Source organism: Lotus japonicus, chromosome 3, assembly GCF_012489685.1.
Source record: "Lotus japonicus ecotype B-129 chromosome 3, LjGifu_v1.2".
NCBI lineage: Eukaryota > Viridiplantae > Streptophyta > Magnoliopsida > Fabales > Fabaceae > Lotus > Lotus japonicus.
Window position 1 is genome coordinate 80,654,212 of NC_080043.1, and position 69,763 is coordinate 80,723,974.

A 69,763-nucleotide genomic window follows, 5' to 3' on the forward strand; every position below is an offset into this window, starting at 1 on the left:
AACATATGCAGACACCGCACGTTTGTGGTGGTTTTAGACCGTCACACAACATGTTTATTTAAGTTTTTCAGACCTTCACAAAATGAGCGTCTGAACAACACAAAGTGGTCTGCGACTTAACATTGTTGTAAAAGAAAAATGTCATGTGAGTATGTACCATGAAAATTATGTTCAAGACAATTAAAAAAAATTGCAACTCTAATTAGAAATGTTAATTGTGTATGTATATAAAGTATAAACAGTTGGCATGACCCACTCAGCAGTGAGCTCTAAGCCAGTGACCCTCCCTCTCATTCTGGGCTCATGGCACTAGCTCTGCTACCTTCTTTCCCCTCTCCCTCTTCAGCTCTAACCTTCAACCACAAACCCCAACCACCACCTTCATCCAAACCCTTCGTTTCACATTTCAGACACCCAAACTGTGATCCCTGCTTATTCTCCACAACCACAATTCTACAACCTTCTACATGGAAACCTACCCTTTTTGTGGCGGCAGCGATTCCAGAAGCGGTTAACGGAGAAAAATCTCTCAACACTCAAAACGACGACGTTTTCAAGAATGAGGAGGAGGAGCAGCAACCACCGCAGAGGAGGCCCAGAGGACCCTGTGAAATCTATGTCTGCAATCTTCCCAGAAGCTGCAACGCTGCTCACCTACTTGATTTGTTCAAGCCTTATGGAACCATTATATCTGTTGAGGTTCATGCCTTTTTTTTTTTTTTCATTTTTTCATGTTTTTTATTGTTCCTTTGATTTTTCTTGTTAAAGTTATCATTTGGGGTTTCTTGAATTTCTATGTGTAACCCAAAGTTACAAGCTTTTATTAAAAAATTTGTCATAAGAGCAGGCTTGTTAATAGCGAGCTATAACGTAGCGCCCTAGGGGTTCACCGCTATTTGCTGCTATTGTCCGATATTTGCATCAATAGCACTTAAAATAGCGTTTTTTGGGCTTGCTGCTACACTACGCTATCCGCCATTAACGACCCTGCATAAAAGTTTATTTTAATTTTCAAGAGTTGCAGTCTGAATTCTGAATCAGCAATTCAGAAGTGAGTGATTCAAGTGAGTGTAGTTTGATATGATAATTGTTTGGAAGTATGGAATTGGAATGATCTATTGTATTTTAACTTGCAGGTTTCCAGAAATGCTGAGACTGGTGAAAGTAGGGGATGTGGTTATGTCATAATGGAATCCATAAACTCAGCAAAAAGTGCAATTGCTGCATTGGATGGATCAGTTAGTACTCTGAATTTGTCTCACTGTTTGTGTTGGATTCACTGTGCCATTGATTTTGATTTCTGATCTGAATTTCACTTTCATTTTTTTAGGATGTTGGGGGGCGCGAATTGCGGGTTAAATTTTCAGTTGAGATGAGTCTTGAAAGGACGGATGCCAATGCGAATGCGGGGGAAATGTACGCTTCTCCCAAGAGAACATTTTACTATGAAGCTCCTCATAAGTTGTATGTGGGCAATCTTGCTAGGGTTGTTAAACCTGAGCAGTTGAGAAATCATTTTATCAGATTTGGGAATGTGCTTAGTGTTAGAGTGTTGCATGATCGTAAACAAGGGAAAGCCCGGGTCTATGCGTTTCTCTCCTTTGAATCAGAGGCTGAACGTGATGCAGCAATGTCTCTTAATGGAACAGTAAATTCTGCTTCCACTTCTTCAGTAATGTTGTTTCATTTGTTTCTGTTTGTTACTTAGTTTGATCTTTCTTGCAGGAATTTTATGGCCGTACTATTGTAGTCAGAGAGGGCGCACAGAGGACTGAGCCTTAACCGGGATTTCAGTGCCTGCGTAAAGATGGCATCAATTTTGGTTTTTCACATGGAGGAAGATTGCAAGTGTATGTAGCTGAGAGTTAGAAACAGATTTGTGGAGCTTCCTTAACTAGGAAATGTAAGCTCAAAGAAGAAGGGGCCTTATAACTGTGGCAGTTGCATCAACATATGATTCATGCTCTTTTTTGGTTTTACATCAAATTGCAATGAGTAAGTGCATGTTTGGTTTTGCTTCTAGTGAGACGGAATCAATTCTACTTTCTGGATGCGACAAGAAGTAACTTTTCCTGTACTAACGTGATAGTTTAGTGATGTTCCAAACATGCAAAAATATGCTGTAGTAGTAGAATCAAATTAAGTTTTGAATTTAACACGGCCACTATTGCTGAGTATTGAAATTTAGAACATGATTAGCCATTTGCATGTTACAAGAGTAAAGCTTTAATATTTTTAAACAGATGCCATGTTAGTTGGTATGTATCATGTGAGTATGAGCTGGTTAAACTTATAATGATAGCTACGCCTTCAAGGCCATTGAAGTAGTTTTGCTGTGTACAACTTGAGGTCATTTTACGCCAGCATGTTTGGAAATTTTGACCAAAATTACAACAATTGTAAGTTGTAACTGCTAATTCTAACTAAAATTATGAATTATACTTAATCTACCCCGTAGTTCAAAATTTCAAGTGACATTATATCTAATTTCTCTCTTAGCAACATAAACCTATCACACTTTAATGGTTAAGTTAGGGCATCAGCCACTTGTTCTTCTATACTGCAGTAGACCAGCTCAATTTCCCCTTTATTCACTTAATTTCTCAAATAGTGAAAGATGATCTTTACATGGTTGGTCCTGTGAAATTGGATTCTTTCTGGAGTTTACTGCTGAAACATTATCTACACCCAACACCATAGGTTGCTCCACTCCGATGCCTCTACTCCAATAATGTTTTAAAGCCACATAAATTTTTTTTCCCAAGTATCCCACGACCGATAGTCATGAGATTAATCCCTAGAGACTCGAAGATCACATTAAGTGGGTAGATCTCTCCCAATAAATGCTACTGCACACTCACTGCCCAGTGATCGAACCCCTGAACTAAATGCTTTAAGACCTCAACTATCTACAAGTTATGCTACACATCGTTGATAAAGCCACGTAACTTTTAAGTGCACCTAATGATGCAACAAAATTGTTCTATCTTACATGATGTTAGAGCCACAACCAGTTGCTTCTCTGAACTCCATTAGAATGCAGTATTACACAATTGAAAAACATAACCACTCGTGCTCTTATTATCTTCTTTCATGTAATCATGTCCTCACCTATATGAGTCCATGAAACCATAAATTACAGAATATTTCCCCTTGAGGTTTTTTTTTTGTAAGCATTTCCCCTTGAGTTGGCTTATATCATTGGTGAATAATCTGCCGGTCCATTTCATTGAAGCATCAAGGTCCTCTCTCGGTTCATCAGGCCCACGAGCAGATCAGGTCAGATCATATTGATTGATATTTTCTTTTTAAAAATATAGTCCAATTATAAAAATACATTGACATAGAAATTTATCAACATTTCACATGAAAAAAACATTTTACTACTGGGAAATAGCAAAATAGATTTTCCCTATTCCATATTTATAATTGGGATACAAGTGGAGTTGCGTGTATACATAAAAAATATATGTTTGAAGTTCCATTTTCACTTCTTTATTTTGGACTATGTTTAATTAATTTTAAACTTAGTTTGGAGTATGTGCGACTAATCTAAAATAAAAGAAAAGGATTGTACATGTGGTTTTTTTATGGGGCAAATCTGTCTTGAAAGGTCTTTTCAACATATAACTTTTCATGTGTGACTCGAGACTATGAGGGGCTGGTGCTTGCATCGGTGGCTAGTTTTCCAATGATGGCTCCCTCCCAGGTTTTGGCAGAGTGTTGGCCCTTCGATGAGTGATGGGTTTGGCTTCTCAACTTGACTTTCAGCGTGTTTGATTTGAAATAGATTGTCTCCAGTTATTTTAGAGATGAAAAAAGCCTCATGATGACGATTCTTATATGGCTTCTATTGTTAAGGACTGCATTTTTCTTTATCGTTCTTTTGATTTTGTGACTCTTTTTTTTTTCGTCCAGGCAACACCGTTGCGGATTTTCTATCTAGGAGGGCCTCATCGTTCGCTAATTTGGGGTGGATGGAACAAGTTTCCCCACAAGTTGTTCCTTATGTAATTGCGGATGTTTTAGCCTCAGTGCTAGTCCAATTTTAATTGAATTGCAGGAATTTTCAAAAAAAAAACACATAACTTCTCATGAGTTATAACAAGTGTGCTCACTTTTATTAATGTTTATCTTTGAGTAAATCATCAGTTTTGTCTCATTAACTTTTTTTCTCACTAATGATTTCGTCCATAAAATAATAAAATAATCTAAAAAAACCTAAATATTCAAACGTCGAACATGATAGTCCCTGAGCTCGCTTTCGTTGGTGAGCTTAACATAAATGCTTATGTGGCAAGTTAAGTGTTGTGTGGCATGTGGAGTCCAAGTCCATGTAGGATTGCCAAGCCAACAGGCACTCCACACTTCCAAGACGCTAAATACATAAGTTTTTCATTTAATTATTTAATTATTTTTTTCATCTATCTATAATATATATAAAAGCAAAGTTTTGCAGCCTTAGGGGCAAAAAAGTCCTTCAGCAATTTATTCCAATATCTATGAGAGCTGGGTATGGATATTTTTGTAAAAAGTCATTTTATTTCACTCAGGTTTGATCTCAGCCGTTCATTCATATCAATTTCATTCCTTCTTTCATTCAATAGATTTATTAAATTAGTGAAATGCTTTTCAGTTTCAAAACTGTAAACAGACGCTTCCCCTTTCACCTTACCTTCTACCTTTTCTCCTTCTCTCAGCCGTTTCTAGGTTTCAAGTCGTTTAAAACCTTCTCTCAGACACACTGCTTTTCCGTGTTTGCCACTGATTTCAGCACCTCCTCGACACCCTCCCTCGCCCTTCCACCGCTGTCTGGAAAACCTTCATCATGGGCTTCATCTGCGACCAGGTGTGTATTTCATCTCTGGTGGTGTTGTGCTGTTAATTTAGAAAGAAATTATCTGATTTCGTTTGTGATATGGTAGGATTCAGGACTGATATCGTTTCCCTTTTTTTCCCTGATCGTGATGGAGAAGATTGTTGAGGTTTGGCAATCAGGTTAGAACTAGATTGCTGAGGTTTGGCAATCAGGTTAGAACTGTTTCTTCTCTTCACTAATTCGTATAGCTTTTGCTACAAACTCTCTCTGTGTTTCTTTTCCCTTCGTACACTGGAACTCATACTGCATTTCTTCTACAGGTTTGAACGATGATGTGTTCTGCTCTTTGTCAATTCATTTTCATTTTTCCGTTCAGAACCTATTTGATTAGGTCTTCAAGGGCTTCCTTCCGATGAGAACGACGATCTGCACCCAAAAGAGAGAGGGAGAGTGGGCGATAGAGCGACGGTGGCAACAGTCCACCAAGGTATTATCCCTTCTTTCTCTGGATCCCGACATGTCACCTCACTTTCTGAATTACGCTTTTATTTTTTCTTTGCATTTAATCATGCTTGCAGAGACTTCACATGTATCATTGGAAGTCCTACCATTCAGAATTAGATTTTATTTTGAATTACTCAATTGCATTGAGGTGAGGAGATTTAAAGTTTTCTTTTGGTATGAGTTTCCAATTATTCTACACATCTTATCTCTCATGTAAATGAAAAGAAATAAAGTGTTGTTTGTAAGGATAGATTGTATGCTTTATAATAGGGATTTCAAAATAATTTAGTTGTAGTAGTTTATTTCAGCTTACTTTCATGTATTTAAGCAGAAACACCTGAGAATAGGATGGAGTAACTTTAGGGATCAAAAGCTATTTTCAAAAGTTCAAATTGATTCCACAAAAATTAATTGTTTGCATTTGCAGACCAGGTTCCAAGTTGTTTTCCCAGCCTCCTTCCCCATAGGCATGCTAGCCATTTGCACATGTGCTTGGATTTTGTTTGTCTTTGAAAGGATGCTGCCATGGGAAGAAAAATCTCTTCCATTCCAGCATCGGGGTGGTAATGAGGATAATGGAGTTAAGTTAGTGAAACACATTTCTTTGTTGTGCTAAAAATGTATAACAATGAACAAGCATGGGGCAATTCTTATCTAATGCATGGAATCGACTTGGGAAACAAGAGTGCATATGAGCAAAACCAGGGACAACAGAGATTCAGTTTACATTCTCTAAGTAAAACCAGAGACACAACATAGATTCAGTTTGCATCTATCTATAAACTATATAAAGGAAGAGCTTTTCAGCCTAGAGGGTAAGTTTGTAATTCAATATCCTATTGCACTACAATTTAATTTCCTTTATGGGTATTTTGGTAAAGGTAAACATTATTTTCCAAAAGATGCAATCCCAGCCGTTCTTTTGATCTCTGTTGAGTTTTTGCTTGAAAAAACCCTTTGACTTTCATTCTTCACAATTGTATTCGTAACCGAGAAAATGTTTTGAGCTCTCAACACCTGCAGAACGTTTTGAGTCTCCCCATCTGCTTATCATCTTGGTTAAATAGGACTGGCTTCGTCGATTTCTCTTTCACCCTGTTTCCCCTAATTTTTTTGTCGTTCCTTCACAGGTGATCACTTTCCATTTTTGTTGTTTCATCATTTTACATTTTCAATGTTTGAGCTCTCTTAATTTGATTATTTTGCATATATATAATCAAAACGTTGACTATGTGTATGATGCCTTCTAACAGTTTTGTTTGTACCCAAAAATGCTCCAATGTTCAATTTCTTATGGCATGTTTCAGTTTTCCTCAATGCCACAGAATAGCAGGAAGATGGTGCCCCGACGACCACAATTTCAGCTGCTTTAGCGGCTGCGTGACTGGTGCACTAACCTGGGATGCTACACAGCAATTAGGAGCATTCAATTTCTTATGCTTTCTTTTCTTCTCTTTGTTACCCAAGATTTACATGTTTAGCCAGATGAAGAATTTGTAAAACCTTTTGTTCATGTATTGTTATGTAGGAGGTTTGCTGCACAAATCACCATCTCAAATGAAATTGCGCTGAGGTACATCCTCTTTCTCTTTCTCATTTGGTGAAATTGAGGTACATATCCTTTACTATTAGACTAAAATATTGAGCAGCCATATTTTTAATATATAACCAAGAAAGGATATGGAGATTATTCCATGTCCATATGTTATGATTATAGTGCCACTATCTTAGGAGAAAACTGAAACGCTGCATAGTGATTCAGATCATATGGTATTAGTTTATGTATCTGTTCTCTTTTTTTTTTTTTCCTGATATCTATTTTAATGTTTTATTTGTGATCATGATCCTTTTGAAGCAGTTGAATACATTGAGGATCTTCATTCTTTGTATTGGAAACTGGAGGTATCTGATTGTTATAATTTACTTCAATTGGGAAATTGATAAAAGTTTCAGGAGGGCATTGACTTCAAATGTGGGGGTAGTTTCACCAAATGAACGAGATTTAAGGAAAGGACATGGGGAGTGACACATATTGTTGCTATCTCTTAAATTTTCTTGGTCTAATGAATCTTTGTTAGTCGAACTGAGCTTATTTTCTCAAGCCTTAAGAGCAAGTTTTCTAAATCTGATGCTTATTAGATGTTTTTCCTTTGTTGACTACCCTTGCTTTTATATCCTAATTTTAACAGATACATTTATTTCATTTGTTATAAAAATTGATGTGTCTTGCTTGCGGAAATGAACTAATATAACACAGGAGAGTTCTTATTGCTTACTGATTAGAATGTGAAGATAAATTTAATAATATAGAAGTTATATTATGTCTTCAGGTTATTTCAGAGGAAAATCAACGCGCTATTGTAGTTAACTGGTGGTACTAATTTACAACACATAAGATGGATGAGAGCTGAGGTGCACTGACACTAATTTAGAGCACTGAAAAATACCTTATCTTTTGATAGCTTTTTTCGCTTTGTTGCTATGAAAATTTGAATATGATTAGTTGTAGTGCTTACCTGCTTGCTCACAATCAAAGTGTTTAATTGGGTTTTGTGATTGAATATGTTTTGGCCTTGAAGTGAGATGAGTTTTTCATATTCATAAGAATTGGGATGTGTGATGGTTTAAATGTTACATTTTCTCCTTTTTATGGTCGTGTAAAGCTGGGGATGGGGAGTGAGGAGTTGTATGGTAACATTGTGTCTCTGTATATTTATTTTTGTAGCAAACAGATGATATGAATGTATCTTAAAATGCTAGCATTTATTTGAGTGATTCAATGTTTCCGTTATCATGTACTCCTCCGTTTCAATGTAAGTGTCCACTTAGGAAAGATGCACACATATTAAGGAATGCAATTAATTTTGTTAACTTTTTAAAACATAATAATTGTTTTTCTATTTTACCCTTTAAAGTGTACTATAACTATTATCTCTCCTCATTTATTCTTCTTATGGGGCATTATATGGAAAAACATCAATCAATGGTTGATTGGAATTTTAAGTAGACAGCTCTTATGAAACACATATATTCTCTCTAAATGGACAGTTATTTTGAAACGGAGGGAGTACTATTGTAACTAAGTTGTTTATGAAAAGCCAAATCTTATTTACATAGGATATAATTTTTTGATCATAGGATTTTCAAATGTGTAAAAATGCATCTCTCTTAAAGAGGAAAATTAAATACACTTTAAGTCAATTAATGTGAGAATTTGGTCTGATCAAGGTATCTCCACAGCCGATAAAGGTATCCCCACAGCCGACAGTCGTGAGACTAACCCCTCGCCCCACAGTCAGCGCACTAAGTGGTAGGGGGCTGGCCAATGAGTTTTCTCTATTCGCAAGAGTTGGGATTCGAAGTTCAAACCATTAATGTGAGAATTTAAAGGATTGGTATTATGATAATGAAAAAAACTAAATTTAATTAAAAGGATTGCTTCCTTCTAATAATAAATTCATGGAAACATAACACACACATTCATGACCATAATGACAGTTAAAAAATCTCTCTTCCTTAATTAATAGAAAAAAAACCTTTGGGTGCTGTCAACTAATTTTGTTTTTGTTTTTTTGAAAAGAACTAATTTTGTTACATGTGGTTAATTTGTGTTCATTGAAAAAATTAGTGAATAATATCAATTAGGAATACCAAAAAAATTTATACTGTCGGTGCATGATAAACTCTTTTATAATTTATAAACCACACAACACATTCATGCACATAATGACAACATAAAATTAAATTGTCTTCCATAAAAATAAATTAATGGAAAAAATCTTTGCACTACCATTATTTCAATTACATGTGATTAATATGTGTTTATTAAAAAATTAGTGGTTAATATGCGATTAATATTAGTTAGGAATTCCAACAAACATAATTAATTAGTTATGATTTATAAAATATATAAATCCGAAAAAATGAAAGTTGATTTTTTTTAAAGTAAATTTTTATTTTAATGCTGGAAATTTATTATTGTTGACTTCCAAATTAAAAAAGTATTTCTAAATGTTTAAATAAAAAGCATGAAGCGTAAAATGATTGTGCTGACATAATTCAAATTGATAAAAAAATTTGTTCAAAATGACTTACAAAATATAAAATTTATAAATAGAAAAAAATTAAATAATGCAGCATTTAGTAAAATAGGGGTAAAAACCACAAATAAATAAAATTATTGTGCTTTTACATATTTTTTGATACATCGGAACATTAACAAGAAAGAAAACAAAACTAACCATAATAGAAAGTCCCTCAGAAGAAGAACTTCAAGCTCAGGAGATGGAACTTGAACTAAAGTACAGGCAGATGTAGTAAGAGTATAAATTCACACAATAAACTTAAATGAAAATCCTCCCGTGCATCGCACGGGTCAAAGTACTAATTAATCAAGACAAAAATAATATTAATCTATCATTTAAAACAATAAGTAAAAAGATAAAAACAAAACAACAACACAAAAAGAACAAAAACAAACATTTAATAAAAACAACAGATTTAACAAACAAAAAAAAACCACAAAACCCAAAAGTGAATATCCCCGTGCATCGCACGGGTAAAAAGTACTAGTGTAGTATATAGGAGGATACAATAGGAGAATAAATCATTACTCTTTTTTAACACAATTTCCTAGTTCTAGGAATAAAATGGTTTGAGAGTATAACTTTTGTGTACAAAATTGATCCTTTAGTCATTTAACAATACATTTATATTCTTTAATAATACATTTATATTCATTTTTGGAAACAGTTTTGTTTACACTTCCTTTTTCATCCCATTTTCTTTCGTGATTACACTACTCATTACATTTTTAACTTTTCTTTCTTCTCGAGGGTGAAGTTTGATTAATATTTTTAAATTATATTTTGTTCATCTCTCTTTTTCACCCCACCTTAGAAAAATATGAAGAGAAAATAGAAATATGAACAATAAAATATGTGATGGAGAGATCTAAGTAGAATTATTCTTTAGTGGGAAAAAGTTGTAGTTTGAGGGTGAATGGATCTTATTGCACCTTTGGATAATGTGTCACCTATGGATAAGCAAAACAACCCCTTAGATAATCTAAATAAAATTTGAAACACTCCACGTGTGACTCTCCTCACCACATGATTAAACCCATAGTCAAATGGGATGTGACCTTGTTCAGAAAAATATCTGCTTCAGAGAGCTTCAAGACAAACACGTGTCCACTTAACATCCAAAACTTAATATTAAAAAAACCAATGGCCCAAATTCAGCCACGTCACCCTCCAGTAACAAGCCCGCTATTGATTCATCGAAGAAGAATCGAAGATATTTTCAGCGATTTTCGTTCGCGCTCAACTGAGAGTAGTTAATCACTTAATCTGAACTCAAATCGCGGTTTCCAATAATCGATTCCTGCGAATTCAACCAATCTTCACCGAATTTTCCTCTTCTTCGAAACCGTTAGGGTTCTTCGTTTCTCGCTGTGTGGAATGTAGCTTGTTCAACAATGGATGAAGTAGCAGCGAATTTGAACAGAACCATGGAGCAGCAGCAGAAGAATGACGACGGCAACGGTGGTGGGGGTGGTGGTCGTTCTGCTGAGGTGGTTAGGTGTGACACGTTTCTACCACAAGTGGAGCTCACAATCCTCCTCGTCGAACCCGATCATTCAACTCGCCATATCATTTCCGCACTTCTCAGAAAATGCAGTTACAGAGGTAGAGGTTCTTCTTCGATCTATCAGGTTACGGTGGTGGTGGTGGTGATTGTTCTTATTGGTAATTTTTCTTTCTTGCAGTTGTTACGGTTTCTAACGGATTAAAGGCATGGGAAGCGTTGAAGAGTAAGGGACCTGAGATAGATCTCATATTGACAGAATTGGAGTTGCCAGAAATATCTGGATTTGCTCTACTTTCTATGATCATGGAGCATGATGTGTGCAAAAACATTCCTGTGATAAGTATGTTGATTTGTTCTCTGTGTGTTCTTAATTTTAATGAATGCTTGTTATATATGTGTTAGAAATAATAATATAGAACAGTTCATGTGATCCTTACTTAGTAGCTTAAGCTTTTGGAATAATTGATTGCTTAATACGGTATCAGAGCCTCTATGACCAAGCGGTCATCCAGAGTAGGTGGGTTTGTGCATACTCCACGCTTCAAGCCTAAATGAGCTCTTGCGTGAGGGAGCGTGTTAAAAATAATAATATAAAATCATTTATGTGACCCTTACCCAACAACTTAAGCTTTTGGGATAATTGGTTATTTGACAATATGACTAATAGGATCAGGTTTATTCTCATGGGCTGTGCAGTGATGTCTTCTCAGGATTCAGTTAGCATGGTGTTGAAATGCATGTTAAAAGGTGCAGCTGATTTTCTTATCAAACCAGTTAGGAAAAATGAGCTTACCAATTTGTGGCAGCATGTATGGAGAAGAAAGGCTGTATGTCATGCTTTTGCATTTGTATTTTCTTCTTCTTTTGTTGTGGCTTACTAATTTAGCATATATTAACTTGACCTTTTTTTTTTCTTCCTCCATTATATGTTATTTATACAGGTTAGCAGCGTTCCTCAAAATACAGCATTTCCGCAGGCGTGCAATCAATCGGGTGGCACTGTGAATTCCTCAAAGAAAAATAGTGAATGCAGTGAGAAATTGAGTGAGGGTAAAGTAAGTTCCTCGGACCCAATTTTTATATGTCATTTGTTATGCACTTCTATATGTTTGATGTGTGGTGTTCAACTTTTAATTTAGCCGATTTGTTTCTGAAATTCTATTTATGCTTAGGCAACCTAAATTTCACAAATGCATCTGCAAAATAGCTTAGCTTAAGGATAATTTACTTTCTAGATATGGTTGGCTTGATGAGATTTCAAATAGAAGAAACTAGAAGTTTTGCCAACTCTTGTGCAGAGCACATGTACATCAACATTTGTGGAAGCTGAAAGTGCAGGAATGGAAAATATGCAGGATCCGTCTCAGTTGAATATATCTTCAAAATCGAGCAACGTTGATGTGGAGAAGCATGAAAAGTTTACCAAATTTGAAAGGGAGTCAACTAAGCATGATGATGAAACAGAAGGTACTTAGTTTCTCTCATTGACTATGTTGGTTAGAAACTTAGAGTAATTATAATTTTGTTAGTTATTGACATGTGTAATCTCTAAACACATTTACTGCAGAAAAATCAGTTATGTTTGCATCAGAGACTGCAAGGTGCAACAGAACTTCTAAATCGACATATTTAAAGCTAGAGCAAGATGATGATTCTGCTGAATTTGAAAACCAGGATAAAATTTTCAGAGATGAGTTAAGCAAAGACAATCCTAATATTGACACCGAGATACATGGGTGGAGTCATGAGCTGGTAGAGCCTTCTAGAGGAGATATTAACTTTATTGCCACAGTTGAAAATCCTCCAAAGCACAAAAGTGAAAACTGTTGTCTTGATGGTGGTAACATGACCAAGTTTGATTCTGATACACAATTGAAGCTTTCTTTAAGAAGAGATTTTCCCGACAGCTCATGTGAAAAACAAAGTGAAGCAACTGGAGAATGGCAAAGATTAAACCATTCAAATGCTTCTGCCTTTTCTCGGTGAGGTCACTATTTTCTTGGGACTTCTTAAGAACTTAACTAATATGAAAACATGAAAACCTGGCATCATATAATATCTTTTGTGTAAAACTGTACCGTGTTGAACTTTCATTCTTGGGTGATGAGAAATCAGTATACCATCTTTCATTCAGTTGTATTTTTTCTGTTGACATTCAGAAATTGTTGTGAAATTATTCTAAGTTGTGACTATACAGCTTTTCTAACTATGTGTGGCAAATTTTATATGCAGGTATAATGGCAGTAAGTTGTTGCAGTCTCCTTTTTCAACACCACTGGTTACATCTGCCAAAGTAAATGCAAATTGTGATTCTCATAAGTCTTATAAATTAGCTGCAATTACTGCTGATAATAGTTGTTTGAATGGTGGCTCAAATCAAAGTCAAGAGAATATGATCACTAATGTCTATAATTCTGTGTTCCATGCACAATCTGCTGTTCATCCCATATGGAAACCGAAACCAGTTTGCCAAAAGGAAAGTTCTCCCTTTCCCTCAAGTATCTCTTCCCAATCCAATCAAAGTCACAACTCAAGCCAAAATAATTACTGTCCAGATGATGCTAACTTCACTTCTCTTAATCAAAATGTACATGATGAAATTAACATGGATCATACAAGACATGATTTTCCTGCAATGAGTCAGTGTGCTAATGATTTATGCCCAGATACGGCAAATCATATAAACAGTAGTACATATGGAAGTGGAGATGATGGAAATTCTACTTCAGCTGTAGTATCTAAGAACAACCCTGAAAGTTTTAGTGATGGTGGTTCTGAAAGTTTTAGTAATGGTGGTTGCTATACTCATGGTGGATTTAGATTGATTGATGCTCATCGCTCCAGTCATAGAGAAGCAGCTCTTACAAAGTATCTACTGAAGCGGAAAGAGAGATGTTATGTGAAAAAGGTACTATGGCCATTGCTGTGCTATATTTGAAAATATTTCTAGTAAATATATATATCTATGGTTTAGTTACTATGGAATTGCCTCTGGCATGTTTTCCTGTAGATCATATTGCTCTAATATTTTGTACAGGTTCGATATCAAAGTCGGAAAAAATTTGCAGAGCAGCGCCCTCGGGTAAAGGGACAATTTGTATGCCAAGTATCTGATGATAATCCGGCCACTGATGCTGGTGGTGATTCATGAAACTTGTTCTTTCTAAATTAGTAGTAAGTAATAGCTGACTTTAGCATTGATTCGCATTAATATTGATTAGATGTAGGGTGGAGTGTGTATGGGGTGGTATCTGTTTTTCTTTAGGCATTAGTTAATGTCACTAAGGAGATAGAAGAGTAGTGTAAACATTCCAATGTTTATCTGTCTTTTTATTTTCAAATGCCAGCTTGTAAATTTAGGATTGTAATTATGTAGTGGAATACTTGTGAAGTTTTGGTTTTACCCATGTATATGCTATATTTATTAATTATGTTGAATATTAATATTCTCTTGCTGATTCGTTAGTAGAAGTAAAGAAAAGAAGCTTCACTAAAGAGAAAGCAAGGCACAAAACAGAAAAAGTAAAGCATGTAGCATAATGTACAGTAATAAGATCAATGATCAACCCTTGAGATCTAAACTAGAACAAGAGTGGGGCGCTTATACTTTGATTCCAAGCAACCCAATTCCAAACCTCCCTGCTCCATCTCCAGTTCTATTTATGGATTTTCCTTTCACTTTTTCACTTGTTCACCACCACTCTTTCTTGTTCCAGATTGCCCTAACAAAAGCCAAGTTTCATACACACTAAACACAAATGGCAGAAGTGCAGGTACAACACCACCAAGAAGACCCAACCCTGCACCCCCAAGTCCAATATCAACATTTCCCTGGAAAAATGACCCCACAACAAGGCTACATGGACAACAAAGGCATGCCTTGGCGAAACAGAGTACCCAATGCTCCCAAACGTCAACACTGCATAGGCATCACCCTCTTCTTTCTCTTACTCGGCATCATAATCCTCATTGTCTGGCTTGCCTACAAACCCTCCAAACCCCACTTCAAAGTAGCCAGCGCCACCATCTTCGGCCTCAACACAACTTCTCCGCCATTCATGTCCATCTCCATGCAGTTCACTGTCTTCATCAGGAACCCGAACAAGCGCGTCTCCTTCTACATCGATAGGCTCTCTGCCTTCGTGTCCTACCGGAACCAACCCATCACCCCACATATTATGCTGCCGCCGCTCTACCTGGAGAAGCACAGTGCCGTGTCACTGTCGCCGGAGATTGGAGGCGTGCCGGTGCCGGTGCCGGTTTCGCCGGATGTGTCGAATGGGTTGGTGATGGATGAGACGTATGGAGCAGTGGGAGTGAAACTGGAGTTTCTTGGCAGGTTGAGGTGGAAGACTGGTGACATAAAATCTGCACATTATTGGTTGTATGTTAAGTGTGATCTGTTGTTGGGCTTGAAGAAAGGTGTTGTGGGTCAAGTTCCTATTCTTGGTTCTCCAGTTTGTGAGGTGGATACATGAAGCTAGCTAGCTGCTGCTGTATCTGAAGTAGTAACAAAGTACTGTGTGCACCTTACCGTCTTACATTTTAATGTTTTATTTTTTCTCTGAAACCAGTAATTAACATCTTGCGAACAATTTTTCTGTAATACAGTGCTTATGTTACGGTTGAAATGAAAGTTAAAACACATTTAGTTAATCCAAGAGCCAAAACTACATTTTTTGCATGAGTAATTTGGATCTTGGATTCATGTACACAATTCAGCCACAGGGGAATCAAAGTTCATGACTTCATGCAGCAAAGGAAGCGCTGGTTGTCTCTATCTTACTTAAAGTGCATTGCTTTTGTAAAGCAAGAGGGAAGCTAATTACCATTTGCCTTTTAGCGCTTGTCTTTACTTCATGAAAAGGAAAGAGATCATTATGATTCAATTTGAACATTTTAGTTCAAAAAAATCTTGAACATGTTTACTAGAAAAGGAAGAAATATGGGTAATTCATTATCATCTCATGGTTACAATTTACAAAGCATAATCAGTAAAAGGAAAGTTATATATTCACACCTCAATTCATCCCACAGCCACTTTGGCAGCTCTAGTAATTCTAAAATTCAAAATTTAGTTCCTGCAACCAACAACAGTATCTTCAGAAGTTGTTGTATACGGAGCGTTGAAAGAGATGGTGCCATTTATGGGGATATTACCTTATTGTAGCAACCATTGGTGGAGCCTCTACTTTCACCACCCGATCTTGAATTGTCTGTTACATATACTTATTAATGATTCTTTTGTTATAGTTTCAGGTTAACATGTTGTCAATGAGATCCCACCCAAACCACCTAACTAGCATATTTTGTTGAGATTCGAGGACCACTTATTTTTTGTTCTTTCATTAATTGGGAAAAAGATTCTTCTAGAACCACTATACATGTTGATGTCAATTGTTGTGTCACTCCAAATTATTAGTATCCTGCTGATGCAAAGCCTCCACCAGATTTAGGAGATAGGAGATCATGTGAAGGTTGCATATCTCCCAGTCCTTTTATACATTAATTTGCTTACAACCATTCTTTTTTAAGACCATTTCATTTTAGTAGCTTTTGGGGTTATATAGCCACCATAAATCCAAACATATGCGCTATAAAAGTAACTATTCAAATAAAATATGAAAACATAAACCCGTGGTTGATGGAAAAATCAATTATTAATGTTCAAATAAAATGGTTGTCTAAATCGTTCCAAGTAACGAGATAAAATCATCATAGTTTTATGTGATCTAATAATATTTTAACATATATTATCAGCTAGAGTTTCTTAAGACATATGTAAACTATTATTGAACCACCACAACTAGATGATTTTACCACATGTGTACTTAGTGATTTAGACAATTCTCCAAATAAAATACAGTAAGTAAAATAAATTATAAGGTGTTGTATTATGATTTATGAAATAATAAGTAACTCAAATGACTCAGTAAAATTATTTCAATCATTTAGTATTATGAGTGATTTATCAATGACGCTAAAAAAAAGAGTAATTTATCAATAAATATTTATTATTCTTTTTTTATAAACATTTGTTTCCCGGTCATCTTTTGGATGCCGTCAGATTCGGAATTTAGTTATAGTTAAGGCTCTTCATCTCTCCCCTAGAGTGTATTGTGTGGGGATCGAACCCGAGAGATATTCTCACACACTCAGTCTGCGTTGCCAGCTGAGTTACCCCTCTTAAATATTTATTATTCCTTTTATTTCTTTATTTAAGTGTTATTTTGAATTACTCACAAATATTAAAAGAATAGTTATATGTGGGGTGATGGGTTGGTTCCGGTAGGACCTGCATAGAGTCTCTCATCCAAAAGTTTGGAGTTTAGTCCACAACATGCAGGTATATATATTACAAATCTAATCTCTAGTATGATAAGTTATTCATATTTTATTTCTGAAAATATTTCAATCTTTTATATTTAATTAAAAAGATAAGATAAAATTGATAACTAATATTTTTTAAAATAAAATTATTTTTTATAAAATTATACCACGGGAAGAGATATTTTTCAAAATTTCATCTTAATTATTGAAAATTGGTAATGAAAGTAGGAGACATTAAATTTGGTCTTCAAATTTTGCCCCAGACTAAATTGAGTCTGGTGCTTGCCTTGGATCAATGTTGTTGTGCGAGTCGTATTTAGTTTTTTTCTTCATTGTTTTTAGCTTTCATCTATTCAACAAAAACAAATTCATGAAAAATCATCAGGCTTTACCAAAAATAAAATATATACTAGTGCAATAACCCGTGCGTTGCACGGAATTTTATGATAGAATTTTTTTTATAAATAAATTTGTTTTCATATATATAATTTAAATTATAAATAAGTCAATTGTGTATAAGTCAACCGTATAATAATATATGAGGAGAAAAATGAAATAAATAAATGAAATTGTGTTGTATATATCAAACAATTTTAAAAACTTCCTTAAACACTACATTAACAGTACCGGTATGTTGTTTTCCCGACTCATTCGGTTAGGGATGATAATTTTCACCTGCATGTGGGGATCCTGTGGGATTGCCCCGTTTGGGGACCCGATCTTGGAGAATTTTTTTTCTCGTGAGGGTGGGGTGTGAACGAAATCCCCCCGAGACAAATTTGGGGATGGGGGTGGGGATCACCCTCCCCGCCCCATGTGCATAGGTAAAAATTCAAAAATACCCTTAATAATAAAGTCAAGTAGCTAATAAAAAAATAAAAAGGATCATAAACGTAGCCGATTAGGTACTTCAAAATTTCAGTTTGAAAAACATATTTTTAATGAAGATAAAAATGTTATTGAGGTAAAAAAATATGTGGTTTCTATATTTAAACATTTGTGGTCCAGGTATAAATTTATGTATTTTTTATTTTATTTCTAATGATATATTGGTGATCCCTATGGGGATCCGTGGGACCTATGGGGAGGTGGGGTTCACCCCGCCACGGGGATAGAGACTAAGGTTGGGGACAGAGAAGGGATGCGGGGATGGGGAGTGGAGAGGCACTCCATGTCCCCACCCCGCGCGGGTGCCATCTTTGCATCCATTATACAAAGTTTAAGACCCTTTCTTGAGCGTATTGTAGAGAGAGGTACATATAACTGACCATGAGTGAAGACGAGCCTCAAAAGGAAGAGTCCAACCTGAGATAGTGTTTGTCCTTGCTTTTATTTATGGTCATCGTGAAGCATATTGCAATTGAAAACTGTCTTCTTCTAAATTTAATTGGAAATTTGGAATTAGAATGGATTTGGTTCTTTCTTGAAATGTGTACTTTGTCATTAGCATTTGTTCCCGTGATAACAGTTGCACCAATAGCACGTTCACCAAGTTCATCCACAATTAACCTGGTTCCATTGGGTAAACCTACTGCTCGGTCTATATTTCTCAAAAGCATGATTGCAGTACCTACTTTCAATAATAGTTTGTGGTTAGGGATTTCTGAACTTTTTGTGTCGTTCAAAAATTCTATAGTAACCCACTCACCCCGGATTTCAGAATCCTCATCAGATCGCAAGGTAGAGTCGGAGCTCGGATATTCATGTTATGGTGCAGCTACCATGCCAAGCATGTAAGTGTTTATCATTTCAACTACCTCCAGTTTAGCGGCGAATATTGCTCTATCTTAAAAGGATTGCGGGTCTTTTATTTTGTGTGATCAATTCCATTAATGGGTCGGGACTAATTGGGATGAGCAGATCTGGCGAGATTTGAACATCATACTTTCATGCTCTGGAATCAGAATGATCGTCATTTCCAATTTTAAGAATCCAATATGCAAACTCCTGGATTTCTTTTGCTTCATCAACCGTCTCAGCTGCGGTTAGACGCATGTTCTTAGATAGTTTCATAACTTTAAAATGCTTCCACAATGATGAAGAGTTTACAGTAGCTTCCACAACTTCCTGTTTGCTTCCTCTAGTTATTACAGGTAGTATTTGTCTAAAATCACCTCCAAGTATTACTATTTTTCCTCCAAAAGGTTTATGTACGTTGTCTTCATTTTTCAACCTCGTTAAATCTCGGAGTGTAACGTCATAGAGTTTCGAAACAAAACTTTTTCAACATTGGAGCTTTATCCCATATAATAAGGCTTATTTCAAGCAGAAGCTTTGCTCGTAGACTTCTCTGCTTTATATTACATATTGAGGTCTCTGTAACATCTAATAGAATGCAAAATTTAGAATGAGTTGTTCTGCCTCCTGGCAAGAGTAATGATGCTATGCCGCTGGAAGCAACATTAAAAACAATTAGTCCTCTAGATCTAAGTGACGCAAATAAAGTGTTCCAAACAAAAGTCTTTTCGGTTCCACCATAGCCATATAAAAAGTAGAAGCTTCCTGCGTTTGAAAACACTGATGTGACAACCTTATCATATACATATTTTTGCTCAGGTGTAAGCATACTAAGCAACTCTTCATATTGTACATTTAATGCATCTTTGTCATAGTTTAGTTCATCGACAATAAATCTATTATCAAATTGCAGGACTTCATCATATTCTGGAGATGGCAAAGATGGGTAATCATTTAATGACCTACCATTTCTTTGGAGCAACTTCTCAATTTCAATGATACATAATTTTTTCAAATCAGCATGTGCGATTCGTAGTCCAAAAGTCGAGAAGGAAGATTAACTAATGTTTTTCAACTGTATCAAATATAACTAATAATGTTCACACATTTTGCATAATTATCATGCGCAACGTGATTTTCTAAATTTTTGAATTTCATTTAAATTAAATCTCAAGAAATAATCATATTATTATAGCAACATTTCAAATCTTAATAATATAACTTGAAAACCTACATACCTGGATCATGAAATATTTTTATTTTATGGTGTAGAATGCCTTCTAATAAGAGAAGTCAACATGCATCTCAAACATCATTAGGTTTAGAGATTGAATTCATCATTAATATTCTTACAACTGTAGTAAATAACATACCCGTTATCAATTTCAATTATAAATGGTAAAAAATTTAGTTAGGGTTTGGGTCTAAAATAAAAATATTTTTTAATTTGTATAAAATTCGAAAAATTCAAATTAAAAAAATCAATTATGCACAATAATTTTTTTATCTATTTAGTAAATAATTTTTTATTCCCGATATTGGTTTAAAATTCACATCTAATTACAAAAATATTGATTTTCAAAATAAATATGAATTTTCTCAAACAAACCTTAGCATTCATGAGGAGCATTTCGATAAAGTCAGGTTGATCAGACTGCTTTGCTTTAGAGACCCTCCATAGTCGTAGTAATTTAACAACTATCTTTCAAGCTTTTGATTCTGGAGATAGATTCGAATATTGAATTCATAGTGTGTTATCTCTGAAGTCACTAATGTGAATGAAAAAGATAATATTTTTCTCTAAATAAACACGATATCAATGGTTATGTTTATATTTAACCGTGATTGACATGTATAGTTACTAACAATTTTCGTTAAATTTAAAAAGGAATGATAATATACCCATCAGACTTTTACTTCACCAATTGGAAAAAAAATGGTATCAATTATGAGCATTTAATCAATGAGAATATTACTTACATCAAGTCATCCAACAATTGGAATAAAACACGATATCTTGTTTGACATTTTATATGTGTCATTTATGTAGCAATGAGAGGGTGGGAGGGGTAGCTCACTTGGTTGAGCTAAGGGTAGAAATAGGTGTTGGAGATGGAGGTCTAGGGTTCGAATCCTGAGGAGGAGCATTTGTAATTAAAAACAAATAACCACTAACATTTACCTATAAAATTGTAATCAAATTCATACATTTGGAAAATTATTGTAACAACAAATAGGATAAAAACATGTGGCATTTGATTTAGGTTACAATATGACTCACTTTGAATTCAAGATTGAATGAGAAAATTTTGAATTCAAAACTGAATTTGAATTGGAGGTCATAGATATATCCTAATTCGTAGATCAATTATTGATTCTTGATTATGAATTGCATAGAAACGTATCAGCATATTCCTTCAAATGAAGATGAATCTTTTGAGTTAATTTATTGATTGTGCTCAATTAATTTTGTCAAAATTTCCATTTATAAACATTAAAAATAAATGTAAAATGATGATTCACGCTCAAATTTAGTGTTGAAAACGTATTGCATAAACATGTGGTATTTAATGATTTATTTATTGGTTTATTGACTCATTAATTTGGACCAATGAAAACTAACTAATGTGGACCAATAAGATTAGGACATTTGGAAATTCAATAGTAACAACCAATGAAATGAAAACATGTGAAAATTAAATAACAATGTGGTCCACTTTGGTGGATGAGCTTTATATATTATTAAAAACAGACTTGATTTGGTTCTTATTTTCATTTTTTTACTTTACCTTTTTACAAAAATAGTAAAAATAATAGTTTTTTTGAGAAAGTGAAGATAATAGTTGTTGTTATTATTTCTTATTAAAACAATTTTAAAAATAAAAAATTAAATTAAATTGATAATTTAAAAAAAAAATTGGTACATCACAAAGATAAATTGTATCATATATGGATTAATCTCTGGATCTCCCTCACTCAACTCACACGTCTCTTAGCTCTCACTACTTAAATTATCATTTATGGAGTAATAATTTATAATTAAACTCGAAAGTTAAAAAAAATCACGAAATTTTTTAACTACCTTAACTTGAATTAATCTTAATTTTAGACACGGAAGAACATTCTAAATATTCCATCTAAAGCAATTCTGATATCTCCTCTTTTTATGCCCGTTTGGTGGACAAGACAGAGTTATGAAAAATTATTCTAAGAGAATATGATACGGTTTAGGTTTATGAATATTATGAATCTTCTTTTTTATATATTCCATCTAAAAGCAATTCTGATATCTTCTTTTTTTTTAGTTTGAACAAATTATTTTTCGGGTTTTGGTTAACGATATCTGTTTTGCTTTCTTCAAATCCCTAACCCCTTAACTTAACAGCAACCCCGAAATCAAAACCAGCCACAACCAGAACCAGAAGAAGAAGAAGAAGCAGAAGAAGCGTTCAGAATCGATTCCCATTGTTGCCGCCGTAAAAGTAAGCTTCTATTTTATCATAAAACCCCTTTTCACTTTCTGCTTTTTCCTTATCTCCTTTATGCCAAAAAACTATATATATATATATATATATATAAATATTTTGCACTGAATTGGGTTTTTTCTAGATTTGATCATCGATGACGAACCCCAATTTCTCTATTAATCAATTTTTTTTCCCTTTTTGGTTTTGTCTGAATGTTTTTGATTTGAGGTTCTGCTGACTCTGTTTTTTGTGGCAGTTAGTGTGACTGTTTCTTCAGCTTCTTGTTGTTTTGCTTTTGCAACTTATTGTGTTTCTGTTTGGTGGGAATCTAACTTGATGTGAAATGCATGAGATTTATAGCTGTCTCTTCAATTCAATAATTTGCATCATCATTTATCTATATTTATAGTTGCATTGGGTGCTTCCATGTAGTGTTGTAGTAATCTTGTTTGGTTGCTTTATTCAATTCCTAAAGGGTAGGTTTACTGTGCTGAATTGATTAATGACATCCACTGCCTGTTGCTACTGCTCTCTTCTACCTTGATACCTATTCAATTCCTAAAGGGTAGGTTCACTGTGCATTGGGGGGGTTCTATGTAGTGTTGTAGCAATGTTTTTGATCTGTTTTCTTTTGTGCTTCTAGGATTCTAGCAATTCAGCTTGTTACTTATCTTCTCCTGTTAATATATCTATATCTTGTAAAAGGGTGCCAAATTTTCTTGATCTATTTGCTTTTGGGTTGGTCATCCTCTATTTGCTCTGCTGTGCTTGGCATTGGTTTATGTTATATGTTAACTTGAGCTGATTGTTTGATCTGTTTTTGTGGCCATTGCCCTTGTGAATAGCTAGAACTGGTCTTTATAACTCATTCATAAGTTTGCGAAGTGAATCTGAACTTTCTCCCTTTTGAATTTCTGCATTTTGGTGTGGTTTGCACTTTAGTTGCATGTTCTAAGTTATTTACTTTTTTTTGTGTTTTACTTAATTATTTATTTTGTAAAGGAATGCTTCTGACCTGGGTTTGAGATCTCTCTTACCAGTTGATCATGTTAGTTCGTGCAATTCTGTTAGTCATAGTGAGATTATCATGCTTGAATCATGAAAATTTGGTGGAACTCTTTTTATAAAGGTTCATGTTATCTTGTGTAAACTAGTTCATCAGTCATATTCAGAATCTATGGGTTGTAACATCATAAAGCTGTTACTTTAATAAGTTGTCAAAGTGGGATTGCAATTGCAACCAGAGACTTTCCCAACACTTCCTGATTTAATGGATTATTAGTCACAACATGTTCATACCTGTTCCTAAAGTTTCTTTCTCAAGTAAACATTTCATTTATGTCTTATTTTTCCAAAGTCACACTTATTTGCTCACCTCCAGTGAAGAAGGATATTTTCTAACTTGAACTGTGGTTTTGATGTTTACTTCCCAATTCCTATAGTTGAGCCGAGCATAGAGATCGAGTATATATTAAATCCACAAAACATATATCCTTAGTTTTTCTTTTCATTATCCAAAGGTTTGGAATTTTCGTATCTGTAGAATGCAATGATGTCTTTCTGTGTCTTGTTTATGTTGCCTTTCTCTGTCTTGTCTATAATGTTTTCCTGGATAGGTAGTAGTTGCATGATTTTTTAGTGTAAGCACTTTGCATCCTCATTATTTTGTATTAATCTATTATCCAAAGGTTTGGAATTTTCTTTGTTGATTGCTGAGTTCGTTAAATCATATCTGAAACCTCACTTTTTTTTTTAAATTTGTTATGAGTGATCTGTTATGTCTATCTAATGATGAAAAGTTAAGTCATTTATTAATTGCGTGAACTTTAAGAAAGCGTAAATTTTGTTGAACATTCATCCATTTTATTTGTGTTATTTGATCTAGAGATCTGTGTTAGACTGTTAACTCTATGTTCTATAAAATCAGCATGACTATAAGTGGCCTTTGATGTATAATTGGATCATGGTTAAAACAGCTGTTCATAGTGGTTTCATGATCAGTTTTACTTTTTTTCTTGCCACTTTTCTATTAATTACTCATTCAACTTCTTTTGGGATAAAATTGTCCCACAATACTGAAGTTACTGATGGCTGATATGATATTTCTTGTTTCTATTTAATGCTTAGAAGAATGTTTGCCTCTGTTGTCTGGTTTTTCTCCACTTCAATTAACATTGCATTTTCATTACCATATTGCAGATGGAAGCACAAAGTTCTCAGCATGGGCAAGTTATCGAAATTGGTGGAGATCTTTGTGAAGAAAGGAAGATTTGTGGGGAAGCGCCATGTGGCTTCGCAGATGCTGGTGCCATCTCCAAGGATTCTGAAGAACGGTCAACTGCCATGCGAAAGCTTTTGATGGCAGTAATCCTTTGTGTTATTTTCATGACCGTTGAAGTAGTTGGTGGCATCAAAGCTAACAGTCTTGCAATATTGACTGATGCTGCACATTTGCTTTCAGATGTTGCAGCATTTGCCATCTCCTTATTTTCTTTATGGGCTGCAGGATGGGAAGCTAATCCCCGTCAGTCATATGGATTTTTCAGAATAGAGATTCTTGGTGCTCTGGTTTCTATCCAATTAATATGGCTGCTTGCTGGGATTCTGGTATATGAAGCCATTGACAGAATGATTGCAGGTCCTAAAGACGTTGATGGTTTTTTGATGTTCATGGTTGCTGCATTTGGTCTTGTGGTTAACATCCTTATGGCTTTTTTATTGGGTCATGATCATGGACATGGTCATGGACATGGACATGATCATGGACATGATCATCATGGCCACAGCCACGGACATGATCATCATCATAGCCACAGCCATGGGGTTTCAGTGACTAGCCATACAAAAGTTGAGCACCATCACACCCATGATGAAAAGGATCCAGAGGATGCACACCATCATACCCATGAGGATCACAAGCACCATGATGCCCACAAAGAGGTTACTGAACCACTTCTTGGTGAATCAAAAGACAGGCCCAAGAAGAAGAGGAACATTAATGTGCAGGGGGCTTATCTCCATGTACTTGGAGACTCTATCCAGAGTATTGGGGTAATGATTGGAGGAGCAGTCATATGGTATAAGCCTGAGTGGCAAATAGTTGATCTAATCTGCACTCTGATTTTTTCAGTAATTGTTTTGGGGACTACTATCAACATGCTTCGAAACATTCTGGAAGTCCTGATGGAAAGCACGCCCCGTGAGATAGATGCCACTGAGCTTGAAAGAGGGGTGTTGGAGATGGAAGAAGTATTGGCTGTTCATGAGCTGCACATATGGGCCATTACAGTGGGGAAGGTTCTGCTCGCCTGTCATGTTAAAATCAAACGTGATGCTGATGCAGATATGGTGCTGGACAAGGTTGTTGACTACATCAAAAGGGTTTATAACATCAGCCATGTAACCATCCAGATAGAGCGCTAAGTTTTCCTTTCATGTTCTTTGTGTACATCTTTTATGCTAGTGAATGATTATGATGGGAAGAATTTAGTTAGACTTAAGGCATTATGTTTCTGGAACTCAACTTTCTCCAAGACAATAATTGTTTTTTTATATGCACCTGGTTGCTAGCAGTGCAATAGTGTGTATTTTTAATTTTTTTCCCAAGATATCCCACAAACGGCAGTCATGAGACTAATTCCTTGAGGCTTTGAGATCACGTTAAGTTAGTAGGTCTCTCCCAACAAATCCTTCTCTATATGCACCTTTGAATTAGATACTTAAGGAGTCTAGTTATCTACCTTCTTAGTGCAATAGTGTGTATATGAGCATTAAGTGTTTGCAGTATTTGTCAATACCACCTAGTTGAACAACTGCCGCCATGTTTTAGGGTGTGTTGTTGACAAATTCTGCGTTTCACAGGCATGTGAGATTGTAAAGGTTCTCTTAGTTGTGTGTTTTGCTGATATTGTCAATTGTCTACTTAAGTCATTCTGGCGAATCACCTCAAGTTTGCATTGTTATAACCTGCCCATTGTCTCATTGAGCAGCCACTCTGTCAACACTCAACAGTGAGGGTTTTGATCTACCTTAAAAATCCACATCTCACTTTAAAAAACAAAACATAAAGAAAAACTGCCCATATTCTCCGTTTCTGATGTGTACTTGGTGAATAACAAAAATATTTTGTAGTCAATTAGTTGTGATAATTTACTGGTATTGATGGGTGGAAGTTCAGTTCAAAGAGTGCTCTTTTTTGTTTGTTAAATTGTAGATAGTGGCAGTAAGTTAGTTTTAAGATTGAGTTCCTCCTTTCTTATTTTCTAACTAAACATAATTCTAGGACTAATTTAGTGTGTATGGTTTTTTATCTTTCTAAAATAACTTTCTTCTATCTTTCTAAAATAGCATTATGTCTTTATTAGAAAGATAGCGATAGAAGAAAGTAATGAGATTTATTAGAGGTAATCATTATCATGGAAGATTTTCTATTGGTGGTGTTACTTGAATGCATGAATTAAACCTGTTTATAAATGCTAGGGACAGGTCATCAGTTTTGTAGGGTTCTAGAGTGAGAGAACTCTTTTGATTCTAGCTAAAGGGGTGCAATTATTATATGAGACAATGCATGATTGTTACAAATTCGAATGATTTTGGCATTTTCAAGTTGGAGTTCCTTTTATTATTATTTTCTTTGTCAAAAGTAGCAGACATATGAAGTGGATGTACTGTGATCACGTAGTACAGACAGGAAAATATCCCAAACTGTTGCTGCCCCGAGAGTAAAGGCATCTGCAGAGACAGAAACCAATTTTCCTTTCTATGGCTATAATATAATTGCTATTGTAAAATTTTGTACAAATATTGAAAAAGTTATTAGGTATCTATACTTTTCAATACCATAATTTAACCTTTTGAAAAACACATTGGTCATAACTATGATTTAACCTTTTCAAAACACATAAATTTTATGTCTCTTGCTGGAGCATTTCTCCTGGCTCTTCTCACTTTAGCTCCATTGTTAGAGGTTTTTGGAGACCTGATTTCTCAGTGAGTTCTAAGGGGCCTCATCAATCCTCAAACTCTACTTAGGTGGAGGAGGTTCCTCCTGACTTGTTGATTTGATTATCGTGATATACTGGTCTCAGAGCCTAATATTTCTTTTTGATTAATGCATTTGATCCGTTGAAAAAAAAATTAAAAAAACACATGAGGGCTATCATAAACTTAAACGTGATTTTTTATTTACATGTCACAATTTTATTGGTGGGATACATTTTGTGACAGGAAAATTCAATCCATTGCTTGAGCTAATCCATTGATTGTGGAAAATGGAGACAGAAATGTTCTGATAAATTGCCTCACAAATTTATAATGGATGAAGTACATTTTGACACTGGTAAGAAGTGGAATGAGGTAAGTATGGAAATGACAGAGATGAGACTATTACCGAAGGAAAAGGAAATGTAAAAAGACACTGAAAATCGCCTTATACGACAGAATACATGGTTGCAGAACAGTGGACCGCGTGTGAATGGCTTGAAAGCAATACGTACACACAAAAAAACATTACAACATGAATTGGATTGGTCTTATGCACATGGTTGTCTCTTGTGTTTATACCAAAATTGAAATGGAAATCTTGTGCAAAATCTTGATTGATCGCGCGTGCCATGATCACAATCAGAAGAATTAATGGACAATGTGTGTTGGCCAGGTATTAGTGTGCCGTTTTCAACAGTTCATGTAGATAGATGCGTGGTGGTTAAATACCAGGTTATCCAAATCTATGATACATGTTTACAAAATCAGCTACCATCCACACTTTCTCTATCTTATTCAAGTTGAACTTGATAAAACTTAATCGAGTTGTGATCATTGGTGCAACATTTGTAACACAATGATGATAAGGCAGTCCTACCCTGTTTCTGAAGGACCAGCTAGTTATAATTATTAATCAATTATTTCAAAATTTTAAACTCTGTTATAAGATGAAGACATAGAAATGATTTCATATCTCATCTTTATAACACTTCTTTGTAGGATAGCCTTTTTAACTCCAACCTTGAATAATAGTCCATAACACTAGAGAGTAAGGTTACACATTTGGATAATCGCGATTAATAGACTACTTAAACGCGGCAAACCACTTGATGATAGTAAAAAACCGTCATAAGAGTGAATATTTGGAGTGGTATAACCACTCTTGAATGGACTACCAATCTTTTTCGATTTGAATATTTTCTTAATTCTTGTGACTAGTGGTGTTTGACTTGGAAGTGCAGGCCCAAAATATGCCTCTAATTTGTGGTGTGTAGTCCAAAAATCTTGAGTCAATTGGACCTAGAATACTCAATGTTATAAATTAATGTAGTCCCCTTACCCTATTACATATGAGTCTTGTTTTGTTTCAACACTTCCCCTCAAGTCTAATTGAAGCGATCAAGTTAGACTTTTTTTTACTTTGTCTTGTATTAGGGCATTAACCTCTATTCCTGAGTCTCGGAGACTCTTGCCTTATCATATTTGTTGATAGTTAATGATATTTAATAGTTTTTTTTTGGCTCCCTATTTTTGGATTGTGTAGAACATCTAATGCGACAAACGAATGAATCTCCTTTGTCTATTACATGTGAGACTTGTTTTGTTTCAGCAACTGCAAATGAACGTTTTAACACAATTCAAAATAAAAATTATACGAAACTCTATAAACTAAATAAAAGTTCGTTCACATTGTATTCAACTTGTTGTTCAATACTGTTGAGAAATTAAACACGTGCCTTGGCTGCTGCTTAGATAGTTTAGTTCAGTTTGAATGAGTCAAATAAAATATCTTCTACTAGCTGTTAGTGGAGAGATCAGTTTCTGTTTTGTTTTTAATTATAAGTAACAGTCCCTAGAATTTAGCTAGAATTAAGGAGGTTATCTCTTATAAGTTATTTTCAAGATGTATTTAAATTCAAGTTTGTGATTCAATAAAGTATTATGCTTTTGCTGCCTCATATCAGAAGTTTTATACCGTTCAATTTTCTCTTCTGCTACTTTTCTATATATCAAAAACAACAATTGGTATCAGAGCCACTTCTTACGGGACCTGTGCTATGGATGTCGAATCAAGTTTTTCACATGTAGCTCTTCCTATCTTTGATGGGGAGAACTATGACCTTTGGGCTGTGAGAATGGAATCCTACTTGGAGGCTTTAGACCTCTGGGAAGCCGTGGAAGAAGATTATGAAATTGCTCAGTTGCCAAACAATCCCACCGTGGCCCAGGTGAAAAATCACAAGGAAAGAAAAACCAAGAAGGCAAAGGCTTGCTTGTTTGCTGGTGTCTCAAAAACGATTTTCACCAGAATCATGACCCTCCAAACAGCAAGTGAAATCTGGAATTATCTAAAGGAAGAGTATGCAGGAGATGCCCGAATACGAAGCATGCAAGTGTTGAACTTAATACGTGAGTTCAAGCTACAAAGACTGAAGGAGTCTGAGACAGCCAAACAATATGCTGACAAATTGCTTGGCATTGTCAACAAGGTAAGATTACTTGGCACAGAATTTCCAGATTCAAGAATTGTGCAAAAAATTCTTGTAACAATGCCTGAAAAATATGAAGCCTCTATAGCATCTTTGGAGAACACAAATGATCTGTCACAGATCACCTTGGCAGAAGTTTTACATGCCCTACAAGCACAAGAACAAAGAAGAATGATGAGACAAGAGGTGGCAGTAGAGGATGCTTTTCTAGCAAACAACTCGTAAGGAGGAAAGGATGAGAAGTATAACAAAAGGAAACAGTACAGCAAACCTGGAAGTTCCAACATACAACAGAATGAGTCTTTTCCACCTTGCACATATTGCAAAAAGACAAACCATTCTCCAAGCAGATGTTGGTGGAGGCCTGACATCAAGTGCAGAAAGTGTGGCAATCTTGGACATGTAGAGCGTATCTGTAAGTCTTCAACGGAGGCAAAAGTTTCCATGGAGCAACAAGAAGATGAGCAACTCTTTGCAGCAACATGCTTTGCAACAAGCAACAGTTCTAGTGATTTGTGGTTAATAGACAGTGCCTGCTCAAATCATATGACTCCTGATGAAACTCTTTTTAAAGAGCTTGACAAAACCTTCACTTCCAAAGTAAAAGTTGGAAATGGTGTTTTTATCCCAGCCAAAGGAAAAGGAACGGTTTCTATTGAAAGCATAGCAGGTTTAAAATATATTTCTGATGTCTTATATGTGCCTAACATTGACCAGAATTTACTTAGTGTTGCACAGATGGCTGACAATGGCTTCAAAGTTATATTTGAAGGCAAATGGTGTCTGATTCAGGATGCCAAAGGCAATGATCTATTTAAAGTGAAAATGAAGGCTAGAACTTATGCTCTAAATCTGATGGAGGAAGAGCAAATAGCTTTTTCAAGCACCTGTAGCAACATTGAATTATGGCACAAAAGGCTCAGACATTTCCATCTTGCTGGACTTCAATACATGCAGAAACATGCTTTGGTGAAAGGTGTACCACGACTTGAAGACAAACTTGATGATTGTGTAGCTTGTCAATATGGCAAGCAAGTCAGAACACCGTTTCCGCAAACAGCATGGAGAGCAACGCAAAAATTGCAGCTTGTGCATACGGATGTTGGAGGACCTCAGAGAACACCATCTTTAAATGGTAATATCTATTATATTACATTTATTGATGATTATACCAGGTTTTGTTGGATTTATTTCTTCAAATCCAAGGGTGAGGTTGCTGATATATTTTGGAAATATAAAGCACTGGTGGAAAATCAAAGTAATTGCAGGTTGCGGACACTAAGGTCAGACAATGGGACAGAATATAAAAATAATACTTTCGACAAGTTTTGTGAAGAAGCTGGTATTGTGCACCAACTTACAACACCTTATACTCCGCAACAAAATGGAGTTAGTGAAAGAAAGAATAGAAGCATTATGGAAATGACAATGTGTCTTCTACATGAAAAAGAGCTGCCAAAGAAATTATGGGCAAAGGCTGCAAATACTGCTGTCTTCTTGCTGAATAGGCTGCCTACAAGAGTTCTTCAGAGGAAAACTACATTTGAAGCTTGGTTTGGTTACAAACCAGATTTCCATAACTTTAAAGTTTTCGGTTGTCTTTGTTTCTCTTTCGTGCCACAGGTTAAAAGAGACAAGCTCGATAAGAAGGCAGATCCTTGAGTTTTCATTGGATATAGTAGCACATCAAAAGCGTACAGAATTTTTCAACCTCAAAATGGGAAAATTCTTGTAAGCCGAGATGTCAAATTCATGGAGAACAAACAATGGAGCTGGGAGGAGTCAATGGAGAAGCAAATTCCAGAAATTCCACAGATCATTAATGATGATATAGATGACTTTCCTGTCAGAGGTACAAGACCTTTACATGAAATTTATGAAAGGAGTAATGTAGCTGTCTTGGAACCTGCAGAATTCATTGAAGCTGAGAAGAACAAAAAATGGATAGATGCAATGAAGGAGGAGCTAAATATGATTGAAAAAAATGACACTTGGGTGCTAGTGGACAGACCTCAACACAAGCAACCTATAGGAGTCAAATGGGTTTATAGAACTAAGCTAAATGCAGATGGTTCTATAAATAAATACAAGGCAAGATTGGTTGTGAAGGGTTATGCTCAAGTGTTCGGAGTGGATTTTTCAGAAACGTTTGCTCCGGTTGCTCGCCTCGATACAATTAGAATGCTCCTAGCTTTGGCTGCACAGAAAGGTTGGAAAGTTTACCATTTAGATGTGAAATCTGCTTTCTTAAATGGTTATTTGCAGGAGGAGATATTTGTGGAGCAGCCAGAAGGATTTCATGTCAAGGGACATGAGGAGAAGGTCTACAAACTAAAAAAGGCCTTGTATGGTCTTAAACAAGCCCCAAGGGCTTGGTATAGCAGAATCGATGATTATCTTAAAAAACTCGGATTTGTCAAAAGTCCTAGTGAAGCCACTTTGTATGTGAAACTGATGGATGCTAATGTAATCATAGTTTCTGTCTATGTTGATAATCTGCTTGTAACAGGGAATGAAGAGAAGTTAATCTTGGAGTTTAAAGCTGAAATGCTCCAAGTATTTGAAATGACAGACCTTGGTTTGATGTCTTTCTTTTTGGGTCTGGAGGTAAAGCAAGATCAAGATGCTGTTTTCATATGCCAAAAAAAAATATGCTAGAGAAATACTCAAAAAGTTTTGCATGGAGAATTGGAGTAGCACTACCACTCCAATGAATCAAAAGGAAAAATTCAGCAAAGATGATGAAGCTGATAAGGTAGATGAGCATAAATTCAGAAGCCTAATTGGTTGTCTGATGTATCTGACTGCAACTAGACTCGACATCATGTTTTCAGTGAGTGTGTTGTCAAGATTTATGCATTGTGCTAGTGAATTACATCTCCAAGCTGCCAAACGAATTCTAAGATATGTTAAGGGGACTGCAGACTATGGCATTAAGTACACTCACTTTCAGAGTTTTCTATTTCATGGATTTTCTGACAATGATTGGGGTGGTTCAGTTGATGACTTGAAAAGTACAACAGGGTACTGTTTCAGTCTTGGCTCAGGTGTGTTTTCATGATGTTCAAGAAAGCAAGATGTAGTGGCTCAAAGTACAGCTGAGGCGGAATATGTAGCAGCTACAGCTACTGTGAATCAAGCCGTTTGGCTAAGAAAAATATTTTCTGATTTACACATGGAGCAAAGTGAGCCAACATAAATTTTTATTGACAATCAAGCTGCAATATCAATTTCAAACAATCTTGTTTTCCATGGGAAGACTAAGCATTTCAAGATCAAGTTCTTCTTCTTAAGGGAGATGCAAAGAGAAGGAGAAATCAAGTTGTTGTATTGCAAGACTGAAAATCAAAATGCTGTTATCTTGACAAAGGCCCTTCCGAAGGCTAGATTTGAAGCTTTGAAATTCAGTTTGGGCATCTGCAACCTCCAAGGCAAGGAGGAGTGTTGAGAAATTAAACACGTGCCTTGGCTGCTGCTTAGATAGTTTATTTCAGTTTGAATGAGTCAAATAAAATATCTTCTACTAGCTGTTAGTGGAGAGATCGATTTCTGTTTTGTTTTTAATTATAAGTAACCGTCCCTAGAATTTAGCTAGAATTAAAGAGGTTATCTCTTATCAGTTATTTTCAAGATGTATTTAAATTCAAGTTTGTGATTCAATAAAGTATTATGCTTTTGCTGCCTCATATCAGAAGTTTTATACCGTTCAATTTTCTCTTCTGCTACTTTTCTATATATCAAAAACAACAAATACACACAGTCAATTGACATCATTAGTGAGTAGTGACTAGTTAAAGAAAAGTATATTCAGTAACATAAACTTAATTAATTATATCCAAAAAATGAATTGTGAATGTGTCTAAACTGGCTAATACTCTTGCCACAGTGGGATTCCATCAAAACAAATTAAAGCTTGCGTCCACACACAATTAATTAAACTGAAAGCCTAGCTGCTGGCATAAGGCCCCAGTCCAAAATTTAATCATTAATCCAAAATCAATATATAGCAGCATTAGCCTGACATGTATAATTGTATATGAGACAAGCACAAACTGGTAGACATATTTCTGAAAGGTCAACGCTGGATTAGACAGCTCTTTAAAACTTTTGTCATGTATAATTGCATGCTCTGTGCAAAATTGTAGCAGAATGCAGCTGGAAACTGGTAAGAACAGAATGCAGCTGGAAACTGGTAAGAACTGATTCAGGGCAAAGACATTATGCAAGAATGGCATCCCACTTGTTACATTGAATTTGAAAATTCTGTTCGACAATTGAAGCTCTTGAACAATCTGTAGGAAAAATTCTTTTGCATCTGTCTATTCCAACTGAATTGTTGGAATTTTCCCAAGGTAGAAGAGAAAACAACAGAACTGTTGGTTTTAATATGCTTCAAACTATGGAGTTTTGAAGCTCAACTTCTCTACCTGATCATATAAACTTCGACCAAATTACTTCCAATTGAAGGCTTGCTGAAGACTTTAAGTCTTTGCAAGTTGCAACAAATACATTGACTTTGTGAATTTTTAGGCTAACACTCGCTATAAAAAACGGTAGAGAGAAAGCACGTTCAAACTATCAAATAAGGCGTTGGTGGCATGTTGTGGTGATCAGTAGAGGGACTCACTCCTATATAAAAGCGTTAAAGGATCTCTTCAAAGAGAATTATCCACCAACTGAAATTTTACTAAACAAACACTCAACTTTTCAGGAGTTAAAAATTAAACCTAAAACTATGGTCAATTGTGTCAATCCAAATTAACAGTATAAGATATTGGTTACATGAGCCTTCTTCTCTTATATTTTCTTTATCTAAGCTATTATTAACTAATATTATTGAACTCTAAACGTGTTGAATTTGTCTTACATCACCGTGTTCATAGTAAGTACAAGAGGTTTTACCTCTTCACTTGCACGGCGCCCTCCATGTGCACTATAAATTGACTAACAGAACTGGAGGGTAAATAAGTGACAGCTTCAAGATAAAGTTAAGCTCTGAGCTTTGGCAGGCTGATGCCTTTTTGGAATGAAAATGGTTAGATATTGTTTTACTTAATTTTGTAGAAAACAACAATGACACCGATTATATTTTGCAGGTCATATAATTTGTTTTATGTGTAACTAAAACAAAGTCTTTATAGAAAATTGGAAATGATCCATCATCATCATCATCAGACCACACAATCCATACAAGGCCTTTCCAATGCTTTCTACCTTTTTTTCTTTCTTTTTTTGTTGGACTTTGCATAGTCTCTCTTATGAGAAGAGATAGAAACACAGAGAGATGGGAGAGAGTCCCACAACTCTCTGTCCCCGCATACTGCCACCGCCAATAATGCTTGGGACCTTGCAAACAAACCAGACAACCCTTTGTTTTATTAAATGAGTTATCCTAACAATTAATCGTAAGTCGTGAGACTAATCGTTTATCCACCGTAAGCGCAATAAACAATATGAGACTGATTAATAAGTATTTTACATTTATAAAATTTGAAATTGAACTCTAACAATTTGATTAAGGAACGAAGTGCTAAAGTGTGCTATCGCTCGCCCTGACCCACTTGGTTCTCTCTCACACACACCAACTCTCACAGTTACAAATGCATCTGCTTGCATATCTCTTCTAAGCCCAGTTGATAAGTTTCCACCTTTCATTTCTTACCACATCCCTCCACTCTTTTTGTTTGCCTTGTGATTAGCACTGTTTTTTGAACTTTCTCAGTTTTCTACTTCTAACACATTCTCTCTCTCTTTTTCTCTTTCTCTCTCTCAATCTACTTCATTGTTACTCCAAGCAAGCACGGCATTTATTACATTATTCTATTATTCTATATAAGAGAGTATCACAGGCATCAGAAAACAAAGGAATATATTTCTGGGGTGATACTATTCCGGGGTCTTGTTCTGCATCTTCTTGGGGCATTACATTTATTGCTATTCTCTCGTTACTATCAATTACCTTAGGGAATGTTGGTCACTCTCATTGAGGCCTAATGTAAGAAGGAAAAAGAATCACCAATATTCTGGATTATTGCTCAGCTTTGATGATGGAGAGGCTTCAAGGACCCATCAATTCTTGTGTATGTTATTAATTTTCCTAGTTTCACTTTCTTCTTCATTTTCCTTTTCTTCTAACAGAAAATAGGTACTGCATTTACTCCTCAAAACTCTTGCATTAAATGCATTGTGTTGACATTCTACTTTGGTTTCCCTTTATTGCACACTTTTTGCATATACTAACCCATTTCTCTATTCTGGCCCAACCCCAACCCCAACCCCAGTCCCATTAATGGAACCATATATTCCTTACTAATTTATGAATTTGGCTGTGACTTGTGATAGTGAAATCCAACCAAACACTTCACTTTTTTTACTCTTTTGTTTCTCTTGCAGTTTTTTGGTGAACATTTGGAAGTGAATTGTTTAGAGCAGGCTTTGGTTGAAGCAGAAAGCTTGAGACTTGAAGAGGAACAACATCTTCTCATTTCAACTTTAGAGGATAACATGCCATTTCTGCAGATGCTTCAGAGTGTAGAGTATCATCCACAACAGTTTTTCCCTCTGAAAGAACCAAGCTTCCAAACACTTCTGAGGCTGCAACACCTGAAGAAACCATGGGAACTTGAGAATCAAACTCAAGCTCAAGCAGCATTTGAACAACTTGAGAGCTGTGTGACACATGACATGTTAGAGATGCAGTCACCTGTGAAATCAGAAAGCAACTACGAGCTTCAACAACAACAACACACACATTCAGCTTCATGTGTTGAAAAACTCAGCTATGAGTGTAACCAGGAAGAACCACTCAAAACAGAACAGTCATGCCTCAAATCTCAGCATGCAACAAGGGAAAGGAGAAAGAGGAAGAGAACAAGGTTAACTAAGAACAAGGAAGATGTGGAGAATCAACGCATGACCCACATTGCTGTTGAACGCAACCGGAGACGCCAGATGAATGACCATCTCAGTGTTCTAAGGTCCCTCATGCCCCCTTCATATATTCAAAGGGTATGCAACTTTTTTCTCATCTTTTCTTGAAATATGGAGTTAAATTGACATACCCTTTTTTTCAAATCCACTTCTTTTGCTTTATTCATGTTAAAAATCCAAGCTTTTTTATGTTGGATACTAAAAAAGTGTTCTTTTTTTCTCATGAAACAGGGTGACCAAGCTTCAATTATTGGAGGTGCAATAGATTTTGTGAAGGAGTTGGAGCAGTTGGTTCAATCTCTTGAATCACAGAAAAGGATGAGAAAAAATGAAGAGGCTTGTTCTTCTTCATCTGTGTTTTCTAAGCCACCATCAGATTCATCTCCATCACATGGTTTTGGAATGAGGTCATCATCATCCACAGAAGGAGATGAGGTGAAAGCAGAGAATAAGTCAGAATCTGCAGACATAAAAGTGACCTTGATTCAATCCCATGTGAACTTGAAAATTGAGTGTGAAAGGAAGCCTGGGCAATTGATAAAGGTGATTGTTGCTTTGGAGGATCTTAGGCTAACCATTCTGCATCTCAACATCACATCTTCTGAAGCTTCTGTCATCTACTCCCTCAATCTCAAGGTATTACTCTGTCTTTTTGGTTTTTACTTCAATTTTTTATGTACTGTAGTCAACTCACACCACATGAAAGTGGAATCAAGTCAGTGTACTATTCAACCTCTTCCTATTTCCAACACTGTCTTTCATTATAAAAAAAAAGCTACAAATTAACATTTGACATTATTATATTCTCTGTGCTGTGCTTGTGCTAATGCTAGTTATGATATTACACACACTTTTCCATTTTTGTGGTAAATATAATAATGGACTGTGTGGTGGGGTTTTGCAGATTGAAGAAGACTGTATGCTAGGTTCAGCAAATGACATTGCAGAAGCAGTTCATCATATATTAAGCATTATTAATGGTAGCTAAAGGCTAAAACCTAATAGCTTTAACCTTAGGGACTTGGTAGCAGAGGAATAAAGGATGAAACATTGCAAGGAAGATGGAGGAGTTGCTGGGGAAACAGGGAATAGCAGAAGATGGTGGATGCATCATGTTAGGTAGCTCAGGAGTATAGAGGGCATAAGATAAGACATTTGCTGTTCAAATATTTTCTAATGTTAATCTAATTAGAATTTAGAAGGCTAATATTGTAAAATGTGTTGGTTATTGTTTTGTTGCTTTTGATGAATTGAGAATTTGGGTTGATGGATGGATAAAGGCATGATATAGGGTAGTTCTAGGTCCGAAGATGTCTGTCTCCATGAGAAGGAGGACCCACTTTGAAAATTTTAGGGTTCTCATCATTACAATTTACAAGGACTTATGAGGGGAATGATGCTTCTCTTTTTATATTGACTTTGCACAATGGCCTATACTATGAAAAGATGTTTCATGATTATATGTAAAATGCTTATGAGATCTGAACAGAATCAATGGACATAGCATTGAAAAAGTACCCCAATCAAATAATCAAATGGCAATAAAATATGCGTTTTGATACTGGTTGAGTAAATGTGAAAGCATTTTATTGCAGAAAAATTTCATTATTTCATTCATTTTTCTTTGAAGTTAGTGCTCTGAATCCTTGATTTTGTATTCAATGACGTAAGAAAAAATTGAACTCAACTCATAAGAGGAGAGCTCAATTTGAGCAATCAAGCTTTCTCCAATTCTTGAAAAAAATATAAAAGCTTCTCCAATTCAAATTTTGTTCTCTTTGTTATTAACCAAAACCCAAGTTACTCTCATAAACCCTAGTCCAAATTGGAGCCAGTTGGCAATTTAGCATAATATTCTTGGACCAAAATCCATTATGTTACTTCACAGAATCACAGTGCATCTTAGTTTGTAAAATTAACACACACTAGTACATGCATATCTTCTAGTGAAACAGGTAAAATGGATTCTTAGAAATTGAGCACTACACAACAATATCATTACTTTTGTTTCTTGGCATTCATTTTAGTTAAGTTGAGATTGAAGTAAAGAGCAGAAAGCTAAATAAGGCGAGACACAGAACGGAATACAAGTGCCAGTTTTGAAGATGGATTTTGGCTTGCAGGACTGTTCGTGCATTGTTTTCTCTTTGGCATCATTCGAACAATAAGCAAAATAAGGGAGTGACCTGGTGGAAAATTCCTTACAATGAAAGGTGTTTGACGATAAGCTCTATAAAGGTAGAGGGGAAAGTCAAAATAATGATGAGGAGCAATCGCAATTCCACAGCCCCACCACCACCACACCCCATGAAAAGAGAGAGGTAAAATATTAATATTATACTATATAATATGAAAAAAATTCCAAGCCCCAAGAGCTTCCCCATTTCATAATTCTGATTAACAAAAAAATTTTAATATAACAAATATCATTAAACGTGTAGGTGTAGAGTTATTCAAGCTTAAGCTTATATCTTAAGTTTCAACATGCATTTTATACTTTAGTGTGAACTTTTTCAATTATGAAATATTACTCAACTCAAACATGATTAGATATATGTGGTTTAAAAAATGTTGAATAATCATGTTTGACTCCGTATATTTTATAATTGAAAAAGTGGTCTCATAGTTCTACCATTTAATAATGGATGCAGAGAGGTGCAAAATGTAGTCAACGATTTGACCCTAGGAACAACAGTTCCCTAATTCTATGATTCAGTTATAGATGCCGCGAGGTATAAAATATGATGGATGATCAGATGACCGTTTCAACCCCCGAAACACATGCAATTTTTCTTAAGTACCTCATTACTATTGCAAAGTGAGTTGGGAAGATAATTGGGGCTAAGAATTTTATGCTTGAAGGCTTGAAGCTGGGGGCATGATTTTGTGGACAGTACTGGATTATGAAAAATAGGAGCAAAGGTGGTAATTATGACTCATGCGTCGATAGAGTAACCAAAAGAGTGGTGAAGCTGGTGGCCCTACAGTGCATGATGAATTCTAAACTAGTAATTGGGAGAGCTTCTAGCCCTTGGACACAAAGGAGAAAAGGGGAAGATGGAAGGAAAAAGCTAAGCAGCAAGCATCAACAATGGGAAAGAGGTACATCACACTAGGCACTAGCAACTCGAGGACCAAAAATGAGTAGGACTAAGGCTGGCGTTGGGCCTGAAAAGGAGAGGGTGGTTTTGTCCTTCTGACACATTTGCACATGGGGATAGCTGCTACTTTTGTTGCCCTCTATATTTCTCTTTCTCAATTTGTGAGAGAGACAAATATGTTCTCTAATTTTATCTCTCAGGCTGTGGGATAGACCAATATGTTATATTCCAAGTTTATCTTTCAGGATTTGGGATGGACCAATATAATATCTAAAGATATATTTTCACAATCATTCCATTAAAAGGAGAAAAGAAAATATAATTGAGATATGATATCATGATATGTAATAATATTATAAGAAAAGGAAAAAAAATATGAAAATGAAATGAAAGAGATAAAAAAAAAGAGGTGAATAAATTAAAGTTAATATATTATAAATAGCTTTTTTCAAAGGGTGATTTGATGCGTTTGTAAGAAGAGATTTATTTATGTTCATCTTAATTGAGAGAAAAAAATATTTATTTTAATTAATAATACAAAAATGGTATTACATCTTTTTTTTTAGCTCTTTCTCTCGCAACTCATCCATCTTCCATTTGCTTGGAAACAAACAACTCCAAAGCCAATAACAATCCTCCTCCTCCTCTCAGGCAACATCGCGAACATCGCTGACACCCTGATCAAGAGATAAATAAGGGTTCTTCAAATGCGGCAACAATGGGAGAGCTACAACAACGAGTATCAATGTGGTTCTTGTTCTAAAGGTTAATGTGATAGGCCTTCTTGGTGCAGTCATGAAGGTTGACGACGTCAACGATGTCATGTGAGTCCCTCTATTAAGGGTTTAAGTGGTTGAGCTCGAGGTAACAGTGACCCCAAGCATCACCGAGGGTAGAGAAGACTTCTTCAATCATCAATCATTGAGAACATGAGGTATAAGTGGTAGTGGGATTGATGACGAAAATGGTGGAGCCTATGAGATGATGACAATGAGAATGAAGATGTACACAGTAGGAGCGAAAAATAAGTTATGAGGGCATTTTCATACTTTAACATTTCAATCACATATTTCAAAATTATTTTTCTAAGAGTATCACATTAGTTCATTTCGTTAGAGTCTCACCAAAGCCGGAACTTATTCCTCATAGGACATAATTATTTGCAAAAGAAGTTTTTCTTTTTTGTGCAGACCAAATCAACAACGACCTAGGTCATTAGTAATTACCGAGAAAAATAGTTGTGGGCAAGTCATTGAAGGAAAATATCGTGGGTAAGTTGCTGACGACCTAGATCGTGGGTATCACCAACGATTTTTTATAGCCGTCGGAAAAAATCACGAGGCCAATACACAATGTTTTTTGGTCGTCGGTTGTCCTTTTGTAATTAATCATTATTGACGACTTTTTAAATTAACAACGACCAAAAGTCGGTCTTCGGTAATTGGTGCTTTTCTTGTACTAATAAACCGATCACACGCTTCATAAATCAGATATGCTCACTACAAACTGACTGCATTCTCATAACCATCTGCCTTGATCAAGGTCCCCATCCAAAGTCAGCAACCTGTTGATCAAGGAGCAAGAGTGGCGCTCAAAGCCCTCACTATAGTACGTGAACGTACTCCCACCCGTTTGATTAAGTGGCGTGCCAGAAGATCTAACGGCTCCCCTTATTAGCTATACCTAGTACCCATCATGAGGCCTTGAATCTAGGTACCCTCTAATCCAAACCCTGTAGAAGACAAATCTCACATAATTGAAAGTACATACTCTATCCAACAATGATATATACACACCTAATTTTTTATACACTTCATTTTCACTTATTTTTATCTTTATCTCTCTCCTCTTATCACTTATCACATATTTTACTTTCTCTCTCTTACTTTTTTAATTTCTTCCTATCTCTCTCTTCCTCCACCTCATTCCACCTCATTTTAGAGGTGTCAACAAATCATTATTCCTCCACATTCCATCATCCTCATTTTCTTCCTCTTCCGTTCTAACTTGAGAGACTGAGTTTCTTGATATATAACATCGATTTTACTTATTATATGGCTTGCATAACATTGCTCTAGCTCATTATTGTAGCCTCGGTTCACCTATGATAAAGCCAACATCCTCCTATATGTATTTGCCAATAGTTTGGACCAGAATCAGAATTCAGATCAAGCAATTTGTTGTTTCCTTGGGGGACCGCACTAGCTCCATTTTATCAGAACCAGAAATTGAACATTATTGGCATACCCCCAACGCCAGAATTATTGTGCTTAATTTGTTGCTTGCCTCGTCGATGGGTTAACGTGACTATACATAATGCATGTATGTATAAGAATACGTCCCTCATAGATGATGGGGATGGGACAGTGCATCAAGAACGTAAAAGCATAAAATCTCCACTTCCATTTTTCTGTAAAATGAGGACATGTTGATGATTTTTCCCGCATCATTTATAAAGGTAAAACTTTTCAAAAGAACATGTATGCACTACACCAACATTTGTTTTTCTTAACCAATATATCACCAAACAATCACCACATTAAGCGGTTGAAATTGACCGGTGAATTTTTTTTATTCGAAAAAATTGAGAGTCGAATCTCCGACCACTTTTTTAAAGATAAAGTGTTGAGTCATTATGTAAATGCACAACACCAACTTTTATGTACATTTGAGTTGACATCTTTCAAATTTCAATTAAATACAAGTTATGCAATGCAATATTTACAAATTATAGGGCAACATATTTATATTTTTTTCGGGGACGGACAATCTTATATTTATAGTGAAATGAGTTAATCCTAAAATTTACAGTTATAAAGTCAAAAATGATCCAATCAAGATTAGAGGATTTATGTGTTTCATCAAGATCGAACAACACTGATAAATTTAAAATTTGAGTCATTCGATCGAAGAACTTATATTGTTTAACTTTGTGAATTTAAGATTTTCCTAATTATTGCAGTACAATTTAGTTATCTTTTATGCTTTTTCTTCTTAGTTTATCATAGTGATGACTGATGACAAGCAAAGCATGTAATTAATTGAAGAAATTATAACTCAATCTCGATGATGACTCTGCCATATGCAAAAAACCATATGCTATGTTTGGTTGGAGGGAGAGGAAAGGAAAGGGAAGGAAAACACGGAAATCGAGGAGTGAACTTGGACTACCTTAGTCCAAGTTCACTCCTCGATTTCCGTGTTTTCCTTCCCTTTCCTTTCCTCTCCCTCCAACCAAACATAGCATAAAAGAAAAATTATTAGTCTGGGGTAGCATTCCAGTTTTTGTCCTTAACTTGTCTGCAAAGATTTGACCGATTAAATGTATTTAGTGGGCATGGTTGTGCGTGCCCTTATCTTGGAAGGTAGGATATATACATGAAGACACCTGCACTAGTCTTCTTGATGTGTCTGAACAGAGCTACCAAAATCTCATTAAGTTCCAAAGCTAAGACTGTCACGTAAAATTGGAAATTCAGGTATACAGTAGTACCACTACTAACAGCAGCCAGATCTAGTTGTCTTATATAGGTGCTTCAAATTGCAAAGATAACCTTTCTGAACATTTTTACAGCATCATGGTGAAAAGTTATATATGGGTTAAAAATGTTCAGAATTTCTAATTAGTGTTTCGAGTTTATATATAAAATTCATGTGACTTCATTAGTACTTGTGAAATGTGATTAGAGTTTAGGCCAATCCTAATGGGTCATGGTCTTGGGGTGTTTGTGAATAGGAGAATGTGAGGGAAAGTCAGAGATATTGGAATCGTGAGGTATGCAGATCATTGACTGAATGGCAGAGATCTTCTGAGACTGCTCAGACTATATGGTTTTCAGAAACAAAAACTGAGCTTCAAGTTGGTGTGCCATTCCAAGTATCAGACCTCAGCAAATTTTTATCGAAAATTTTAGCTAATTAAACATCTATATTTACACAATAGGAGTGGTTTTTAACCGGCACTAAGTGCCACAGTAGTTAAAAAACTCCAATATTATGCAAGTGTATGTTAATTGTATGTCAATTAAATGTTTACTTATTAGTTATAATCACTCATTTTTTATTGTTACTCTCTCTACATGGAAAAACTAGTTCCTGCTATCTCCCACAAAATAAGTTTTCTTATGAAATTATATATCATGTGTGGATATGGTGAGATCTGAAGCTAGCAATACAATTATTCTTTTCCAATAAGTGCAAGCTAAGAATGTGAAATTGCGTTCCATCTCAATAGAAACTAAGAGAAAAATACTTTTCTAATTATGAGATATAAAATAATCCAAATTGCTAGAGATTTAATTTCTGATCACAATTTTTCCATGACTCATACTCTGAAGTTTGACTACTAAGTGGTAGGGCCGGTATCCAAGAAAGCAAAGTCAACGAGAAGCAAACCAAATGCCAGATTACAGGCTTTATTTTGTTTGTTTTCTTTGTTCCATTTTTCAAAATTTTGTATGTTGTCTTAAATGACTAAGTATTTGTTTGCATATTAATCAAGACTCCAGAGTAACATAAATGGGCTTTAACCTTATATATAAAATGAGTTTCATTCCCTTTTTACCCGTAAAATAAATGTTAACGTTCAACTTTTTTTAAACAGCAGAATTCATTTCATTCACATTAATCATGTTTAGAACATTCCACTCAAGTACTTGTTAGAAAACTGGTTGTGATAATCCTGGATAAAGTCAATAATCGTGAGCGTCCACTTTCCGAACAAATTATTTCGACTTTATAAATCCCTGAGTTCACGAAATCTTTGTTGGAATAATACTTGACAATCAATCTGTTTCTTGGCACAAGAGAACAGATAAAGGAAGTAGAGATGTTATGTATTTCGAATTTCTGTGTCTGTATTCTGTTTCTGTTTTTCTGTATCCATTCCTTAGGCTGCAAGTAACCTTATATAAGAGGCTGCACGAATGATCACAACTGTTCGCCAATAAGTCACGATTTTTCAAACAATTTCAACCTAGGGTCACAAACGTTCAGAAAAAATTTTGAACGGGGCGCTGCCCCGCACCCCGCCCGCCCAGCCAGGGGCTCCGCCTTTGGACCCCGGTTCGTATTCGCGGTCAATTATGCGTTGGCTCACCGAGCGTGCACTCCGCACTAACCTGACTCGATTCTGAGCCTAACGCGTAATTGCATCAGCCTATAGTAGATCACATTACTACTAAAATACATTGATGATTCTAAAATCACCAACAAATCCCCCCCATTTTAGTGTAATCCTTGATCTACTCAATTTGTATAAGAAAATATATACAAATTTATAACACACAGATATAACGATCAAACAAATGCATAAATGAAAATATCTTGCGATTGAATTTCCACTTTAGTACAAATACACATTCCAAATACTCGAGAATCGAGGTGTCTTTAAAGATTGAACCCGTCAACTCATTTGAATATCTAAAGATATTGTACACATATGTTTCTACAACACTCAACTATTCATACTTGACACTTTACAAGCCATGTGTCCTTATCCATTAATAAGCATATAGGAAGCCAAGTCCAAGCTTCTTGAAGCGGCAAAACTTCATGCTTACATAGGTGATCCTTTTAATCTTGCACCTGCATTTACAATTTTCCAAAAGAACCATTAAGAAGATATACTTCAACGGTTCAACCTAGCCATCACTTGCAGGTCTGAGCACATACCTAGGGAAGATAAACACAAGTGCTCCAATCTCTAACTATGATCTCTCCACATTGAATTCAGCTTCTAACGTTGTATTAGAAGGGAATTGGGTATAACATAGCTAGTAGATTTAAATGGACTTTAATCCCATTCCAATTACCGACTTCTTCACTAAGTCTCTAGCTAACCCCTTCGTCAAGTGGTCAGCTAAGTTTTGTTGCGACCGAACAAACTCAATGGATATCACCCCATTCAAGATTAATTCCCTAATCATACTATGTCTAACACCCAAGTGTCTAGACTTTCCATTGTACATTTGACTATAAGCCTTGGCCAATGTGGCAGCACTATCACAACAGATAGAAATTGGTGATATCGGTTTAGGCCATAATGGAATCTCATATACCAAGTTTCTTAGCCATTCCGCTTCTTTACCAGCAGCAGCTAATGCTACAAACTCAGATTCGATTGTAGAACTAGTTATACATGTTTGCTTCTTGGAAGCCCACGAGATGGCACCTCTCCCAAGCAAGAACACCCAACCACTTGTAGAGGATGAGTCTTCAACATTATTTATCCAACTAGCATCCGAATAACCCTCTAATACCGAAGGAAATCCCACATATGACAATCCATAATTCATAGTACCCTTCAAGTACTTGAATATCCGAGTTATCGCATGCCAATGATGTCTACTAGGATTACTAGTAAATCTGCTCAACTTTCCAACCGCAAATGCAATATCAGGTCTATTACTAATCATAGCATACATCAAAGAGCCTATAACTTTTGAATATTCGAGCTGATCTACAGATTTACCTGTATTTGGCATAAGCTTCTCACTCGGATCCATGGGAGTACTAACCGGAGAACAACTTTCATGATTAAATTTCTTGAGTATTTTCTCAATGTAATGAGATTGCGTAATTACAATCCCCTTATTCTCCCGTTTAATCTTAATACCAAGAATAACGTCCGCTTCTCCCATATCCTTCATGGAGAACTTTGATGACAAGAAATTCTTTGTTTTATCAACTTGATTTTGGTCCGTGCCAAAGATCAACATGTCATCCACATATAGACAAATAATAACTCCTTTACCGGATGTATCAAATTTGCTATATACACATTTGTCAGCTTGGTTTAGAATAAAACCACTAGACAAAACAACCTCATCAAATTTTTGATGTCATTGCTTCGGAGCTTGTTTCAGCCCATACAACTACTTAACTAGCTTACACACCTTATCCTCATTACCAAGCATTACAAATCCTTCAGGTTGCTTCATATACACTTCTTCTTCCAAATCACCATTCAGGAATGCTGTTTTGACATCCATTTGATGGATCACTAGATTGTGAATAGCCGCTAAAGCAATCAACAATCTAATAGTAGTGATACGAGCAACTGGAGCATAGGTATCGAAGTAATCAATCCCTTCCTTCTGTCTAAAGCCTTGGATTACCAATCTAGCTTTAAACTTGTCAATTGTACCATCGACTTTCATCTTCTTTTTGAAGATCCATTTGCAACCCAATGGTTTACAACCTGGTGGTAAATCAGATAATACCCAAGTATTATTTTCCATGATAGAACTCATCTCTTCATCAATTGCTTCTTTCCAAAAAGCAGAATCTCGAGATTTCACAGCTTCATCATACGTTCTTGGATCCTCCTCTATACTATAGCAATAATAGTATTGATTATCAATCTGATCCTTTGATCCCTCAACTAAATATAATTGAAAATCAGAACCATAAGATTTAGGTTTTCTAGCTTTTTTGCTTTTCCGAGGTTCGAGTGTCTTACTTGGTACATCAGTTGAATGATCATCCTTTATAGGTTCATCCGACTTAGATATAAGGTCCTTTGATCTAGGTATAGAAGAGAAACAATTCTCATCAAATATGGCATCTCTTGATTCTATAATTGTGTTAATAGAAACCGAGTCATTAGGTTCTATAACATAGGACCTATAGGCTTTGGAATGTTCAGCATATCCAACGAAGATGCAAGCTACACCCTTTTCACCCAAAGTTTTCCTTTTAGGATCCGGGAGTCTAACCACGGCCCTACAACCCCAAACACGTAGAAATGTTAAGTGGGTCGTTTCTTATACCAAAGTTCATATTGGGTAATCTTGTTCCTTTTATTAGGAACCCTATTTAACAAATAGCAAGCCGTTAACATGACTTCTCCCCAAAACCCTTCACTCAAACCAGAATAGGATAACATGGCGTTCACCATTTCTTTAAGAACTCTATTCTTCCTTTCAGCCACACCATTTTGTTGAGGTGTATAAGGTGTCGTAGTCTCATGAATGATTCCTACGGATTGGAAGAATTCAGGATCATAATATTCACCACCTCTATCCGTACGTAATGTTTTAATCATCACATTCTGTTGTAATTCAACTTCAGTTTTATAAACTCTAAATTTATCTAAGGCTTCATCTTTAGAATGCAACAAATAAACATAACAGAATCTAGATGCATCATCTATGAAAGTGACAAGATACTTTTTATGTCCTAATGATGGAGTAGCATGCAAATCACATAAATCACTATGTATCAATTCAAGTATGACAGATTTCCTTGTTATGCTTTTAAAAGGTTGCCTAGTAATCTTTGTTAACATGCAAGTTTTACACTTTTCTATATTTTTATCAAACACAGGAATTAAATCATCTTTAGACATTTCATGCATTCTCTTATAGTGTACATGTCCTAGACGAGCATGCCATAAAGATGAATTGGTAACATTCAAAGAAGACATAAATATAGAACCAGAATCTTTAGGAACACCGTTCAAATTCATCATAAACATTCCATTATTATAATATCCAAATCCTACAAACACACCAGACTTCGATAAAACATATTTATCGGATTCATACACTTGCTTGTATCCAAGCTTATTCAATACAGGACCAGAAACTAAGTTCTTACGTAGTTTAGGAACATATAAAACATTAAACAAAGTAATAATTTTTCCAGAACTGAATTCTAACACCACGCTTCCTTTGTCTTCAATAGGATTAAAGTGATGATCTCCCATGTAGAGGACAGATCCATCTTCCACTGGAACAAAAGTCTTGAACCAGAAACGATCCTTGCAAACATGTGTTGTGGCGCCAGAATCAATCCACCACGAAATAGCATCATCTTGCACATAAAATGCTTCAGAAATTAATGAAACTGAATGTTTAATCAAAATATTCAAGTTATGAATTGATTTCTGACCTTGTTCTTGGGATTGGTCCTTAGACCCCTTTCCCGAACCACTTGCATTCGCGTTATCATGCTTCTTTCAAGAACGACAATCCCTCTTGAAGTGGCCTGTCTTACCACACTTCCAGCATTCTAGTTTCGGTTTCTTGTTAGAACCGAAACTTCATTTGTTGTTCTTGAAAGCACGCTTCTTTCCTTTGTTTTTGTTGTTATTGTTCTTACTACCCTCCTCGATCATATTAACCGAGGGACCAGCAACTTCTTTTCCTTTTCCCTTGTCACTCTCCTGCGCTCTTAGAGATTCTTCTATGCGCAAGTGACTTCCAAGTTGGACCAAAGACAGGTCGTCTTTTCCATGCTTCAAATTGTGTTTGAAATCCTTCCATGAAGGGGGCAACTTGTCTATGATACTTGAGACAGATATTGTTTCATCCATCTTCAATCCGTGCAGTGTGAATTGTCCAAGAATTTGTAGAAGTTCATTATATTGTTCCATGACAGACCTTGATTCAACCATTTTGTAATTGTTGAAATCAGTCACCAAGAACTTCTTACTGGATGAGTCCTCTGCCATGTACTTGGCTTCAAGACAATCCCACAATTCCTTTGCAGATTCCACATTTTGATAAATATCGAACAAAGGATCAGACATACCGTTAAGAATGTGTCATCTGCATATGTAGTCGTCATTCTCCCACTTTGATCTGCTTCTTATATTTTCAACAGTTTCTTCCTCCAGAAGTTCAGGAATCGGTGTAGACAGGACGTATACCACCTTCAATGTTGTAAACAAGAAATGCATCTTCCTCTGCCAACGCCTGAAGTCTTGTCCTTGAAACTTGTCCAATTTCCCGAACTTAGTAGTCATCTCCTTGACAGCGCCTTCTCCAGCCATGATTATCAGTAAATAATTTGTCCGTTTGTTAGAAAACTGGTTGTGATAATCCTGGATAAAGTCAAGAATCGTGAGCGTCCACTTTCCGAACAAATTATTTCGACCCTATAATTTCCTGGGTTCACGAAATCTTTGTTGGGATAATACTTGACAATCAATCTGTTTCTTGGCACAAGAGAACAGATAAAGGAAGTAGAGATGTTATGTATTTCGAATTTCTGTGTCTGTATTCTGTTTCTGTTTTTCTGTATCCATTCCTTAGGCTGCAAGTAACCTTATATAAGAGGCTGTACGAATGATCACAACTGTTCGCCAATAAGTCACGATTTTTCAAACAATTTCAACCTAGGGTCACTTGGACCCCGCCAAGGGGCTCCGCCCCTTGGACCCCGGTTCGTATTCGCGGTCAATTATGCGTTGGCTCACCGAGCGTGCACTCCGCACTAACCTGACTCGATTCCGAGCCTAACGCGTAATTGCATCAGCCTATATAGTAGATCACATTACTACTAAAATACATTGATGATTCTAAAATCACCAACAGTACTAAAGACAGGCTAAGTACTAGTATCAATTAAACGTCATAGCTCAATCTCTCTATTGATCCCTGTTTTGTAAGAGAATCAACAAAAGCATTCATCTTCCTGTAAACACGAGCTACCCCACACACAATGAGCAAACACCACCATCCTCCAAATTAAAGCAATATACCTCTCAATAATAAGTCATCCTTAGATTCTATCTTGTTCATCCTTTCCATCAACGTGAAGAAGGTAACTTTTGGAGGAATAGGACAAATGATTAGGAATTTGTCTTTCAAAGCTTCCAAAAATATTATGTTCAATAATAGCCCAAAATGATATCGCAGAGAACTACATCATCCTATCAAATGCCCATCATAGTGAATCTTCTTTGTTTCCTGTTGGAATTATACTACAGCTCTAATAATTGGTAACTTATCGTTGGCGATGGAATGACTTTGATGGTTTGTAAAATTATTTTTATTTTACTAATAACTACAGGGTCAATTTTACTATGAAAAATAAGTACGCACCATTTTGATGGTGGTTAAGTTGTCAATAACCTTTTTTAAAAATAAAAAAACTTGTATCGATGGCTAAGTTGCTAAACTACCCACAGTTTTGTGGTTGTCGAAAACTCCACATTCTCTTGTAGTGTAAAGGATCTGATCAGAATCTCACGATCCAGCCTAAAAGTTCACAATCCTAGTGCAATCGATTATAATTCACGATCTTACATTCGATTCAGATGACAAACATGCATGCCCAAGGATCGCACGCATGATCCTACTTACGGTTTGGATCATGATCTTGACAACATTGCATAGTTGTATACGTTCACGTTGCATTGAGAAAAATATTGATACAATTATTTCCTCCTTCATTTTGTTTCATGACTCAGTGACTCACTTTAATCAACATGTGTTTCTTTCCCATATGATAAGAGATGATAGGGAGGAGTGGCCCTCCAGATTTCGCTCTCCTCCTTTGGGCCATCTGGAAGTCGCGTGCTAATTTTGTCTTCCAGGGTGTTCCGTTTGACCTGAGGTGCATGGTGCCTATGGCAATGAAGACTAAGCTTGATTACACTCATAGCTTGCGAGTGCTTCAAGACCCAGTCGTGGGCGGAACTAGACGCTACGAGGAGGTCGAGATTGGTTGGGAACCACCGTCAGCTTCGTGGTTTAAATGCAACACTGATTGTTTTGTTCGCGGTACAACTAACTCAGCGGGGTGTGGAGGAGTTTGTCGCGATCATCGGGGTAACTGGTTGTTTGGGTTCAGCCGTAACCTGGGCTCTTCGAACGTCTTATGGGCAGAACTCTGGGCTATGTTTACCATGGTTCCCTTGCCTGGGAAAGAGGTTTGCGTAAGATTGTGGTTGAGAGTGACTCCCTAGTTGCTGTCAATTTGGTAAATGAGGGGTGTGCAGTTCTTCATCCATATGCGTCCCTTGTGAACCAGATTCGTGTTTGTTTGGCTAGGGATTGGGATGTCGTCTGTGTTCATGTCCGGCGTGAGGCGAACCAAGTTGTTGATTGCCTTGCTAATGCTTCTCATGGCTTGGGTTTGGGGCTGCACTGCTTTGAGTCTCCTCCTCCTAGTTGCTTGAACCTCTTGTTGTTTGATCGGATGGGAGTCACTTTCCCTCGCTCTATCTTAGTGTAGTTTTCTTCCGTTTTTGGGCTTAGCCCTCCTTGTAACCAAAAAAAAAAAGTGAAAGCTAAATTCAATAAGTGGTCATCATCCCTCGCCCTCTCTACCTTTTTCTCTGGTCATGATCAAAGAAAACATTAGTGGTAGTGGGGGTAGGGCCTACAATTCTTTTTTTCTTTTTCCTCCTATTCCATAATGCTACCAAATATAGGAAAACTCATTTTCCTACTTTCTCTCCTCTTCTTAATTTTCTCTCATTTCAAATGTTCACGCATACTATAATAAGCAACATCAATCAATATATAACATCTTCTACCTCATTTCTCTCTCTTTAATTGAATTTCTTAGCATTCAAATAAAATCTCACTATGGATAATTCACAAGAAGAAGATGGCATTGTTTTTTCCATGAACATGATGTCATCTATGGTGTTACCATTGGCAGTTCGATCGGCAGTTGAGCTGGGCATCTTTGACATTCTAGGGAAAGAAGGTGAAGGAATGAAGCTCTCTGCAAAAGACATTGCGGTTAAGTTGGGCTCAAAGAACCCAGAAGCACCCGCAATGCTGGACCGTGTTCTGAGACTATTGGCTTGTCACTCCATGCTATATTGTTCACTTTCTGAAGATCAACATGGGCCTGCATCTCCTCAGAGGCTTTATGGGCTTGCTCCCAGGTCCAAGTATTTTGTGACTGATGCTGATGGTGTGACATTTGGGCCTGCTTTGCACTTAAATCTTGACAAGGTCCTCATGGAAAGCTGGTTAGTTTAATTATTTATTACTAATTGACCAAACAAAAAAAAATTATTTATTACTATGACCATCTATTGTGTCACAAGAAAAACTAGAGGCATTGGGTACAGATTTTTAAATTGTGGAATAAATTTTTCTTGGTGCACCATAGACAAAGTCATGTTCTTGTTCCACGACATACAAATTCATGTTTAAATATCTATTGCTTATAATGCAGGTGGACATACACGTTAAAAAAGGCTTAATTGCACTTTTGGTCCCCCAACTTTGACCTTCCTGCGAAAATCGTCCCCAAACTTTAAAATTAGCATAAAACGTCCCTAACGTTTACACCCGGTTGCAAAATTGGTTTTTCGTCCACTTCCATCCAATATTTAACGAATTCTGGGATAAAAATTAAAAAAAAAAAAAACCTAGAAATTGATGAATGTTCATCTTCTTGAAAGAACCAAGCAACCCAGAATAATGAAGAAGCAACAATAGAGCCACCATCCCCAACCTCACCCACACCGAGCCACCACCGTACCCCAACCACCAACAAAACCCATAGAACCCCAAAACTCCAACCCAGATCCGGTCTTCACTCCTTCTACCTTCTCACTTCTCTTTTCCTTCAAACACAGGAACAAGAGCTTCAAGCTTTTCAACCCAAATCAAATAAGAAATATTAAAACTTGAAGCTTTTTAACACAGCAAACCCAATACTCGGTCTTCTCCTTTCCAGATTCCACAAGATTGAGTTTTGTTATTAGGATTTGATAAAATCGACGGTTTCCAAATTCAATATTCTCTCCCCTTCAATGGTGGTTTTTCAATTTGGGCCCTAGATCTGGAATTGATGAAGATCTGTCCCTCACCTTTACTTAATCAGAGACTCAAAGTTAAGTAAAATCACCAATTCACGAAATTCCTCCTCACTTGTGATGCATACGAAAACTTGGAGAAGTGGGTATTTTTTCAGATCTGTTGGGTCTGTGATGCCTCTGGAGTTTTTCCAGACCTGGTTGCGTAGAGAAGTGAGAGAATTTTGATGGAGAAGTGGCTATTTTTCAAGATCTGGTTTGTCAATTTGAAAGTTTTGGAGAATATTGATATTTGTTGAGAAATTTGTTTAGTTCTGTGCAAGAGGGAGGGAGCATGACTATATGAGAGAGATGATTTTTGTTTTTTTGGTTAATATTTTTGGATGAGAAAGCTTAATTTTGATTTACTCATTTATATGAAGATGAAGGAAAAATGGGATGAATATTATGAATTTATGGGTTTTTAATATGAAGATGATGAATGTTTCATAGACTAAATTTTTTAATTAATTTTTTGAGGAATATTCCGTTAGTTTTTGGATGGAATTGGACGGAAAACCAATTTTGCAACCGGGTGTAAACGTTAGGGACGTTTTTTTTTGCTAATTTTAAAGTTTGAGAACGATTTTCGCAGGAAGGTCAAAGTTGGGGGACCAAAAGTGCAATTAAACCTTAAAAAAATGAATGTAACTTTTTTTTATAGTAATATGGAAGTCTGACCATGTTGAAATCAAACTGGTATTCCCACATACTTAGTTTTCGATACATCCTTTGAGAAGAATATCTTAGTGTTGGTCATAGAACTTACAATGAAGTCTAAGAGATGGTGCATGTTCTTTTTTGGGTTAATGATCAAATTGGTCCATAATTTTGTAAGCGAGTTTGATTTTATTCCCCGGCGGAAAAATGACGTTTAGTAACAGTTATTTTTATAATTACCGTCACTTTTTTTATAGGCAAATGTTAATTGTTAGTAATGTTAGTAAATTAGTCGTTCTCAGGGTTTGAATCCTGGACCCTTCACCCTTCATCCCATCCAACTCTTATGTTCCTAACTCTTACCACTTGAGCTAACCTTCGGGGACGAATTACCATCACCTAACGTTATTTTTCTGCTCAAACTCACTTACAAAATTTGAGACTAATTTGACATTAAACCCTTTTTTTCCTTTTGTAATTCATTTGCATTAACTTATATATAGGACCGATTTGAGAGGAGCAATTATGGAAGGAGGCACTCCATTCAACAGGGTTCATGGCAGGCATTTATATGAGTATGCAGGTTCCGATCCCAGGTTAAATGATGTTTTCAACAAAGCTATGTCCAACATTACCATTATAATCATGAAGAGTATTCTTAAGTTTTATGAAGGTTTTGAGCACATCAATAGACTAGTGGATGTAGGTGGTGGTCTCGGGATAAATCTCAAATTGATCACTTCCAAATATCCTCATATCCAGGGTGTTAACTTTGATTTACCTCACGTCCTAGAGCATGCCCCTACATATGCAGGTATATTCATATCACCATTCAACTTATTTGTTGCAAATTTTAATGAGGAAAGTTACAAGTTTTGAATGTTGCATTGAAACTAGCATTTATTTAATTCTCTTAAATTTTGCAGGCGTGACACATGTAGGAGGAGATATGTTTGAGAGTGTTCCTAATGGAGATGCCATTTTTATGAAGGTGAATTCACGCTTTTATAGGAATTATCTGTCAATTTTCTCAGTATGATCTATTGATGACATAGCTTTTTTTGCACCAAATTTTCAGTGGATACTTCACAATTGGAGTGATGAATACTGCTTGAAATTGATGAAGAATTGCCATAAAGCTACTCCAAATGATGGAAAAGTGATTGTTGTGGAGGAAGTTCTTTCTGTTTTGCCTGAGACAACAGTTGCTGCCAAGAGTGCTACCCAGGATGACCTCATAATGATGACTCAAATCCCAGGAGGAAAAGAGCGAACCCAAAACGAAATGACGGAATTAGCATTAGGATCTGGATTTAGTGGCGTTAGATTCGTATGTTGTGTCTCCGGCTTCTGGGTTATGGAGTTTTATAAGTAGACATAATATCTAGTATGGCTTAACTTGTTCTTCTAACATCTGTCATTGGATTAGAATTGTCATGCCTGTAAATTAACTCACATAGCTAATATAGCATCTGTTAAGGTTGAGTATCAGCTTGCTGGATGCAGATTATAAATATGGTGATACATATTCTTTGAAGTCATTCATTTCAGTTCCATGAACTCAATTGCTTTTCTTATCCTTGTAACCAACCACTGTACGGATAATTGAGGAATTGAGATTGCCTTGAAGTGAATTGATATTTATAAAAACGATACAACTTCTCTCAGAACACATCACATTACATGGGATAAAGTACAGTTAGGAGCTTATGTTGACAAAATGAAGCATCATCACATCTTCAACAGAATGCTGCAAAATAGAAAACTTTCATGTCAACACCATCTCTGCATTTCCCAACTCTTTTAGCTGCTCCCAATTATTTCATCATATGTTCCTTTTATTTTCTGTAGCAAATCTTCCCTGTAATTACATTAAAAAGGTTTAGAGACACAAGTTCCATTCATGGGGAACAATAAATCGATAATCATCAAGTTAATCCATTGTAATAAAATTGGCGGTAATATTCAAGAGAAATTGTGCATACCGGTCTGGCTTGAAAACCAGGTTCTTGTATGCAAACCACTGCAAAGAAAGACAGAAAATGAGTAATAGGTTTTCCTCAAGATGGAATCCAAGATTACAAGGCCTTCTTTAAGCTACTCTTGTGTATTTTCAATAAATCATCTCTGTTTTTGCCTATTATGTACTTTGTGATTTTCACTCTAGGATGTGGCTAGGGCCTTAGAGTGTTTCTCTGACTATTAAATTGCTAGAATTGGGTATTCAGGGAATAATCCCTCAACCGGTTAAGTGAATCGAAGTTCATAATTCAATTGTTAAACCACTTAGTATGTCGGGATCAGCTTATGTTTCTTTAGAATAACTTTTATTACCTAGGAGCTACTCATGTTGGCTACATAGTCAATTGTAGAGGAATTTTCAAACATGTTACTAAACTATCATCCTCTAGTATTAGCAGAGTTTAGAACCCTGATCAGTAGTTTTTTGTTAACAATTTGTTAGAGTCAATTAGAGAGTTAGTTCACACATTGAAGTTAGTAATAGATCAGTTATTTAATCACTGATTCACACTGTGTGTGTGTATAGTCATTCATTAACTGATAATTAGAATACAACTTCATTTTCTCCCCAATTCTCAATTCTCACATCTAGTATTAAAATTTTCATGATATAAAAAAGGAAATAGTATAAATCAAGGGACAATGTTCTTATCCAACTCTAATTAGGAACATGAATGGTGTAAATGATGCTAGAATTAAGCTCATTTGATTTGACTTACCCCAGTGTAGCCAATGCCTACAAGCTCAAGAACCCCAGGAATCAAAGGAAGCTTATCAATTGCCTGTTTTCATCAAACAAACAATCATTAAGAATTACCAGCTATAACTAACTAATAAATTAGTGGGAAATGATAATCAAAGAATGCAACATAAGCATTTAAAAAACCTACTGAGAGCAACCCAGTTGAAGCCCACAATGCAAGCACAGAAGCTACAACCACTGAACCCACTGCATATTTGTCATCAACTTTGTCCCACTACGCAGCCAACAACACCAGCTAATTTTCAAGTCAGTAACATTGAAAAAAGGTTAATGGTCAAATTAGTCTCTGATTTTGTAAGGATGTTTGATTTTACTCATTCGGCAGAAAAATGACGTTTAGTAGCGGTAAAAAAACAGTCAGTAATTATAAAAATGACCGTTACTAAATGTCATTTTTTCGCTGAGCGACTAAAATCAAACTCGTTTATAAAATCAAGGACTAATTTAACCATTAACTCATTCACAAACCTCAATTTTAACCACCAGATTATGAGAGTTCAAGATTCTTACAGTTTCTTGAAGATTCTTCACAAACTCTGGCAGCTCAGTTGTGTCAACTTCTGCTGATGTCTCTCCTGTGGCCATTGCCTTCACATTGCGAGCAATCTTACGACCTGAAATCATCAACCTAGATAACATCAAACAACATTTTGAGATTTCTAAGGTATGTGTTTGGTGAAAGTGTCTTCAAAATTGCTTACAATGAACAGTGGTTTTCAATTGACGATTCTGAGGAAAGCTCACACATTGTGGAGAGGCAGACGGTGGTTGCCGTGGAGCCTTGCCGTCAAGGAGGGTGGATGAGGAGGATATAGTGAGAGCAGAGGAGGAGGTTGCGGCCATTGCTATGTGCTTAATCTACAATGTTAAAGACTGTTATTATGAGTGTTTTGCAATATTAGTCTCAAGATGTTTGATAATTTGCCCAAATGATGTGGACCCTCTTTCCACAGTTTGAAGCTAAAGCAGAACCAATCATTTTATTTTATCTAGATAGTGTGCTGATGTGGCTGAAAGATAGGGCTTTTATGGTACTTCAAGAGATAGCAGGATCTTGGGTAGGCTTCTTGAAATTTAATCAAGACCAATTTTTTTGGATATGTTCATTAGAATGTAGAGGTTAGAAGGGATAGTTCAACTCAAAAATAACTCGATAGTTGAGGGTTGTTCTACCTTCTACAAGGATTATCTATATCATATTTATAGTCGGTACGACACTTCTAATAGTGTTTTATGAATTTTTTTACTTAACTTCCAGGTTCCAACAACGAGATGATAACTTAGGTACCGTTTGCTAAGAAGCCGGAATAGGATAGAACAGAACGGAATAAACTAGAATAAGATGGGAACACGACAATAATGTTTTGTGTAATGTGTTTGGTAACTTCAAGTCATTAGAAAAGAACCACAATTTAAATTAGAGTAAAATACACTTACCCCCTTGAGGTTTGCCACAAAAACACCTAGCCCCATTCTTATTGAAAATATACACACAACCTCACTCTATTTAACCAGTTACTGTTAAATTATCATATTATAAAACTAATTAGACTAACCACACTTGACAAAAAACCTCACTTTAACCTTGACCAAAGGTTTTTTTTGTAACCATAACCCTGATCAAAGTTGCCCCAACCCATTCTTCACTACACGCGGGAATTAGAAACGTCTTCTCATTTCTTCTGAGGGTTCTTCCTCTCCTTTTTTCTTCTTCTTCTTCCCCCTTTTTCTAGTGTTTACCGAAATTTGACAAATTTCCCTTTCTTCTACGAGTTCTTCCCCTTTCTTTAATTGTTAGCTTATCATTTGGTCACTTAGATAATGAAACAGAGGCTGGTTTTGTTTTTCTCCGTTGCAGGGTTGTTCCATATGTCTCTTGATTTTCTTCCATTTCATTTGTCTCTTAGATAATGATTATCATTTAATTTGTCTACTCCAGGTTTCCTCCGTTGCAAATATTTGAGCTTTTATGCTTCTCAATTGTTTTCGGATGGGATTTTGATTTTCACATATGTCATTAGAAGGTGCACCTGTTCAATATAATGTTATGTTTTAGGGAAAAAATGTTTGCAGGTATACAACGGACTAATTGGGATAAAAGTGAAAAGAAACTCCATTTCCAAAAATGTAATATGGTTAAATCAATATATAGTATAATATGTTCAGACGTATATAAATAAGTCAATAAATATATAATTTTAAGATATTATAATAAAAATCTAATGTAAAAGTAATGCAAATATTAGAATAACTGTACATTAATCATATTTCTTTAAATATACCAATATGTCAGTCTTACAAGAGTTTTTGGGTGACTTAAGTCTGACATTTATAATTAACTATACTTTTAAAAAATTATTGACGTTGTTTAATTATTAACTTGACTAGGTCAGACTTGACTGTGATGCAGGCCATACCCCTACAAACGATTTGACCTATTTCAATCCCTAAACGTATATATTAAGTTAGTTTTTTTGGTGTACAAAATTTCTCTTACATTTTTTACCCGGGTGTGATGAAAGTCAAATTTTCTCCAAGAGTGTAGTTCTTAAGAATCAAACTTTTAACTAGATGTTTAAACAATAACTTTCAAGTACTTCAACTGTCACCCATTATACCGACACTCGTTAGATATGTCAAGTTCATTGAAAGTAGAGATGTTATTATATATATATATATATATATATATATATATATATATATATTATGAGCTATGAGAGAGAATATAAGAATAAATTACAATTCTTAGATTTAATCATAAATGATCAAGAATAAAATAAATCAATAGTTCTATGACCACTTATAAATTTGAACGTTGATGATTGGATCTAATGGTCATAATTTATTCTCACATTCTCATAAGTACATCTTATATCTATATATATTAAAATTCATTTAAGTAACTACATACCTAAAAGTTACTTTGATAAACAATATCCTAATCCCGTGTTTTAAAACTCGGCTCGGACCAGCCGGTCTGACCAGTTGGATCGGAACTCGACATGCCACCAGTTCGAGCCAAGTATCAGATCGTTTAAGCAATTGACTCGGTGTGAATCAGTACAAACCGGCCGGTTGAACAAAATTTGCCTCGAGTCCGGCGAGTTATGCAGTAAACAAATAAACTTTGCTCTTATCTCGCCAGGAACCATCTCAGACCTGCATTCCCAGCAAAATAACTCCTAACATTTTAATCACCGTACAAATAAAGTTTAGCATCTTTGGTTGCTTGTGAAGTTGCAAAACGTGAAAGAAGAAAGAAGATAGTAATGAATAATGGTACATACACACTTTACTTTCTCTTCCATCTCATTTCTACATATTTTTTGTCCTATTTCTCTTTGTATTTTTTATCACATCACAAATCATATCACTTGTTTATCTCTCATTTCTACCTTATCTCATAAGGTGGAGGTGTAATTGACTTGTCAACTAAACATTATTAATAAGATAATATTGAAACAAGACAAGCTAAAAGATTGGGGAGGCGACTGCGTCCTCTTTGCTACAAACATATGTGTTGTCCCCGAGGGTAGGGGTGTACGCGGGACGGGTTATGCTTGCCCCTCACCCGACCCTAAATGTTGATCGGGCCAATTTTTGAACCCTAACCCGACTAAACCCGACACGTTCCGGGTTTAACTAAGGACGAGTTAGGGTTGACCCGAAGGACAAGCACAATAGGATAGGAACATTAAAATTTTAAGAAACCAGCTAATAATTTACTGCGGAAAATTTTATAAAAATTTCATAACATTGTTAAACTATATAGCAAAAACTCTGGATCCATTTCTAAAAGAAAAAAATAAGTATAACAAATGAATGACAATAAATCAAGCTTAAAAGAGATATAGTCTCTGTCAAGGAACAGAGGAACTTGCTCTAATAACTCATGAAACAAGCATCAATTTGACCTACTCAACAAACCAAAATTAACAATTACAAAGTAAATACTTCATTACTGTCAAATGTAATATTCAGAATAGAAATGTAACATTACATTGAGCACATTCAAACTCACACACATATACCAAAACATAAGCATTTCCACTGGAAGCTACCGGCCTACAACATCAAATTAACAAAAGTGCAATTGTAGGCGATTTCCTAATTTGCAGCCATATACAAAACATAACTGCAACATATCAAATTCCCCTAACTAATTCTCACATATCTAAGTGTTATAAAAGATATGCAGCCATATACAAAACAAAACTGCAACATGCCTTTTATAATTCCTGCACAAAAAAGAGATAACTATTCAAGTTTCTTTAAAAAAAAGCAATCAATCCAGATTTGGTTGGCTATCAATCAATATTCACAGCTTGTTGCATGTCACTTCCTCCTTGAGACTCAAGAATCTTGGTGGAAACATATGGAAAAAAAATAAGAATAACTTAGTTTATATCAAATTCATATTAATATAAATTAACAAAAAATGAAAAAGAATCAGACTTACCATCAACAATCTTCTCAATGTTATCAAATTGATCAAAATCCTTATCCTCGAAAGCAAGACCACCGGAGTTTAACCAATTCTGAGCACAAACAAGAGCTTCAACCATTCTGGGAGACGAAGAGCTACATAAGAGATCAAGAATATGCCCACTTATGCTAAAGCATGATTCGGATGCCACGGAAGAAATCTGAACAACCAATACATCACAGGCCATGATAGAAAGGACCGGGTATTTTGATGAATTCACTTTCCACCAACCCAATATGTTAAAATCAACATTTTCATCATCTATAGCATCCTCATTGAGATATCTCTCAAGATCTGATTTATTTAAATTTGGTTTTGCCCTTTTCTATTTTTTCCAAGCCCCCACCCTGTTCCCAAAAGAACCTCCAATTAACCCTTTGGGCATGTCATTCAAAGTTGTACCCCTCGAAGAATCCCTGCCATCTTCACACTCCACATGTTCAGAAATTCCTTTTGAATAAAACTTGTGCAAGTCATCTAAGGTGTCATTAACCAAAGTTATCATCTTAGTTGCTAGGTCCTCAGCATATGTTTCTTTTAAACTCCAAGTGACATATTCAAGTTTGCATCGAGGATCCAAAACAACAGCAACAAACAACAAAGGATTGATATTTTCAACACTTCCCCAATATTTATTAAATTTTTCTCTCATTGAATGTGCCATAACCCCTAAGAGTTCAGAATGATTAGTACTCCATTCTGTCAACTCAGCTTGAATTGCAGCTATTCCATGGAAGCATTTGTTTGATGTCACACACAATGAACTAGGGAAAGACAAATTTGCTTCATAAAACATTTTTAGAAACTGAACAAATATTCTACCATGATGCTAATCCAAATCAGCAGGTGGACCAACCTTTTTCCCCTTTTCATCACGAAACCATTTAACAAAATCTAACTCTTGATCCAAGAGTCTATCAAAAGCTTTTTCAAACTTTACAACATGTTCCATCATAGTGTAAGTGGAATTCCACCTAGTTGAAACATCTAGGCACACAAGACTTTCAGACTTAATCATTTCAGCCTCAATGCATTCTTTAAATCTTGAGGGTGAAGACCTAACATACCGCACTGCATTCCTAATGTTGTCAATGGATAATTGTTTCTCTTTCATTCCTTCATTCACAACCAAATTAAGAATATGAGCACAACACCTCATATGCATATATTGACCACCACACACTAGCCCACCTCTAGCATCTAGTTTTTTTTAAGGTATGTGATCACCCCATCATTAGAGCTTGCATTATCAACTATGATTGAAAACACATTTTCAATTCCCCACTCTCGTAAACATTTCTCAATCTCTCTTCCAATGGTATCACCTTTGTGGTTTGCAACTAAACCAAAGTTTAGAATTCTTTTTTGTAGCCTCCATTCTTCATCAATAAAATGAGCAGTTAAACACATATAAGATAAAATTCTGGCATGAAGTCCAACAATCAGTTGTCATACAAACACGAATTCTTGAATTAATAAACCAAGACTTCAACTTTTTCTTCTCATCTAAAAAGTGTTGGTAACAATCCCTTGCAACTGTGACCCTAGATGGTACAGTAAACCTAGGCTCTAATCGATTTATCATTTTGCGAAAACCACGCCCTTCTACAACCTTAAATGACATCTCATCACATATCACAAACTCAGCCAAAACCCTTCTACAATCCTCCAAGTTATACCCAACAGAATTTGTTCCACCTAGACCATCTTCTGAAGTTTTTGGCATATACCCATGAAGTGTCCCCTTATTACCAACTTTACTAATATCCATTGGTGAGACCTACGCAAATGTTTGTTCAAAGAATTGGTTCCATGTTTGTTTGGGTGACAACTATCTATTGCACAACAATGATTGCATTTGGCCTTATGTTCACCTTTAGTCTCAACCAAAGGAAGCTTAGTGAAATGATCCCATACAATAGACTTCCTAGTCTTAGTACCCTGTCCCTCAATTTCATTTTCTTCACCTTCCCCTCCACCTTCATTTATTGTAGGTACAGTACAGTCCATTGTAGAAGGAAAAGTTGACAGATTTGCATTCATAGGAGGGTTTTGATTACAAGTTTCAAGTAAGGTACTTGGAGTTGGAGTAACTTCTTCCATTTTCAGTTAACTAAACCTAAATTATAAAAAAGAAAATTGGTATTTGAAACATTTACAATTGAACAAGAAAGAAAATACATCCAAACAATAATAAACAAATAATAGTGAGAAAGAAGGGTCTATTACCTTAAGCCTCTCACCACTGCAGTTTCAGATTTTGATCTCACATATTCACAAGCAAAGTGTATTCTCAACAATAAAGGTAATTTCCTCCTGCATAAAAGAACCAAAACTTGCACAAGTTAAATTCATTATACATACAGTACTTGATCATGATTCATGACTGAAAATGACCTTTAATTAATTCAGTGTCCTTTATATAGGTTTTGACACTAATAAACTAATGTCACTAAATCAATTGATTTGTATTTGGTAACTAAAATAATCATTATAAACAATCTTGTTATTTCAGAAGACTTGATCTTTGAGATTGAAGAACAAAGAACTTTGGATTGTGGAGCCTAGGAAAAAAACAAAAGTTAATAAATTTACATTATTTAACCATTAATGGGTTATCGTTGACAATAGAGCAAACTCATGAACTGAAAAAGAGAGAACCAAATTGCTGAGGAGTTACTTGAAAGAGAACTGCTGAGGAGTAACAACTGTCAGCGCCGGCCGACAAGGAGCGCAGCAACAAGTCAAGGACGACTGAGGGTCGAATGTGTGCAAGTTAGTTGTCTCACAACACTAGATCGAGGAGAATATTTGTATGTAAATGGGATTGAAAGTGAAAAGGGACGGCTAGAAGGGAAGCATACTCTACGATGGCGCCATCATCAACGGTGGAAGGTTAAAAGCTTCAATTTTGAAGGACACTGCCATCGTCAGTCGTCATGTCCTTGAAGAAGCAGTGAGAAGGAAGACGTTGTAGGTTAGGGTTGAAGCGTAAAAAGAAAACCTAATATGAATATATATGTGTGAAGATGTGTCTGTGTACTCTGTTGCATGGGTCGTTAATCTTTTAGCTGGCGATGGACCCTTCACAAGGTTGATCAATTCTTTTGCTCACTTGTCCAATTTCATTTCTACTAGAACTCTGTAACGATATGCAATAAAATCATTCAGAATTCAGAATGTATAAATTACTTAAACATGAATATATATATATTTATATATTCGGGTCGGGCCGGGTGACCCCAGGGTCTACCCGAAAATCGGGTTTAAAGAAGGACATTTCTTTTTGTCTCGCTTTTTAATTTTGGGCCGGGTTCAACTCGGCCCTAATGGTTCGGGTCGGGTCGGGTTTTGTACACCCTTACCCGAGAGTTAGCTCAAGTGGTAAGAGCTAGGGGACATAAGGGTTGGAGAGGGGAAGGTCCAGGGTTCGAATCCTGAAAAGGAAATTTGAAGGAATTTTCTAACTTACTAACAACTAACCAATAACATTTGCCTATAAAAAAAAACAAACATATGTGTTTTTTTTATTTTGGTCAACATATGTGTTTTTTTTTTGGTCAAAGGAAGTTATATTGATGAAACAAGGGCCAAGCCCAAGAGCCCAACAAGGCAAATACAAGCACCGCAGCACTGGCCAACAAAGCTAGGAACAAGAATGTATATCAACTAACTAAAAGACAGCACAACAAGTTAGTTAATATACTTATGTTTTTCTTAAATGGGCCTTATTTTTTTGATGAATGGGCTTTACTTTAGGATCGTTAAACAGTACTATGGGTTTGTATTTTACTACTAGCATTGAAAGGAAATCTGCTGTCCAAAACAAAAAGAAGGAAATATGTTTTTATTGACAAAAAAAGAAGGAAATCTGTTCTTAACTTTTTATAACCACAATATCAGATTCAAAAATATTTAATTATTTATCAATAATTGTTTTGGTACATAATTATTAATCAATATTGTGTTGTAACAAAAAAAAATCAATATTGTGTGATGGTAATGATTTTAAATTTGGAGTATGAAGTTATTAATTAATGTTAGCTAGTATTATTCATTTTTAATTTTTTATAATATACGTTGAATCATATCAAGCACTTTGCTCAATGACTCACCGATCTGACCAGTGACTCATTGACTCAGTACTTCGGCCGAGTCGAACACCGAACCAAATTTAAAACACTGTAGTAATCACTATTTTAAAAACTGAAAAGTAAAAATTGCATGTCCGATCCAATCACATATTCTGATTGGTGATGCTATCTACGAGCTCAAAACCAAATTAAACCTTTAATAAACCTAGTCAAACCGGTCATAGTAACTTTAGCGCTGTTGTGTGGTTTAAACACAAATGGAACTTGCAAAAAATGGTCTAACCATTGCTTCACTTTGGCCATAGTTTTTGCAAAATGAAAATAAACAAAAAATTTGCTGCTCGGGAGATTTGAACCCGGATCATGGGTAAGATATAAAAAAAATATAAACCACTGTACCATATGTTTGGTTTTTTTTTTGGCACATCGGAAAGATAAATCGCACCCGTCAGGGATCGATCCCTGAACCTCCCCCTACCGAACCCATATGTGCCCCAACTCCTACCACTTGAGCTATCCTACGGGGACATATTTTTGGTCTTTTAATACTCTTCATTATTTACCTAATTTATGTATATACCCACTTTCAAAAAAAAATTATGTATATACCTGGTTTAACCGGTTCAACAACTGACTTGTTAATCTTACCGGTGACTAGCACATTGACTTAGCACCCTGAATGACGTTCCGTGTTTAAAAAGAGTGATCCCCATAACACGCTACCTAGAGAAATCATGTCTTCGAAGCAAACAATAATTAATACACACTTGAAACTCATTATTATCCTAATCAATTTTAATAAAATTAAATTTATCAAAATCAATTTTGCAGTCATAAATGGCACCAATGATGAATACTTCGATGACGGAGGTGTGGTGAGATCATACCTAACAAATTTGACGCCAGCCTCTGTTAGAGCTTTGTTGTACTTGCTTACTAGTAGCTAGTAATATAGAAAAAGTCAAAAACAGATGAAATGTCAATCAAATAGATGGTAAATTATGATCTCATTCGTGTGTAAGTGACTAAGTACAATAATGTTTATAAATGTGGTTAGTTAAAATTTAAAATATAATTGTACTTACTTTCTAGTAATATAGACGAAGTTAAAAAAGCAGATGAAATGTCAATCGTGTGTAAGTGACTAAGTACAATCATGTTTATAAATGTGGTTAATTAAAAATTTAAATATAATAATATCAATACGTATATTAATTTTATTTTACCAATTTATAATAATAATAATAATAATAATAATAATAATACTGTATCTTTATTAAACACAACATCATTCCTAGCCAATCAATGATGCGATGGAAACCCCCTCCGGTAAAGTGTGTGAAGATTAGCAATGATGCGGGGTGGTCTGGACAAAGCTCTACTGGTTTTGGGATGGTTGTGAGGTCTCCGTCACTCTGCTGCTTCACTCTCCGCGACTACTTAGCTACAAGATTTCAAATTGGACCCTCTTGCCGCGGAGGCTATGGCGCTAAGATAGAGTGTTTTCATGGCCCATAAGCTAGAGATCGAGGATGTTATTTAATTTCGAATTTGATTCAGAGAGGATGATTAAAGCCGTAAGGTCATCAACGTAACTTGTCCCCCTAAAATCACACATGTGATCCATGACTGCAAAACTCTTGTTTGTAGTACTGTTCATTCAATAGCTTTTGTTCATGTAAAGAGAGCAGCGAATGACGTAGCTCATGCATGCAGCAATTAGGATTCCTTCAACTCGTTGGTGGGATGATTTCCTTCTACATGTTGAACAAGCGTAGACTCCTCTTTAATTGTTCAATTAAATGAAGTACTTTCCATAAAAAAATATAGTATATTTATATTAAGTTATTATTTTAACAATTATATCTTCACTTAATTTATAACAAATATGTATAACTAAAATATGATATATATAAATTGTCTTTAAAGATTTATCTGTAAATAATAAAATAATAATTATTCCTTACACACATTTTTTTTCTCTCTTTCATTCTTTTCTTCCTTTTTCACTTGGAACTCGGAGTGGCGTGAAACAGCCATGTGATTCCTCTGCGAGTGAAGGTGGTAAAACCACTTGGAAGACATGCACTTGATCGTCTTGCGTCACCAGAGATTTGGCAATGAAGTAAGCTGATCACGTAAGCATGAACGTACCAGAATTTTATTTGATTACCACAACCTTGCAATATAAATAGCCGTGCCATCCATCTTCAAATTAACCACATAGCTAGAAGCAGATACATTTTACAATGGCCACCACCACCATCACCACCGCCACAAAGTCACCCCTCTTAACCGACTTGGCCTCCACCCTGAACCATGTCCCCTCCAATTTCATCAGGCCCATCAATGACCGTCCAAATGTTCATGAATTTCAATCCTTCTCCGATTCCATTCCTATCATTGACCTCCAAGGTCTAGATGGTTCCAATCGCGAAGAAATCATCCAAAAGATTGCCAACGCTTGCCAAAATTATGGCTTTTTCCAAGTATAAATCAAATCAAAATTATGACTTTTTGCATGCAATATAATTATGTTGTTACACACAAATTTCAAATTGGCCTTTAATATATCTATATCTATGATTTTTCACATGGAATCATGAGTATTTTTTTTCTTTTTTTAAGATTGTGCATCATGGAGTGCCGGAGGAGGTGGTAGGTAACATGGTGAAGGTGTCAAGAGAATTCTTCAGTTTGCCAGAGAGTGAGAGGCTGAAGAATTACTCTGATGACATGTCAAAGACAACCAGGCTTTCCACCAGTTTCAACTTGAAGACTGAGAAGGTTTCCAACTGGAGGGACTACTTGAGACTTCACTGCCATCCTCTTCAGGATTACATTCACGAGTGGCCTGCCAACCCTCCATCTTTCAGGTTAAAAACATACACAATTAATCATTTATTTTGTTGTATGTATCTTTCTTTGGAAACAATCATGTTCGATTCGGAAACTATGATAATATGTGGGTGAGCTCTCGAGTTTTGAAAACAGGACTGGATTAGCCAGTTCAACCAAAAATTAGCTAACCGAGAATAAATTCTAGAACTGGTCAAAACATATTAAGACTCGGTCGAACGGATCCAGAATCAGGCTTAACCAACCATTTTTCTATTTGTAATGTTTTGCTTTCCTTTTATTTTTAAAACAATATTTTAACGACTTATTAATTTTTTCATCATATAAAATATATTTGATGAGCAACTTATAATAATTTAATATTTAATATTTCGCATGAACGTATTATATATCATGTAAATAATATTAAAATATTATTTAATTGCTACATATTGAATCTATAATTTGATTATATGGTTTCACTATTAAATTTTGAACCAGTACTTTTAACCGATTCAACAACTGGTCCGATTTTTTTAAAAGATAGACAATTACTTTGTTTAATTGACAAATTTAAACTTCCATCGTGTTTACTTTCCCTCAACAATAAATTTTGAATTTTCTTATGATGATGATCTTCAGAGAGGATGTTGCTGAGTATTGCAAACATGTGAGAGGGTTGTCACTGAAATTGGTTGAGGCCATATCTGAGAGCCTGGGGTTGGAGAGGAATTACATAGACAAAGCACTAGGAAAACATGGGCAGCACATGGCCATTAACTACTACCCTCCATGTCCTGAGCCAGGGCTGACATATGGCCTACCAGCTCATACTGACCCAAATGTCATTACCATTTTGCTGCAAAATGATGTGGCAGGCTTGCAGGTCCTGAAAGATGAGAAATGGGTAACTGTCAATCCTGTTCCTAACACATTCATCGTCAATATTGGGGACCAAATTCAGGTAATTCACTCATGCTCGTTTTTGTGTCGCTTTGCCACTTCTGCAATTTTTTAGAACAAATGCAATGCAAGACATGTAGACGCATAAAGAAAGGCCTCTTTCTATATTAAAGATTGTTCAAAACTTTTTGAATGTAATTAATGACTCTCATATATAGTCAACAATAACGAATGATATTCTATATGAATTAAATTAAAGCTTTTTTTAACCTTAATTAAGGTGAATTTTGTGGTACCCATATATTTTTTCGGGTATGGTACCTCGTATAGTACTTTAAGTTATAATTTTGTTATTTTCTTAAAAAAAAAATGGATGATTTATTGTTGCAATTTTTTTAAGAATTTAAGTTCGATTACTCAATCAACTAATTACATATTGTATTTAAGTTTGTTTATATTGTTCAATGCACGATTTGAAAAACTAGGATTTTAA

At 35.7% G+C, this 69,763-nt stretch overlaps 9 protein-coding genes and 2 long non-coding RNA genes across 23 annotated transcripts in view; 9 read left to right on the forward strand and 2 right to left on the reverse strand.

Moving 5' to 3' along the window:
• The first annotated feature begins 242 nt into the window (after positions 1–242).
• Positions 243–4,098, forward strand: LOC130746343 (28 kDa ribonucleoprotein, chloroplastic). Its single transcript, XM_057598942.1, has 4 exons — positions 243–699; positions 1,137–1,238; positions 1,331–1,648; positions 1,726–4,098. The coding sequence occupies exons 1-4, from the start codon at positions 304–306 to the stop codon at positions 1,780–1,782; spliced, it is 873 nt and encodes a 290-aa protein (XP_057454925.1). The 5' UTR covers positions 243–303; the 3' UTR covers positions 1,783–4,098.
• A 443-nt stretch (positions 4,099–4,541) lies between these two features.
• On the forward strand, positions 4,542–7,646 carry LOC130746344 (uncharacterized). 9 transcript variants are annotated; one of them, XR_009022100.1, is made up of 5 exons: positions 4,545–4,849; positions 4,926–5,031; positions 5,140–5,306; positions 5,398–5,471; positions 5,756–7,645. It is a non-coding gene; the product is annotated as an uncharacterized LOC130746344 (long non-coding RNA). The 9 variants fall into 9 exon arrangements; XR_009022098.1 differs by having other exon boundaries at positions 4,546–4,849; positions 5,751–7,645; XR_009022099.1 differs by having other exon boundaries at positions 4,543–4,849; positions 5,140–5,471; positions 5,756–7,646.
• A 2,936-nt stretch (positions 7,647–10,582) lies between these two features.
• On the forward strand, positions 10,583–14,380 carry LOC130746345 (two-component response regulator-like APRR9). 2 transcript variants are annotated; one of them, XM_057598944.1, is made up of 8 exons: positions 10,583–11,013; positions 11,094–11,255; positions 11,612–11,742; positions 11,857–11,970; positions 12,271–12,382; positions 12,483–12,897; positions 13,148–13,823; positions 13,953–14,380. In XM_057598944.1, the coding sequence occupies exons 1-8, from the start codon at positions 10,803–10,805 to the stop codon at positions 14,064–14,066; spliced, it is 1,935 nt and encodes a 644-aa protein (XP_057454927.1). In that variant the 5' UTR covers positions 10,583–10,802; the 3' UTR covers positions 14,067–14,380. The 2 variants fall into 2 exon arrangements, with proteins under 2 accessions (XP_057454927.1, XP_057454926.1); XM_057598943.1 differs by having other exon boundaries at positions 10,584–11,013; positions 12,214–12,382.
• On the forward strand, positions 13,953–15,492 carry LOC130746346 (NDR1/HIN1-like protein 12). Its single transcript, XM_057598945.1, has 2 exons — positions 13,953–14,089; positions 14,632–15,492. The coding sequence occupies exon 2, from the start codon at positions 14,674–14,676 to the stop codon at positions 15,391–15,393; it is 720 nt and encodes a 239-aa protein (XP_057454928.1). The 5' UTR covers positions 13,953–14,089; positions 14,632–14,673; the 3' UTR covers positions 15,394–15,492.
• Positions 15,493–22,199: 6,707 nt separating this feature from the next.
• LOC130746348 (metal tolerance protein 1-like) lies at positions 22,200–26,007 on the forward strand. 3 transcript variants are annotated; one of them, XM_057598946.1, is made up of 2 exons: positions 22,200–22,464; positions 24,649–26,007. In XM_057598946.1, exon 2 carries the CDS (start codon positions 24,649–24,651, stop codon positions 25,870–25,872), a length of 1,224 nt encoding a protein of 407 aa, XP_057454929.1. In that variant the 5' UTR covers positions 22,200–22,464; the 3' UTR covers positions 25,873–26,007. The 3 variants fall into 3 exon arrangements, with proteins under 3 accessions (XP_057454929.1, XP_057454931.1, XP_057454930.1); XM_057598948.1 differs by lacking the exon at positions 22,200–22,464 and adding an exon at positions 22,701–22,925; XM_057598947.1 differs by lacking the exon at positions 22,200–22,464 and adding an exon at positions 22,703–23,014.
• Positions 26,008–29,489: 3,482 nt separating this feature from the next.
• On the forward strand, positions 29,490–30,146 carry LOC130744817 (uncharacterized). The gene has a single exon (XM_057596967.1). It carries the CDS (start codon positions 29,490–29,492, stop codon positions 30,144–30,146), a length of 657 nt encoding a protein of 218 aa, XP_057452950.1.
• Positions 30,147–35,476: 5,330 nt separating this feature from the next.
• LOC130746352 (transcription factor bHLH67-like) lies at positions 35,477–38,262 on the forward strand. Its single transcript, XM_057598957.1, has 4 exons — positions 35,477–36,001; positions 36,315–36,929; positions 37,083–37,487; positions 37,756–38,262. The coding sequence occupies exons 1-4, from the start codon at positions 35,966–35,968 to the stop codon at positions 37,837–37,839; spliced, it is 1,140 nt and encodes a 379-aa protein (XP_057454940.1). The 5' UTR covers positions 35,477–35,965; the 3' UTR covers positions 37,840–38,262.
• A 13,969-nt stretch (positions 38,263–52,231) lies between these two features.
• Positions 52,232–55,740, forward strand: LOC130746353 (cathecol O-methyltransferase 1-like). Its single transcript, XM_057598958.1, has 4 exons — positions 52,232–52,670; positions 54,668–54,978; positions 55,091–55,155; positions 55,243–55,740. The coding sequence occupies exons 1-4, from the start codon at positions 52,276–52,278 to the stop codon at positions 55,537–55,539; spliced, it is 1,068 nt and encodes a 355-aa protein (XP_057454941.1). The 5' UTR covers positions 52,232–52,275; the 3' UTR covers positions 55,540–55,740.
• Positions 55,741–55,760: 20 nt separating this feature from the next.
• LOC130746356 (protein CURVATURE THYLAKOID 1B, chloroplastic-like) lies at positions 55,761–57,862 on the reverse strand. Its single transcript, XM_057598960.1, has 6 exons — positions 57,651–57,862; positions 57,460–57,563; positions 57,077–57,163; positions 56,906–56,968; positions 56,150–56,187; positions 55,761–56,025 (listed from the first exon to the last, which is right to left on the reverse strand). Exons 1-6 carry the CDS (start codon positions 57,790–57,792, stop codon positions 55,968–55,970), a joined length of 492 nt encoding a protein of 163 aa, XP_057454943.1. The 5' UTR covers positions 57,793–57,862; the 3' UTR covers positions 55,761–55,967.
• A 3,019-nt stretch (positions 57,863–60,881) lies between these two features.
• On the reverse strand, positions 60,882–64,591 carry LOC130746357 (uncharacterized). 2 transcript variants are annotated; one of them, XR_009022102.1, is made up of 4 exons: positions 64,116–64,591; positions 63,665–63,751; positions 61,409–63,554; positions 60,882–61,310 (listed from the first exon to the last, which is right to left on the reverse strand). It is a non-coding gene; the product is annotated as an uncharacterized LOC130746357 (long non-coding RNA). The 2 variants fall into 2 exon arrangements; XR_009022103.1 differs by having other exon boundaries at positions 61,409–61,515; positions 64,116–64,587.
• Positions 64,592–67,595: 3,004 nt separating this feature from the next.
• Positions 67,596–69,763, forward strand: part of LOC130746355 (protein DMR6-LIKE OXYGENASE 1-like) — a 3,718-nt gene continuing 1,550 nt past the window's right edge. Inside the window, exons 1-3 of the mRNA XM_057598959.1 lie at positions 67,596–68,018; positions 68,158–68,405; positions 69,010–69,331. Coding sequence (XP_057454942.1) covers positions 67,779–68,018; positions 68,158–68,405; positions 69,010–69,331 — 810 coding nt within the window. The 5' untranslated portion in view covers positions 67,596–67,778. The remainder of the gene's footprint in view (positions 68,019–68,157; positions 68,406–69,009; positions 69,332–69,763) is intronic.

Excerpts from the sequence above, each read along its gene's own strand:
- LOC130746343 (XM_057598942.1), top strand. The coding sequence starts at position 304 with ATGGCACTAGCTCTGCTACCTTCTTTCCCCTCTCCCTCTTCAGCTCTA. Across the intron at positions 1,239-1,330 it reads TTGCTGCATTGGATGGATCA|GATGTTGGGGGGCGCGAATT; the intron begins GTTAGTACTCTG and ends TCATTTTTTTAG. Across the intron at positions 1,649-1,725 it reads CAATGTCTCTTAATGGAACA|GAATTTTATGGCCGTACTAT; the intron begins GTAAATTCTGCT and ends TCTTTCTTGCAG.
- LOC130746345 (XM_057598943.1), top strand. The coding sequence starts at position 10,803 with ATGGATGAAGTAGCAGCGAATTTGAACAGAACCATGGAGCAGCAGCAG. Across the intron at positions 11,743-11,856 it reads ATGTATGGAGAAGAAAGGCT|GTTAGCAGCGTTCCTCAAAA; the intron begins GTATGTCATGCT and ends TTATTTATACAG. Across the intron at positions 13,824-13,952 it reads AGAGATGTTATGTGAAAAAG|GTTCGATATCAAAGTCGGAA; the intron begins GTACTATGGCCA and ends TATTTTGTACAG.
- LOC130746346 (XM_057598945.1), top strand. The coding sequence starts at position 14,674 with ATGGCAGAAGTGCAGGTACAACACCACCAAGAAGACCCAACCCTGCAC.
- LOC130746348 (XM_057598946.1), top strand. The coding sequence starts at position 24,649 with ATGGAAGCACAAAGTTCTCAGCATGGGCAAGTTATCGAAATTGGTGGA.
- LOC130744817 (XM_057596967.1), top strand. The coding sequence starts at position 29,490 with ATGGATGTCGAATCAAGTTTTTCACATGTAGCTCTTCCTATCTTTGAT.
- LOC130746352 (XM_057598957.1), top strand. The coding sequence starts at position 35,966 with ATGATGGAGAGGCTTCAAGGACCCATCAATTCTTGT. Across the intron at positions 36,002-36,314 it reads AAGGACCCATCAATTCTTGT|TTTTTTGGTGAACATTTGGA; the intron begins GTATGTTATTAA and ends TTTCTCTTGCAG. Across the intron at positions 36,930-37,082 it reads CCCCTTCATATATTCAAAGG|GGTGACCAAGCTTCAATTAT; the intron begins GTATGCAACTTT and ends CTCATGAAACAG.
- LOC130746353 (XM_057598958.1), top strand. The coding sequence starts at position 52,276 with ATGGATAATTCACAAGAAGAAGATGGCATTGTTTTTTCCATGAACATG. Across the intron at positions 52,671-54,667 it reads AAGGTCCTCATGGAAAGCTG|GACCGATTTGAGAGGAGCAA; the intron begins GTTAGTTTAATT and ends ACTTATATATAG. Across the intron at positions 55,156-55,242 it reads GAGATGCCATTTTTATGAAG|TGGATACTTCACAATTGGAG; the intron begins GTGAATTCACGC and ends CCAAATTTTCAG.
- LOC130746356 (XM_057598960.1), bottom strand. The coding sequence starts at position 57,792 with ATGGCCGCAACCTCCTCCTCTGCTCTCACTATATCCTCCTCATCCACC. Across the intron at positions 57,164-57,459 it reads TGAAGAATCTTCAAGAAACT|TGGGACAAAGTTGATGACAA; the intron begins GTAAGAATCTTG and ends TTGGCTGCGTAG. Across the intron at positions 56,026-56,149 it reads CTGGTTTTCAAGCCAGACCG|GGAAGATTTGCTACAGAAAA; the intron begins GTATGCACAATT and ends ATGTAATTACAG.